Source organism: Heterodontus francisci, unplaced genomic scaffold (assembly GCF_036365525.1).
Source record: "Heterodontus francisci isolate sHetFra1 unplaced genomic scaffold, sHetFra1.hap1 HAP1_SCAFFOLD_241, whole genome shotgun sequence".
NCBI lineage: Eukaryota > Metazoa > Chordata > Chondrichthyes > Heterodontiformes > Heterodontidae > Heterodontus > Heterodontus francisci.
The window spans coordinates 1,601,180-1,670,262 of record NW_027142246.1 but is presented as its reverse complement, the minus strand read 5'-3'; positions in this window follow the sequence as shown (position 1 = coordinate 1,670,262).

Here is a 69,083-nt window from a genome sequence, read left to right as displayed (position 1 = left end):
TCTTTGTAACTTGGTGTCAGTGTATGTCTTTGTTACTTGATGCAAGTATATGTCTTTGTTACTTGGTGTCATTGTGTGTCTGTGTTACTGGGTGTCAGTGTTTGTCTTTGTTACTTGGTGTCAGTGTTTGTCTTTGTTACTTGGTGTCAGTGTGTGTCTTTGTTACTTGGTGTAAGTGTATGCATTTGTTACTTGGTGTCAGTGTGTGTCTTTGTTACTTGGTGTCAGTGTGTCTCTTTGTTACTTGGTGTCAGTGTAAGTCTTTGTTACTTGGTGTCAGTCTGTGTCTTTGTTACTGGGTGTAAGTGTAAGTCTTTGTAACTTGCTGTCAGTGTGTTTTTGTTTTTTGGTGCAAGTGGATGTCTTTGTTACTTGGTGTCAGTGCGTGTCTGTGTTCCTGGGTGTCAGTGTATGCTTTGTTACTTGGTGTCAGTGTATGTCTTTGTTACTGGGTGTAAGTGTATGTCTTTGTTACTTGGTGTCAGTGTATGTCTTTGTGACTTGGTGTAAGTGTGTGTCTTTGTTACTTGGCGTTAGTGTATGTCTTTGTTACTTGGTGTAAGGGTGTGTCTTTGTTACTTGGTCTAAGTGTATGTCTTCGTTACTTGGTGTAAGTGTTTGTCTTTGTTACCTGGTGTCAGTGTGTGTCTTTGTTACTTGGTGTAAGTGTATGTCTTTGTTACTTGGTGGAAGTGTGTGTCTTTGTTACTTGGTATCTGTGTTTGTCATTGTTACTGGGTGTAAGTGTATGTCCTTGTTACTTTGTGTAAGTGTATGTCTTTGTGACTTGGTGCAAGTGGGTGTCTTTGTTACTTGGTGTAAGTGTGTGTCTTTGTTACTTGGTGTCAGTGTATGTCTGTGTTACTGGGTGTCATTGTGTGTCTTTGTTACTTGGTGTAAGTGTGTGTCTGTGTTACTGGGTGTAAGTGTGTGTCTGTGTTACTTGGCGTCAGTGTTTGTATTTGTTAGTTGGTGTCAGTGTATGTCTTTGTTACTTGGTGTCAGTGTTTGTCTGTGTTACTGGGTGTCAGTGTATGTATTTGTTACTTGGTGTCAGTGTTTGTCTTTGTTACTTCGTGTCAGTGTATGTCTGTGATAGTGGGTGTCAGTGTATGTCTTTGTTCCTTCGTGTCAGTGTATGTCTTTGTTACTTGATTTCAGAGTTTGTCTTTATTACTTGGTGTCAGTGTGTGTCTTTGTTAACTGGTGTCAGTGTATGTCTTTGTTACTTGGTGTCAGTGTGTGCCTGTGTTACTGGGTGTCAGTGTATGTCTCTGTTACTTGGTAGAAGTGTTTGTCTTTGTGACTTGGTGTCAGTGTGTGTCTGTGTTACTGGGTGTCAGTGTTTGTCTTTGACACTTGGTGTCAGTGTGTGTCTTTGTTACTTGGTGTCAGTGTATGTCTTTGTTACTTGGTGGAAGTATATGTCTTTGTTACTTGGTGTCAGTGCGTGTCTGTGTTACTGGGTGTCATTGTTTGTCTTTGTTACTTGGTGTCACTGTTTGTCTTTGTTACTTGGTGTCAGTGTGTGTCTTTGTTACTTGGTGTAAGAGTATGCCTTTGTTACTTGGTGTCATAGTGTCTCTTTGTTTCTTGGTGTCAGTGTTTTTCTTTGTTACTTGGTGTCAGTGTGTGTCTTTGTTACTTGGTGCAAGTGTATGTCTTTGTTACTTGGTGTCAGTGTGTGTCTTTGTTACTTGGTGTAAGTTTATGTCTTTGTTACTTGGTGTCAGTGCGTGTCTGTGTTACTGGGTGTCAGTGTTTGTCTTTGTTACTTGGTGTCAGTGTTTGTCTTTGTTACTTCGTGTCAGTGTTTGTCTGTGTTACTGGGTGTCAGTGTATGTCTTTGTTACTTGGTGTCAGTGTTTGTCTTTGTTACTTCGTGTCAGTGTATGTCTGTGATAGTGGGTGTCAGTGTATGTCTTTGTTCCTTCGTGTCAGTGTATGTCTTTGTTACTTGATTTCAGAGTTTGTCTTTATTACTTGGTGTCAGTGTTTGTCTTTGTTACTTCGTGTAAGTTTATGTCAGTGATACTTGGTGTCATTGTATGTCTTTGTTACTTGGTTTCAGTGTTTGTCTTTGTTCCTTGGTGTCAGTGTTTGTCTTTGTTCCTTCGTGTCAGTGTATGCCTTTGTAACTGGGTGTCAGTGTATGTCTTTGTAACTTGGTGTCAGTGTTTGTCTTTGTTACTTCGTGTCAGTGTATGTCTGTGATACTGGGTGTCAGTGTATGTCATTGTTACTTGGTGTCAGTGTATGTCTTTGTTACTGGGTGTAAGTGTATGTCGTTGTTACTTGTTGTACGTGTATGTCTTTGTGACTTGGTGTAAGTGTGTCTCTTTGTTACTTGGTGTCAGTGTATGTCTTTGTTACTTGGTGTAAGTGTATGTCTTTGTGACTTGGTGCAAGTGTGTGTCTTTGTTACTAGGTGTCAGTGTATGTCTGTGTTACTGGGTGTCATTGTGTGATTTTGTTACTTGATGTAAGTGTGTGTCTGTGTTACTGGGTGTAATTGTGTGTCTGTGTTACTTGGTGTCAGTGAGTGTCAGTGTTACTGGGTGTCATTGTTTGTCTTTGTTACTTGGTGTCAGTGTTTGTCTTTGTTACTTCGTGTCAGTGTATGTCTGTGATACTGGGTGTCAGTCTATGTCTTTGTTACTACGTGTCAGTGTATGTCTGTGATACTGGGTGTCAGTGTATGTCATTGTAACTTGGTGTCAGTGTTTGTCTTTTTTACTTGGTGTCAGTGTTTGTCTTTGTTTCTTCGTGTCAGTGTATGTCTGTGTTACTGGGTGTCAGTGTATGTCTTTGTTACTTGGTGTCAGTGTTTGTCTTTGTTACTTAGTGTCAGTGTTTGACTTTGTTCTGGGTGTCAGTGTTTGACTTTGTTACTTGGTGTCAGTGATTGTCTTTGTTACTTGGTGTCAGTGTGAGTCTTTGTTACTGGGTGTCAGTGTATGTCTGTGTTACTTGGTGTCTGTGTATGTCTTTGTTACTTGGTGTCAGTGTATGTCTGTGTGACTTGGTATCAGTGTATGTCTTTGTTACTTCGTGTCAGTGTATGTCTTTGCGACTTGGTGTCTGTGTTTGTCTGTGTCACTTGGTGTCAGTTTATGTCTTTATTACTTGGTGTCAGTGTGTGTCTTTGTTAACTGGTGTCAGTGTATGTCTTTATTACTTGGTGTCAGTGTGTGCCTGTGTTACTGGGTGTCAGTGTATGTCTTTGTTACTTGGTAGCAGTGTTTGTCTTTGTGACTTGGTCTCAGTGTGTGTCTGTGTTACTGGGTGTCAGTGTTTGTCTTTGATACTTGGTGTCAGTGTGTGTCTTTGTTACTTGGTGTCAGTGTATGTCTGTGTTACTTGGTGGAAGTATATGTCTTTGTTACTTGGTGTCAGTGCGTGTCTGTGTTACTGGGTGTCAGTGTTTGTCTTTGTTACTTGGTGTCACTGTTTGTCTTTGTTACTTGGTGTCAGTGTGTGTCTTTGTTACTTGGTGTAAGTGTATGCCTTTGTTACTTGGTGTCATTGTGTCTCTTTGTTTCTTGGTGTCAGTGTTTTTCTTTGTTACTTGGTGTCAGTGTGTGTCTTTGTTACTTGGTGCAAGTGTATGTCTTTGTTACTTGGTGTCAGTGTGTGTCTTTGTTACTTGGTGTAAGTTTATGTCTTTGTTACTTGGTGTCAGTGCGTGTCTGTGTTACAGGGTGAAAGTGTTTGTCTTTGTCACTTGGTGTCAGTGTATGTCTTTATTACTTGGTGTCAATGTTTGTCTGTGTTACTTGGTGTCAGTGTATGTCTTTGCTACTTGGTGTCAGTGTATGTCTGTGTTACTGGGTGTCAGTGTTTGTTTTTGTTACTTGGTGTCAGTGTTTGTCTGTGTTACTTGGTGTCAGTGTGTGTCTTTGTTACTTGGTGTAAGTTTATGTCTTTGTTACTTGGTGTCAGTGCGTGTCTGTGTTACTGGGTGTCAGTGTTTGTCTTTGTTACTTGGTGTCACTGTTTGTCTGTGTTACTTGGTGTCGGTGTGTGTCTTTGTTACTGTTGTAAGTTTATGTCTTTGCTACTTGGTGTCAGTGTTTGTCTGTGTTACTTGGTGTCAGTGTTTGTCTTTGTTACTTGTTGTAAGTTTATGTCTTTGTTACTTGGTGTCACTGCGTGTCTGTGTTACTGGGTGTCAGTGTTTGTCTTTGTTACTTGGTGTAAGTGTATGTCTTTGTTACTTGGTGTAAGTGTGCGTCTTTGTTACTTGGTGACAGTGCGTGTCTGTGTTACTGGGTGTCAGTGTTTGTCTTTGTTACTTGGTGTCAGTGTGTGTCTCTGTTACTTGGTGGAAGTGTATGTCTTTGTTACTTGGTGTCAGTGCGTGTCTGTGTTACTTGGTGTAAGAGTATGTCTTTGTTACTTGTTGTAAGTTTATGTCTTTGCGACTTGATGTAAGTTTGTTTCTTTGTTCCTTGTTGTCAATGTATGTCTTTGTTACTTGGTGTCAGTGTATGACTTTGTTACTGGTTGTCAGTGTATGACTTTGTTACTTGGTGTCAGTGTGTGTCTTTGTTACTGTGTGTCAGTGTATGTCTGTGTTACTTGGTGTAAGTGTATGTCTTTGTTACTTGGTGGAAGTGGGTGTCTTTGTTACTTGGTGTAAGTGTATGTCTTTGTTACTTTGTGTAAGTGTATGTCTTTGTGACTTGGTGCAAGTGGGTGTCTTTGTTACTTGGTGTCAGTGTTTGTCTGTGTTACTGGGTGTCAGTGTATGTCTTTGTTACTTGGTGTCAGTGTTTGTCTTTTTTACAAAGTGTCAGTGTATGTCTGTGATAGTGGGTGTCAGTGTATGTCTTTGTTCCTTCGTGTCAGTGTATGTCTTTGTTACTTGATTTCAGTGTTTGTCTTTGTTACTTGGTGTCAGTGTTTGTCTTTGTTTCTTCGCCTCAGTTTATGTCTGTGATACTGGGTGTCAGTGTATGTCTTTGTTACTTGGTTTCAGTGTTTCTCTTTGTTACTTGGTGTCAGTGTTTGTCTTTGTTCCTTCGTGTCAGTGTATGTCTTTCTAACTGGGTGTCAGTGAATGTCTTTGTTACTTGGTGTCAGTGTTTGTCTTTGTTACTTCGTGTCAGTGTATGTCTGTGATACTGGGTGTCAGTGTGTGTCATTGTTACTTGGTGTCAGTGTATGTCTTTGTTACTGGGTGTAAGTGTATGTCTTTGTTACTTGTTGTACGTGTATGTCTTTGTGACTTGGTGTAAGTGTGTGTCTTTGTTACTTGGTGTCAGTGTATGTCTTTGTTACTTGGTGTAAGTGTATGTCTTTGTGACTTGGTGTAAGTGTGTGTCTTTGTTACTAGGTGTCAGTGTATGTCTGTGTTACTGGGTGTCATTGTGTGTCTTTGTTACTTGATGTAAGTGTGTGTCTGTGTTACTGGGTGTAATTCTTTGTCTGTGTTACTTGGTGTCAGTGTTTGTATTTGTTTTTTGGTGTCAGAGTATGTCTTTGTTACTTGGTGTCAGTGAGTGTCTATGTTACTGGGTGTCAGTGTTTGTCTTTGTTTCTTGTTGTCAGTGTTTGTCTTTGCTACTTCGTGTCAGTGTATGTCTGTGTTACTGGGTGTCAGTGTATGTCTTTGTTACTTGGTGTCAGTGTTTGTCTTTGCTACTTCGTGTCAGTGTATGTCTGTGTTACTGGGTGTCAGTGTATGTCTTTGTTACTTGGTGTCAGTGTTTGTCTTTGTTACTTCGTGTCAGTGTTTGTCTGTGATACAGGGTGTCAGTGTGTGTCTTGGTTACTTGGTGTAAGTGTATGACTTTGTTACTTGGTGTCAGTGTGTCTCTTTGTTACTTGGTGTCAGTGTAAGTCTTTGTTACTTGGTGTCAGTGTGTGTCTTTGTTACTGGGTGTATGTGTAAGTCTTTGTAACTTGCTGTCAGTGTGTTTTTGTTTTTTGGTGCAAGTGTATGTCTTTGTTACTTGGTGTCAGTGCGTGTCTGTGTTACTGGGTGTCAGTGTTTGTCTTTGTTACTTGGTGTCAGTGTATGTCTTGTTACTTGGTGTCAGTGTATGTCTTTATTACTTGGTGTCAATGATGGTCTGTGTTACTTGGTGTCAGTGTGTGTCTTTGTTACTAGGTGTAAGTGTATGTCTTTGCTACATGGTGTCAGTGTATGTCTGTGTTACTGGGTGTCAGTGTTCGTCTTTGTTACTTGGTGTAAGTGTATGTCTTTGTTACTTGGTGTAAGTGTGCGTCTTTGTTACTTGGTGTCAGTGCGTGTCTGTGTTACTGGGTGTCAGTGTTTGTCTTTGTTACTTGGTGTCAGTGTGTGTCTTTGTTACTTGGTGTAAGTGTATGTCTTTGATACTTGGTGTAAGAGTATGTCTTTGTGATTTGTGTAAGTGTTTGTCTTTGTTACTTGGTGTCAGTGTATGTCTTTGCTACTGGTTGTCAGTGCATGTCTTTGTTACTTGGTGTCAGTGTGTGTCTTTGTTACTGGGTGTCAGTGTATGTCTGTGTTACTTGGTGTCAGTGTATGTCTTTGTTACTTGGTGTCAGTGTGTGTCTTTGTTACTGGGTGTCAGTGTATGTCTGTGTTACTTGGTGTCAGATTATGTCTTTGTTACTGGGTGTCAGTGTATTTCTTTGTTACTTGGTGTCAGTGTATGTCTTTGCTACTTGGTGTCAGTGTGTGTCTTTATTACTGGGTGTCAGTGTATGTCTGTGTTACTTGGCGTCAGTGTCTGTCTGTGTTACTTGGTTTCAGTGTGTCTCTTTGTTACTGGGTGTCAGTGTATGTCTTTGTTACTTGGTGTCAGTGCATGTCTGTGTAACTTGGTGTCAGTGTCTGTCTTTGTTAATTGGTGTCAGTGAGTGTCTTTGTTACTTGGTGTCAGTGTATGTCTTTGTTATTTCGTGTCAGTGTATGTCTTTGTTACTTGGTGTAAGTGTATGTCTTTGTTACTTGGTGCCAGTGTGTCTCTGTGTTACTGGGTGGCAGTGCATGTCGTTGTTATTTGGTGTCAGTGTATGTCTTTGTGACTTGGTGTCAGTGAATGTCTGTGTTACTTGGTGTCAGTGTATGTCTTTGTTAACTGGTGTCAGTGTATCTCTTTGTTACTTGGTGCCAGTGAGTGATGTGTTACTTGGTGTCAGTGTATGTCTTTGTTACTTGATGCAAGTATATGTCTTTGATGCTTGGTGTCAGTGTGTGTCTGTGTTACTGGGTGTCAGTGTTTGTCTTTGTTACTTGGTGTGAGTGCATGTCTGTGTTACTGGGTGTCAGTGTTTGTCTTTGTTACTTGATGCAAGTATATGTCTTTGATACTTGGTGTCAGTGTGTGTCTGTGTTACTGGGTGTCAGTGTTTGTCTTTGTTACTTGGTGTCAGTGTTTGTCTTTGTTACTTGGTGTCAGTGCGTGTCTTTGTTACTTGGTGTAAGTGTATGCATTTGTTACTTGGTGTCAGTGTGTGTCTTTGTTACTTGGTGTCAGTGTGTCTCTTTGTTACTTGGTGTCAGTCTAAGTCTTTGTTACTTGGTGTCAGTGTGTGTCTTTGTTACTTGGTGCAAGTGTATGTCTTTGTTACTTGGTGTCAGTGTGTGTCTTTGTTGCTGGGTGTAAGTTTATGTCTTTGTTACTTGGTGTCAGTGCGTGTCTGTGTTACTTGGTGTCAGTGTGTCTCTTTGTTACTTGGTGTCAGTCTAAGTCTTTGTTACTTGGTGTCAGTGTGTGTCTTTGTTACTTGGTGTAAGTGTATATCTTGTTACTTGGTGTCAGTGTATGTCTTTATTACTTGGTGTCAATGATGGTCTGTGTTACTTGGTGTCAGTGTGTGTCTTTGTTACTACGTGTCAGTGTATGTCTTTGCTACTTGGTGTCAGTGTATGTCTGTGTTACTGGGAGTCAGTGTTCGTCTTTGTTACTTGGTGTCAGTGTATGTCTTTGTTACTTGGTGTAAGTGTGCGTCTTTGTTACTTGGTGTCAGTGCGTGTCTGTGTTACTGGGTGTCATTGTTTGTCTTTGTTACTTGGTGTCAGTGTGTGTCTTTGTCACTTGGTGTAAGTGTATGTCTTTATTACTTGGTGTAAGTGTATGTCTTTGTTACTTGGTGCCAGTGTGTGTCTGTGTTACTGGGTGGCAGTGCATGTCGTTGTTATTTGGTGTCAGTGTATGTCTTTGTGACTTGGTGTCAGTGAATGTCTGTGTTACTTGGTGTCAGTGTATGTCTTTGTTAACTGGTGTCAGTGTATCTCTTTGTTACTTGGTGCCAGTGAGTGATGTGTTACTTGGTGTCAGTGTATGTCTTTGTTACTTGATGCAAGTATATGTCTTTGATACTTGGTGTCAGTGTGTGTCTGTGTTACTGGGTGTCAGTGTTTGTCTTTGTTACTTGGTGTGAGTGCATGTCTGTGTTACTGGGTGTCAGTGTTTGTCTTTGTTACTTGATGCAAGTATATGTCTTTGATACTTGGTGTCAGTGTGTGTCTGTGTTACTGGGTGTCAGTGTTTGTCTTTGTTACTTGGTGTCAGAGTTTGTCTTTGTTACTTGGTGTCAGTGCGTGTCTTTGTTACTTGGTGTAAGTGTATGCATTTGTTACTTGGTGTCAGTGTGTGTCTTTGTTACTTGGTGTCAGTGTGTCTCTTTGTTACTTGGTGTCAGTCTAAGTCTTTGTTACTTGGTGTCAGTGTGTGTCTTTGTTACTTGGTGCAAGTGCATGTCTTTGTTACTTGGTGTCAGTGTGTGTCTTTGTTACTGGGTGTAAGTTTATGTCTTTGTTACTTGGTGTCAGTGCGTGTCTGTGTTACTTGGTGTCAGTGTGTCTCTTTGTTACTTGGTGTCAGTCTAAGTCTTTGTTACTTGGTGTCAGTGTGTGTCTTTGTTACTTGGTGTAAGTGCATGTCTTGTTACTTGGTGTCAGTGTATGTCTTTATTACTTGGTGTCAATGATGGTCTGTGTTACTTGGTGTCAGTGTGTGTCTTTGTTACTAGGTGTAAGTGTATGTCTTTGCTACTTGGTGTCAGTGTATGTCTGTGTTACTGGGTGTCAGTGTTCGTCTTTGTTACTTGGTGTCAGTGTATGTCTTTGTTACTTGGTGTAAGTGTGCGTCTTTGTTACTTGGTGTCAGTGCGTGTCTGTGTTACTGGGTGTCATTGTTTGTCTTTGTTACTTGGTGTCAGTGTGTGTCTTTGTCACTTGGTGTAAGTGTATGTCTTTATTACTTGGTATCAGTGTATGGCTTTGTTACTTGGTGTAAGTGTATGTCTTTGTTACTTGGTGTAAGTGTATGTCTTTGCGACTTGGTGTAAGTGTGTTTCTTTGTTACTTGGTGTCAGTGTATGTCTTTGTTACTTGGTGTCAGTCTAAGTCTTTGTTACTTGGTGTCAGTGTGTGTCTTTGTTACTTGGTGCAAGTGTATGTCTGTGTTACATGTTGTCAGTGTATGTCTTTGTTACTTGGTGTCAGTGTTTGTCTTTGTTACTGGGTGTCAGTGTATGTCTGTGTTACTTCGTGTCAGAGTATGTCTTTGTTACTGGGTGTCAGTGTATTTTTTTGTTACTTGGTGTCAGTGTATGTTTTGTTACTTGGTGTCAGTGTGTGTCTTTGATACTTGGTGTCAGTGTATGTCTGTGTTACTGGGTGTCAGTGTTTGTCTTTGTTACTTGGTGTCACTGTGTGTCTTTGTTACTTGGTGTCAGTGTATGTCTTTGTTACTTTCTGCAAGTATATGTCATTGTTACTTGGTGTCAATGCGTGTCTGTGTTACTGGGTGTCAGTGTTTGTCTTTGTTACTTGGTGTCAGTGTTTGTCTTTGTTACTTGGTGTCAGTGAGTGTCTTTGTTACTTGGTGTCAGTGTGTCACTTTGTTACTTGGTGTCAGTGTACGTCTTTGTTACTTGGTGTCTGTGTGTGTCTTTGTTACTTGGTGCAAGTGTATGTCTTTGTTACTTTGTGTCAGTGTGTGTCTTTGTTACTGGGTGTAAGTTTATGTCTTTGTTACTTGGTGTCAGTGCGTGTCTCTGCTACTTGGTGTCAGTGGATGTCTGTGTTCCTGGGTGTCAGTGTTCGTCTTTGTTACCTGATGTCAGTGTTTGTCTGTGTTACTTGGTGTCAGTGTGTGTATTTGTTACTTGGTGTAAGTGTATGTCTTTGTTACTTGGTGTCAGTGCGTGTCTGTGTTACTGGGTGTCAGTGTTTGACTTTGTTACTTGGTGTCAGTGTTTGTCTGTGTTACGTGGTGCCAGTGTGTGTCTTTGTTACTTGTTGTAAGTGTATGTCTTTGCTACTTGGGGTCAGTGTTTGTCTGTGTTACTTGGTGCCAGTGTGTATCTTTGTTACTTGGTGTAAGTTTATGTCTTTGTTACTTGGTGTCAGTGCGTGTCTGTGTTACTGGGTGTCAGTGTTTGTCTTTGTTACTTGGTGCAAGTGTATGTCTTCGTTTCTTGGTGTAAGTGTGTTTCTTTGTTACTTGGTGTCAGTGCGTGTCTGTGTTACTGGGTGTCAGTGTTTGTCTTTGTTACTTGGTGTCAGTGTGTGTATTTGTTACTTGGTGTAAGTGTATGTCTTTGTTACTTGGTGTCAGTGCGTGTCTGTGTTTCTGGGTGTCAGTGTTTGTCTTTTTTACTTGGTGCCAGTGTGTGTCTTTGTTACTTTGTGTAAGTGTATGTCTTTGTTACTTGGTGTCAGTGTATGGCTTTGTTACTTGGTGTAAGTGTATGTCTTTGTTACTTGGTGTAAGTGTATGTCTTTGTCAGTTGGTGTAAGTGTGTTTCTTTGTTACTTGCTGTCAGTGTATGTCTTTGTTACTTGGTGGAAGAGTATGTCTTTGTGATTGGTGGAAGTGTGTGTCTTTGTTACTTGGTGTAAGTGTATGTCTTTGTTACTTGGTGTCAGTGTGTGTCTTTGTGACTTGGTGTCAGTGTGTGTCTTTGTTACTTGGTGTCTGTGCATGTCTTTGTTACTTGTTGGAAGTGTATGTCTTTGTAACTTGGTGTCAGTGTGTGTCTTTGTTACTTGGTGTCAGTGTATGTCTTTGCTACTTAGTGTAAATGTATGTCTTTGTTACTTCGTGTCAGTGTGTGTCTTTGTTACTTGGTGTAAGTTTCTGTCTTTGTTCCTTGGTGTCAGTGCGTGTCTGTGTTACTGGGTGTCAGTGTTTGTCTTTGTTTTTTGGTGTAAGTGTATGTCTTTGTTACTTGGTGGAAGAGTTTGTCTTTGTTACTTGGTGTCAGTGCGTGTCTGTTTTACTGGGTGTCAGTGTTTGTCTTTGTTACTTGGTGTCAATGTGTGTCTTTGTTACTTGGTGTAAGTGGATGTCTTTGTTGCTTGGTGTCAGTGCGTGACTGTGTTACTGGGTGTCAGTGTTTGTCTTTGTTACTTGGTGTCAGTGCGTAGCTTTGTTACTTGGTGTAAGTGTATGTCTTTGTTACTTAGTGTCAGTGTATGTCTTTGTCACTTGGTGTAAGTGTACGTCTTTGTTACTTGGTGTCAGTGTATGTCTTTGTTACTTGGTGTAAGTGTATGTCTTTGTGACTTGTTGCAAGTGTGTGTCTTTGTTACTTGGTGTCAGTGTGTGTCTTTGATACTTGGTGTCAGAGTATGTCTTTGTGACTTGGTGTCAGTGTGTGTCTTTGTTACTTGGTGTCAGTGTGTGTCTTTGAGACATGGTGTCAGTGTGTGTCTTTGTTACTTGGTGTCAGTGTGTGTCTTTGTTACTTGGTGTATGTGTATGTGTTTGTTACTTGGTGTCAGTGTATGTCTTTGTGACTTGGTGTCAGTGTACGTATTTGCTACTTGGTGTCAGTGTGTGTCTTTGTTGCTTGGTGTAAGTGTATGTCTTTGTTCCTTGGTTTCAGTGTGTGTCTTTGTTACTTGGTGTCAGTGTGTGTCTTTGTTACTTGCTGTCAGTGTATGTCTTTGTTACTTGGTGTCAGTGTATGTATTTGTTACTTGGTGTCAGTGTGTGTCTTTGTTACTTGGTGTCAGTGTTTGTCTTTGCTAATTGGTGTCAGTGTATGTCTTGTTACTTGGTGTCAGTGTATGTCTTTATTACTTGGTGTCAGTGTATGTCTGTGTTACTGGGTGTCAGTGTTTGTCTTTGTTACTTGGTGTCAGTGTTTGTCTGTGATACTTGGTGTCAGTGTGTGTCTCTTTGTTACTTGGTGTAAGTTTATGTCTTTGTTACTTGGTGTCAGTGCGTGACTGTGTTACTGGGTGTCAGTGTTTGTCTTTGTTACTTGGTGTCAGTGTTTGTCTGCATTACGTGGTGTCAGTGTGTGTCTTTGTTACTTGTTGTAAGTGTATGTCTTTGATACTTGGTGTCAGTGTTTGTCTTTGTTACTTGGTGTCAGTGTTCGTATTTGCTACTTGGTGTCAGTGTGTGTCTTTGTTGCTTGGTGTAAGTGTATGTCTTTGTTACTTGGTTTCAGTGTGTGTCTTTTTTACTTGGTGTCAATGTGTGTCTTTGTTACTTGCTGTCAGTGTATGTCTTTGTTACTTGGTGTCAGTGTGTGTCTTTGTTACTTGGTGCCAGTGTTTGTCTTTGCTACTTGGTGTCAGTGTATGTCTTGTTACTTGGTGTCAGTGTATGTCTTTATTACTTGGTGTCAATGTTTGTCTGTGTTACTTGGTGTCAGTGTGTGTCTTTGTTACTAGGTGTAAGTGTATGTATTTTCTCCTTGGTGTCAGTGTATGTCTGTGTTACTGGGTGTCAGTGTTTGTCTTTGTTACTTGGTGTCAGTGTTTGTCTGTATTACGTGGTGTCAGTGTGTGTCTTTGTTCCTTGTTGTAAGTGTATGTCTTTGATACTTGGTGTCAGTGTTTGTCTGTGTTACTTGGTGTCAGTGTTTGTCTTTGTTACTTGGTGTAAGTGTATGTCTTTGATACTTGGTGTAAGAGTATGTCTTTGTGATTTGTGTAAGTGTTTGTCTTTGTTACTTGGTGTCAGTGTATGTCTTTGCTACTGGTTGTCAGTGCATGTCTTTGTTACTTGGTGTCAGTGTGTGTCTTTGTTACTGGGTGTCAGTGTATGTCTGTGTTACTTGGTGTCAGTGTATGTCTTTGTTACTTGGTGTCAGTGTGTGTCTTTGTTACTGGGTGTCAGTGTATGTCTGTGTTACTTGGTGTCAGATTATGTCTTTGTTACTGGGTGTCAGTGTATTTCTTTGTTACTTGGTGTCAGTGTATGTCTTTGCTACTTGGTGTCAGTGTGTGTCTTTATTACTGGGTGTCAGTGTATGTCTGTGTTACTTGGCGTCAGTGTCTGTCTGTGTTACTTGGTTTCAGTGTGTCTCTTTGTTACTGGGTGTCAGTGTATGTCTTTGTTACTTGGTGTCAGTGCATGTCTGTGTAACTTGGTGTCAGTGTCTGTCTTTGTTAATTGGTGTCAGTGAGTGTCTTTGTTACTTGGTGTCAGTGTATGTCTTTGTTATTTCGTGTCAGTGTATGTCTTTGTTACTTGGTGTAAGTGTATGTCTTTGTTACTTGGTGCCAGTGTGTCTCTGTGTTACTGGGTGGCAGTGCATGTCGTTGTTATTTGGTGTCAGTGTATGTCTTTGTGACTTGGTGTCAGTGAATGTCTGTGTTACTTGGTGTCAGTGTATGTCTTTGTTAACTGGTGTCAGTGTATCTCTTTGTTACTTGGTGCCAGTGAGTGATGTGTTACTTGGTGTCAGTGTATGTCTTTGTTACTTGATGCAAGTATATGTCTTTGATGCTTGGTGTCAGTGTGTGTCTGTGTTACTGGGTGTCAGTGTTTGTCTTTGTTACTTGGTGTGAGTGCATGTCTGTGTTACTGGGTGTCAGTGTTTGTCTTTGTTACTTGATGCAAGTATATGTCTTTGATACTTGGTGTCAGTGTGTGTCTGTGTTACTGGGTGTCAGTGTTTGTCTTTGTTACTTGGTGTCAGTGTTTGTCTTTGTTACTTGGTGTCAGTGCGTGTCTTTGTTACTTGGTGTAAGTGTATGCATTTGTTACTTGGTGTCAGTGTGTGTCTTTGTTACTTGGTGTCAGTGTGTCTCTTTGTTACTTGGTGTCAGTCTAAGTCTTTGTTACTTGGTGTCAGTGTGTGTCTTTGTTACTTGGTGCAAGTGTATGTCTTTGTTACTTGGTGTCAGTGTGTGTCTTTGTTGCTGGGTGTAAGTTTATGTCTTTGTTACTTGGTGTCAGTGCGTGTCTGTGTTACTTGGTGTCAGTGTGTCTCTTTGTTACTTGGTGTCAGTCTAAGTCTTTGTTACTTGGTGTCAGTGTGTGTCTTTGTTACTTGGTGTAAGTGTATATCTTGTTACTTGGTGTCAGTGTATGTCTTTATTACTTGGTGTCAATGATGGTCTGTGTTACTTGGTGTCAGTGTGTGTCTTTGTTACTACGTGTCAGTGTATGTCTTTGCTACTTGGTGTCAGTGTATGTCTGTGTTACTGGGAGTCAGTGTTCGTCTTTGTTACTTGGTGTCAGTGTATGTCTTTGTTACTTGGTGTAAGTGTGCGTCTTTGTTACTTGGTGTCAGTGCGTGTCTGTGTTACTGGGTGTCATTGTTTGTCTTTGTTACTTGGTGTCAGTGTGTGTCTTTGTCACTTGGTGTAAGTGTATGTCTTTATTACTTGGTGTAAGTGTATGTCTTTGTTACTTGGTGCCAGTGTGTGTCTGTGTTACTGGGTGGCAGTGCATGTCGTTGTTATTTGGTGTCAGTGTATGTCTTTGTGACTTGGTGTCAGTGAATGTCTGTGTTACTTGGTGTCAGTGTATGTCTTTGTTAACTGGTGTCAGTGTATCTCTTTGTTACTTGGTGCCAGTGAGTGATGTGTTACTTGGTGTCAGTGTATGTCTTTGTTACTTGATGCAAGTATATGTCTTTGATACTTGGTGTCAGTGTGTGTCTGTGTTACTGGGTGTCAGTATTTGTCTTTGTTACTTGGTGTGAGTGCATGTCTGTGTTACTGGGTGTCAGTGTTTGTCTTTGTTACTTGATGCAAGTATATGTCTTTGATACTTGGTGTCAGTGTGTGTCTGTGTTACTGGGTGTCAGTGTTTGTCTTTGTTACTTGGTGTCAGTGTTTGTCTTTGTTACTTGGTGTCAGTGCGTGTCTTTGTTACTTGGTGTAAGTGTATGCATTTGTTACTTGGTGTCAGTGTGTGTCTTTGTTACTTGGTGTCAGTGTGTCTCTTTGTTACTTGGTGTCAGTCTAAGTCTTTGTTACTTGGTGTCAGTGTGTGTCTTTGTTACTTGGTGCAAGTGTATGTCTTTGTTACTTGGTGTCAGTGTGTGTCTTTGTTACTGGGTGTAAGTTTATGTCTTTGTTACTTGGTGTCAGTGCGTGTCTGTGTTACTTGGTGTCAGTGTGTCTCTTTGTTACTTGGTGTCAGTCTAAGTCTTTGTTACTTGGTGTCAGTGTGTGTCTTTGTTACTTGGTGTAAGTGTATGTCTTGTTACTTGGTGTCAGTGTATGTCTTTATTACTTGGTGTCAATGATGGTCTGTGTTACTTGGTGTCAGTGTGTGTCTTTGTTACTAGGTGTAAGTGTATGTCTTTGCTACTTGGTGTCAGTGTATGTCTGTGTTACTGGGTGTCAGTGTTCGTCTTTGTTACTTGGTGTCAGTGTATGTCTTTGTTACTTGGTGTAAGTGTGCGTCTTTGTTACTTGGTGTCAGTGCGTGTCTGTGTTACTGGGTGTCATTGTTTGTCTTTGTTACTTGGTGTCAGTGTGTGTCTTTGTCACTTGGTGTAAGTGTATGTCTTTATTACTTGGTATCAGTGTATGGCTTTGTTACTTGGTGTAAGTGTATGTCTTTGTTACTTGGTGTAAGTGTATGTCTTTGCGACTTGGTGTAAGTGTGTTTCTTTGTTACTTGGTGTCAGTGTATGTCTTTGTTACTTGGTGTCAGTCTAAGTCTTTGTTACTTGGTGTCAGTGTGTGTCTTTGTTACTTGGTGCAAGTGTATGTCTGTGTTACATGTTGTCAGTGTATGTCTTTGTTACTTGGTGTCAGTGTTTGTCTTTGTTACTGGGTGTCAGTGTATGTCTGTGTTACTTCGTGTCAGAGTATGTCTTTGTTACTGGGTGTCAGTGTATTTTTTTGTTACTTGGTGTCAGTGTATGTTTTGTTACTTGGTGTCAGTGTGTGTCTTTGATACTTGGTGTCAGTGTATGTCTGTGTTACTGGGTGTCAGTGTTTGTCTTTGTTACTTGGTGTCACTGTGTGTCTTTGTTACTTGGTGTCAGTGTATGTCTTTGTTACTTTCTGCAAGTATATGTCATTGTTACTTGGTGTCAATGCGTGTCTGTGTTACTGGGTGTCAGTGTTTGTCTTTGTTACTTGGTGTCAGTGTTTGTCTTTGTTACTTGGTGTCAGTGAGTGTCTTTGTTACTTGGTGTCAGTGTGTCACTTTGTTACTTGGTGTCAGTGTACGTCTTTGTTACTTGGTGTCTGTGTGTGTCTTTGTTACTTGGTGCAAGTGTATGTCTTTGTTACTTTGTGTCAGTGTGTGTCTTTGTTACTGGGTGTAAGTTTATGTCTTTGTTACTTGGTGTCAGTGCGTGTCTCTGCTACTTGGTGTCAGTGGATGTCTGTGTTCCTGGGTGTCAGTGTTCGTCTTTGTTACCTGATGTCAGTGTTTGTCTGTGTTACTTGGTGTCAGTGTGTGTATTTGTTACTTGGTGTAAGTGTATGTCTTTGTTACTTGGTGTCAGTGCGTGTCTGTGTTACTGGGTGTCAGTGTTTGACTTTGTTACTTGGTGTCAGTGTTTGTCTGTGTTACGTGGTGCCAGTGTGTGTCTTTGTTACTTGTTGTAAGTGTATGTCTTTGCTACTTGGGGTCAGTGTTTGTCTGTGTTACTTGGTGCCAGTGTGTATCTTTGTTACTTGGTGTAAGTTTATGTCTTTGTTACTTGGTGTCAGTGCGTGTCTGTGTTACTGGGTGTCAGTGTTTGTCTTTGTTACTTGGTGCAAGTGTATGTCTTCGTTTCTTGGTGTAAGTGTGTTTCTTTGTTACTTGGTGTCAGTGCGTGTCTGTGTTACTGGGTGTCAGTGTTTGTCTTTGTTACTTGGTGTCAGTGTGTGTATTTGTTACTTGGTGTAAGTGTATGTCTTTGTTACTTGGTGTCAGTGCGTGTCTGTGTTTCTGGGTGTCAGTGTTTGTCTTTTTTACTTGGTGCCAGTGTGTGTCTTTGTTACTTTGTGTAAGTGTATGTCTTTGTTACTTGGTGTCAGTGTATGGCTTTGTTACTTGGTGTAAGTGTATGTCTTTGTTACTTGGTGTAAGTGTATGTCTTTGTCAGTTGGTGTAAGTGTGTTTCTTTGTTACTTGCTGTCAGTGTATGTCTTTGTTACTTGGTGGAAGAGTATGTCTTTGTGATTGGTGGAAGTGTGTGTCTTTGTTACTTGGTGTAAGTGTATGTCTTTGTTACTTGGTGTCAGTGTGTGTCTTTGTGACTTGGTGTCAGTGTGTGTCTTTGTTACTTGGTGTCTGTGCATGTCTTTGTTACTTGTTGGAAGTGTATGTCTTTGTAACTTGGTGTCAGTGTGTGTCTTTGTTACTTGGTGTCAGTGTATGTCTTTGCTACTTAGTGTAAATGTATGTCTTTGTTACTTCGTGTCAGTGTGTGTCTTTGTTACTTGGTGTAAGTTTCTGTCTTTGTTCCTTGGTGTCAGTGCGTGTCTGTGTTACTGGGTGTCAGTGTTTGTCTTTGTTTTTTGGTGTCAGTGTGTGTCTTTGAGACATGGTGTCAGTGTGTGTCTTTGTTACTTGGTGTCAGTGCGTGTCTGTTTTACTGGGTGTCAGTGTTTGTCTTTGTTACTTGGTGTCAATGTGTGTCTTTGTTACTTGGTGTAAGTGGATGTCTTTGTTGCTTGGTGTCAGTGCGTGACTGTGTTACTGGGTGTCAGTGTTTGTCTTTGTTACTTGGTGTCAGTGCGTAGCTTTGTTACTTGGTGTAAGTGTATGTCTTTGTTACTTAGTGTCAGTGTATGTCTTTGTCACTTGGTGTAAGTGTACGTCTTTGTTACTTGGTGTCAGTGTATGTCTTTGTGACTTGTTGCAAGTGTGTGTCTTTGTTACTTGGTGTCAGTGTGTGTCTTTGATACTTGGTGTCAGAGTATGTCTTTGTGACTTGGTGTCAGTGTGTGTCTTTGTTACTTGGTGTCAGTGTGTGTCTTTGAGACATGGTGTCAGTGTGTGTCTTTGTTACTTGGTGTCAGTGTGTGTCTTTGTTACTTGGTGTATGTGTATGTGTTTGTTACTTGGTGTCAGTGTATGTCTTTGTGACTTGGTGTCAGTGTACGTATTTGCTACTTGGTGTCAGTGTGTGTCTTTGTTGCTTGGTGTAAGTGTATGTCTTTGTTCCTTGGTTTCAGTGTGTGTCTTTGTTACTTGGTGTCAGTGTGTGTCTTTGTTACTTGCTGTCAGTGTATGTCTTTGTTACTTGGTGTCAGTGTATGTATTTGTTACTTGGTGTCAGTGTGTGTCTTTGTTACTTGGTGTCAGTGTTTGTCTTTGCTAATTGGTGTCAGTGTATGTCTTGTTACTTGGTGTCAGTGTATGTCTTTATTACTTGGTGTCAGTGTATGTCTGTGTTACTGGGTGTCAGTGTTTGTCTTTGTTACTTGGTGTCAGTGTTTGTCTGTGATACTTGGTGTCAGTGTGTGTCTCTTTGTTACTTGGTGTAAGTTTATGTCTTTGTTACTTGGTGTCAGTGCGTGACTGTGTTACTGGGTGTCAGTGTTTGTCTTTGTTACTTGGTGTCAGTGTTTGTCTGCATTACGTGGTGTCAGTGTGTGTCTTTGTTACTTGTTGTAAGTGTATGTCTTTGATACTTGGTGTCAGTGTTTGTCTTTGTTACTTGGTGTCAGTGTTCGTATTTGCTACTTGGTGTCAGTGTGTGTCTTTGTTGCTTGGTGTAAGTGTATGTCTTTGTTACTTGGTTTCAGTGTGTGTCTTTTTTACTTGGTGTCAATGTGTGTCTTTGTTACTTGCTGTCAGTGTATGTCTTTGTTACTTGGTGTCAGTGTGTGTCTTTGTTACTTGGTGCCAGTGTTTGTCTTTGCTACTTGGTGTCAGTGTATGTCTTGTTACTTGGTGTCAGTGTATGTCTTTATTACTTGGTGTCAATGTTTGTCTGTGTTACTTGGTGTCAGTGTGTGTCTTTGTTACTAGGTGTAAGTGTATGTATTTTCTCCTTGGTGTCAGTGTATGTCTGTGTTACTGGGTGTCAGTGTTTGTCTTTGTTACTTGGTGTCAGTGTTTGTCTGTATTACGTGGTGTCAGTGTGTGTCTTTGTTCCTTGTTGTAAGTGTATGTCTTTGATACTTGGTGTCAGTGTTTGTCTGTGTTACTTGGTGTCAGTGTTTGTCTTTGTTACTTGGTGTAAGTTTATGTCTTTTTTGCCTGGTGCCAGTGCGTGTCTGTGTTACTGGGTGTCAGTGTTTTTCTTTGTTACTTGGTGTAAGTGTATGAATTTGTTACTTGGTGTAAGTGTGTGTCTTTGTTACTTGGGGTCAGTGCGTGTCTGTGTTACTGGGAGTCAGTGTTTGTCTTTGTTACTTGGTGTCAGTGTGTGTCTTTGTTACTTGGTGTACGTGTATGTCTTTGTTACTTGGTGACAGTGCTTGTCTGTCTCACTGGGTTTCAGTGTTTGTCTTTGTTACTTGCTGTCAGTGTATGTCTTTGTTACTTGGTGTCAGTGTTTGTCTGTGTTACTGGGTGTCAGTGTTTTTCTTTGTTACTTGGTGTAAGTGTATGTCTTTGTTACTTGGTGTAAGTGTGTGTCTTTGTTACTTGGGGTCAGTGCGTGTCTGTGTTACTGGGAGTCAGTGTTTGTCTTTGTTACTTGGTGTCAGAGTGTGTCTTTGTTGCTTGGTGTAAGTGTATGTCTTTGTTACTTGGTTTCAGTGTGTGTCTTTGTTACTTGGTGTCAGTGTGTGTCTTTGTTACTTGCTGTCAGTGTATGTCTTTGTTACTTGGTGTCAGTGTATGTCTTGTTACTTGGTGTCAATGTATGTCTTTATTACTTCGTGTCAATGTTTGTCTGTGTTACTTGGAGTCAGTGTGTGTCTTTGTTACTAGGTGTAAGTGTATGTCTTTTCTCCTTGGTGTCAGTGTATGTCTGTGTTACTGGGTGTCAGTGTTTGTCTTTGTTACTTGGTGTCAGTGTTTGTCTGTGATACTTGGTGTCAGTGTGTGTCTCTTTGTTACTTGGTGTAAGATTATGTCTTTGATACTTGGTGTCAGTGCTGACTGTGTTACTGGATGTCAGTGTTTGTCTTTGTTACTTGGTGTCAGTGTTTGTCTGTATTACGTGGTGTCAGTGTGTGTCTTTGTTCCTTGTTGTAAGTGTATGTATTTGATACTTGGTGTCAGTTTTTGTCTGTGTTACTTGGTGTCAGTGTTTGTCCTTGTTACTTGGTGTAAGTTTATGTCTTTGTTGCTTGTGCCAGTGCGTGTCTGTGTTACTGGGTGTCAGTGTTTTTCTTTGTTACTTGGTGTAAGTGTATGTCTTTGTTACTTGGTGTAAGTGTGTGTCTTTGTTACTTGGGGTCAGTGCGTGTCTGTGTTACTGGGAGTCAGTGTTTGTCTTTGTTACTTGGTGTCAGTGTGTGTCTTTGTTACTTGGTGTACGTGTATGTCTTTGTTACTTGGTGACAGTGCTTGTCTGTCTCACTGGGTGTCAGTGTGTGTCTTTGTTACTTGGTGTAAGTGTATGTCTTTGTTACTTGGTGTCAGTGTATGGCTTTGTTACTTGGTGTAAGTGTATGTCTTTGTTACTTGGTGTAAGTGTTTGTCTTTGTGAGTTGGTGTAAGTGTGTTTCTTTGTTACCTGGTGTCAGTGCATGTCTTTGTTACTTGGTGTAAGAGTATGACTTTGTGATTGGTGCAAGTGTGTGTCTTTGTTACTTGGTGTCAATGTATGTCTTTGTTACTTGGTGGAAGTGTATGTCTTTGTTACTTGGTGTCAGTGTGTGTATTTGTTACTTGGTTATCAGTGTATGTCTTTGTTACTTGGTGTAAATGTATGTCTTTCTAACTTGGTGGCAGTGTGTGTCTTTGTTGCTTGGTGTAAGTGTATGTCTTTGTTACTTGGTTTCAGTGTGTGTCTTTGTTACTTGGTGTCAGTGTGTGTCTTTGATACTTGCTGTCTGTGTATGTCTTTGTTACCTGGTGTCAGTATATGTGTTTGTTACTTGGTGTAGGTGTGTGTCTTTGTTACTTGGTGTCAGTGTTTGTCTTTGCTACTTGGTGTCAGTGTATGTCTTGTTACTTGGTGTCAGTGTATGCCTTTATTACTTGGTGTCAATGTTTGTCTGTGTTACTTGGTGTCAGTGTATGTCTTTGTTACTAGGTGTAAGTGTATCTCTTTTCTCCTTGGTGTCAGTGTATGTCTGTGTTACAGGGTGTCAGTGATTGTCTTTGTTACTTGGTGTCAGTGTTTGTCTGTGATACTTGGTGTCAGTGTGTGTCTCTTTGTTACTTGGTGTAACATTATGTCTTTGTTACTTGGTGTCAGTGCGTGACTGTGTTACTGGGTGTCAGTGTTTGTCTTTGTTACTTGGTGTCAGTGTTTGTCTGTATTACGTGGTGTCAGTGTGTGTCTTTGTTACTTGTTGTAAGTGTATGTCTTTGATACTTGGTGTCAGTGTTTGTATGTGTTACTTGGTGTCAGTGTTTGTCTTTGTGAATTGGTGAAAGTGTATGTCTTTGTTACTTGGTGTCAGCGTGTGTCTTTGTTACTTGGTGTATGTGTATGTGTTTGTTACTTGGTGTCAGTGTATGTCTTTGTGACTTGGTGTCAGTGTACGTATTTGCTACTTGGTGTCAGTGTGTGTCTTTGTTGCTTGGTGTAAGCGTATGTCTTTGTTACTTGGTTTCAGTGTGTGTCATTGTTACTTGGTGTCAGTGTTTGTCTTTGCTACTTGGTGGCAGTGTATGTCTTGTTACTTGGTCTCAGTGTCTGTCTTTATTACTTGGTGTCAATGCTTGTCTGTGTTACTTGGTGTCAGTGTGTGTCTTTGTTACTTGGTGTAAGTGTATGTCTTTTCTCCTTGGTGTCAGTGTATGTCTGTGTTACTGGGTGTCAGTGGTTGTCTTTGTTACTTGGTGTCAGTGTTTGTCTGTGATACTTGGTGTCAGTGTGTGTCTCTTTGTTACTTGGTGTAAGTTTATGTCTTTGTTACTTATTGTCAGTGCGTGACTGTGTTACTGGGTGTCAGTGTTTGTCTTTGTTACTTGGTGTCAGTGTTTGTCTGTATTACGTGGTGTCAGTGTGTGTCTTTGGTACTTGTTGCAAGTGTATGTCTTTGATACTTGGTGTCAGTGTTTGTCTGTGTTACTTGGTGTCAGTGTTTGTCTTTGTTACTTGGTGTAAGTTTATGTCTTTGTTGCTTGGTGCCAGTGCGTGTCTGTGTTACTGGGTGTCAGTGTTTTTCTTTGTTACTTGGTGTAAGTGTGTGTCTTTCTTACTTGGTGTACGTGTATGTCTTTGTTACTTGGTGACAGTGCGTGTCTGTCTCACTGGGTGTCAGTGTTTGTCTTTGTTACTTGGTGTCAGTGTGTGTCTTTGTTACTTGATGTAAGTGTATGTCTTTGTTACTTGGTGTCAGTGTATGGCTTTGTTACTTGGTGTAAGTGTATGTCTTTGTTACTTGGTGTAAGCGTTTGTCTTTGTGAGTTGGTGTAAGTGTGTTTCTTTGTTACTTGGTGTCAGTGCATGTCTTTGTTACTTGGTGCAAGAGTATGACTTTGTGATTGGTGTAAGTGTATGTAAGTGTGTCTTTGTTACTTGGTGTCAATGTATGTCTTTGTTACTTGGTGGAAGTGTATGTCTTTGTTACTTGGTGTCAGTGTGTGTATTTGTTACTTGGTGTCAGTGTTTGTCTTTGTTAGTGGGTGTAAGTGTATGTCTTTCTTACTTGGTGTCAGTGTGTGTCTTTGTTACTGGGTATCAGTGTATGTCTTTGTTACTTGGTGTCAGTGTGTGTCTTCCTTCCTTGTGTCAGTGTCTGTCTTTGTTACCTGGTGTAATTGTATGTCTTTGTTACTTGGTGTCAGTGTGTGTCTTTGTTACTTGGTGTCAGTGCATGTCTTTGTTACTTGTTGGAAGTGTATGTCTTTGTTACTTGATGTCAGTGTGTGTCTTTGTTACTTGGTGTCAGTGCATGTCTTTGTTACTTGTTGGAAGTGTATGTCTTTGTTACTTGATGTCAGTGTGTGTCTTTGTTACTTGGTGTCTGTGTATGTCTTTGTTACTGATTGTCAGTGTATGTCTTTGTTACTTGGTGTAAGTGTATGTCTTTGTTACTTGGAGGAAGAGTGTGTCTTTGTTACTTGGTGTCAGTGAGTGTCTGTGTTACTGGGTGTCAGTGTTTGTCTTTGCTACTTGGTGTCAGTGTGTGTCTTTGTTACTTGGTGTAAGTGGATGTCTTTGTTACTTGGTGTCAGTGCGTGTCTGTGTTACTGGGTGTCAGTGTTTGTCTTTGTTACTTGGTGTCACTGTGTGTCTTTGTTACTTGGTGTAAGTGTATGTCATTGTTACTTGGTGTCAGTGTCCGTCTTTGTTACTTGGTGTAAGTGTATGTATTTGTAACATGGTGTAATTCAGTGTCTTTGTTACTTGGTGTCAGTGCATGTCTTTGTTACTTGGTGTAAGTGTATGTCTTTGTGACTTGGTGTAAGTGTGTGTCTTTGTTACTTGGTGTCAGTGTATGTCTTTGTTACTTGGTGCAAGTGTATGTCTCTGTTACTTGGTGTCAGTGTGTGTCTTTGTAACTTGGTGTCAGTGTGTGTCTTTGTTACTGGGTATCAGTGTATGTCTTTCTTACTTGGTGTCAGTGTGTGTCTTTGTTACTTGGTGTAAGTGTATGTCTTTGTTACTTGGTGTCAGTGTGTGTCTTTGTTACTTGGTGTCAGTGTATGTCTTTGTTACTTGTTGGAAGTGTATGTCTTTGTTACTTGGTGTCAGTGTGTGTCTTCCTTCCTTGTGTCAGTGTCTGTCTTTGTTACCTGGTGTAAGTGTATGTCTTTGTTACTTGGTGTCAGTGTGTCTCTTTGTTACTTGGTGTCAGTGCATGTCTTTGTTACTTGTTGGAAGTGTATGTCTTTGTTACTTGATGTCAGTGTGTGTCTTTGTTACTTGGTGTCAGTGCATGTCTTTGTTACTTTTTGGAAGTGTATGTATTTGTTACTTGATGTCAGTGTGTGTCTTTGTTACTTGGTGTCTGTGTATGTCTTTGTTACTGATTGTCAGTGTATGTCTTTGTTACTTGGTGTAAGTGTATGTCTTTGTTACTTGGTGGAAGAGTGTGTCTTTGTTACTTGGTGTCAGTGCGTGTCTGTGTTACTGGGTGTCAGTGTGTGTCTTTGTTACTTGGTGTAAGTGGATGTCTTTGTTACTTGGTGTCAGTGCGTGTCTGTGTTACTGGGTGTCAGTGTTTGTCTTTGTTACTTGGTGTCACTGTGTGTCTTTGTTACTTGGTGTAAGTGTATGTCATTGTTACTTGGTGTCAGTGTCCGTCTTTGTTACTTGGTGTCAGTGTATGTATTTGTGACATGGTGTAATTCAGTGTCTTTGTTATTGGTGTCAGTGCATGTCTTTGTTACTTGGTGTAAGTGTATGTCTTTGTGACTTGGTGTAAGTGTGTGTCTTTGTTACTTGGTGTCAGTGTATGTCTTTGTTACTTGGTGCAAGTGTATGTCTCTGTTACTTGGTGTCAGTGTGTGTCTTTGTAACTTGGTGTCAGTGTATGTCTTTGTTACTTGGTGTAAGTGTATGTCTTTCTTACTTGGTGTCAGTGTGTGTCTTTGTTACTTGGTGTAAGTGTATGTCTTTGTTACTTGGTGTCAGTGTGTGTCTTTGTTACTTGGTGTCAGTGTATGTCTTTCTAACTCGGTGGAAGTGTATGTCTTTGATATTTGGTGTCAGTGTATGTCTTTGTTACTGTGTGTCAGTGTATGTCTTTGTGACTTGGTGTAAGTATATGTCTTTGTTACTTGGTGCCAGTGTGTGTCTTTGATACTTGGTGTAAGTGTATGTCTTTGTTACTCGGTGTCAGTGTATGTCTTTTTGAATTGATGTAAGTGTATGTCTTTGTTACTTGGTGTCAGTGTGTGTCTTTGTTACTTGGTGTCAGTGTATGTCTTTGTTACTTGGTGTAAGTGTATATGTTTGTTACTTGGTGTCAGTTTATGTCTTTGTGACTTGGTGTCAGTGTATGTATTTGCTACTTGGTGTCAGTGTGTGTCTTTGTTACTTGGTGTAAGTGTATGTCTTTGTTACTTGGTTTCAGTGTGTGTCTTTGTTACTTGATGTCAGTGTAAGTCTTTGTTACTTGGTGTAAGTGTATGTGTTTGTTACTCGGTGTCAGTGTATGTCTTTGTGACTTTGGGTCAGTGTATGTATTTTTTACTTGGTGTCAGTGTGTGTCTTTGTTACGTGGTGTCAGTGTATATCTTTGTTACTTGGTTTCAATGTGTGTCTTTGTTACTTGGTGTCATTGTATGTCTTTGTTTCTTGGTGTATGTGTATGTCTTTGTTACTTGGTGTCAGTGTATGTCTTTGTTACTGGGTGTCAATGTATGCCTGTGTTTCTGGGTGTCGGTGTCCGTCTTCGTTACTTGTTGTCAGTGTGTGTTTTTGTTACATGGTGTAAGTGTCTGTCTTTGTTACTGGGTGTCAGTGTATGTCTTTGTTACTTGGTGTCAGTGTGTGTCTTTGTTACTTGGTGTCAGTGTTTGTCTTTGTTACTTGGTGTCAGTGTATGTCTTTGTCACTTGGTGTTGGTGCGTGTCTGCGTTACTGGGTGTCAGTGTTTGTCTTTGTTACTTGGTGTCAGTGTGTGTCTGTGTTACTTGGTGTCAGTGTGTGTCCGTGTTACTGGGTGTCAGTGTTTATCTTTGTTACATGGTGTCACTGTTTGTCTTTGTTACTTGGTGTAAGTGTGTGTCTGTGTTACTGGGTGTCAGTGTTTGTCTTTGTTACTTGGTGTCAGTGTGTGTCTGTGTTCCTGGGTGTCAGTGTGTTTCTGTGTTACTTGGTGTCATTATTTGTCTTTGTTACTTGGTGTCAGTGTGTGTCTGTGTTACTGGGTGCCAGTGTATGTCTGTGTTACTGGGTGTCAGTGTTTATCTTTGTTACTTGGTGTAAGTGTGTTTCTGTGTTCCTGGGTGTCAGTGTGTGACTGTGTTACTTGGTGTCATTGTTTGTCTTTGTTACTTGGTGTAAGTGTGTGTCTGTGTTACTGGGTGTCAGTGTATGTCTTTGTTACTTGTTGTCAGTGTATGTCTTTGTTACCTGGTGTCAGTGTGTGTCTGTGTTACTGGGTGTCAGTGTATGTCTGTGTTACTGGGTGTCAGTGTTTGACTTTGTTACTTGGTTTCAGTGTGTGTCTGTGTTACTGGGTGTCAGTGTGTGTCTGTGTTACTTGGTGTCAGTGTTTATCTTTGATACATGGTGTAAGTGTATGTCTTTGTTACTTGGGGTCAGTGCGTGTCTGTGTTACTGGGAGTCAGTGTTTGTCTTTGTTACTTGGTGTCAGTGTGTGTCTTTGTTACTTGGTGTACGTGTATGTCTTTGTTACTTGGTGACAGTGCGTGTCTGTCTCACTGGGTGTCAGTGTTTGTCTTTGTTACTTGGTGTAAGTGTATGTCTTTGTTACTTGGTGTCAGTGTATGGCTTTGTTACTTGGTGTAAGTGTATGTCTTTGTTACTTGGTGTAAGTGTATGCCTTTGTTACTTGGTGTAAGTGTTTGTCTTTGTGAGTTGGTGTAAGTGTGTTTCTTTGTTACTTGGTGTCAGTGTGTGTCTTCCTTCCTTGTGTCAGTGTCTGTCTTTGTTACTTGTTGTAAGTGTATGTCTTTGTTACTTGGTGTCAGTGTGTGTATTTGTTACTTGGTGTCAGTGTATGTCTTTGTTACTTGGTGTAAGTGTATGTCTTTCTTCCTTGGTGTCAGTGTGTGTCTTTGTTACTGGGTATCAGTGTATGTCTTTGTTACTTGGTGTCAGTGTGTGTCTTCCTTCCTTGTGTCAGTGTCTGTCTTTGTTACTTGGTGTAAGTGTATGTCTTTGTTACTTGGTGTCAGTGTGTGTCTTTGTGACTTGGTGTCAGTGTGTGTCTTTGTTACTTGGTGTCAGTGCATGTCTTTGTTACTTGTTGGAAGTGTATGTCTTTGTTCCTTGATGTCAGTGTGTGTCTTTGTTACTTGGTGCCAGTGCATGTCTTTGTTACTTGTTGGAAGTGTATGTCTTTGTTACTTGATGTCAGTGTGTGTCTTTGTTACTTGGTGTCTTTGTATGTCTTTGTTACTGGTTGTCAGTGTTTGTCCTTGTTACTTGGTGGAAGAGTGTGTCTTTGTTACTTGGTGTCAGTGCGTGTCTGTGTTACTGGGTGTCAGTGTTTGTCTTTGCTACTTGGTGTCAGTGTGTGTCTTTGTTACTTGGTGTAAGTGGATGTCTTTGTTACTTGGTGTCAGTGCGTGTCTGTGTTACTGGGTGTCAGTGTTTGTCTTTGTTACTTGGTGTCAGTGTGTGTCTTTGTTACTTGGTGTAAGTGTATGGCATTGTTACTTGGTGTCAGTGTACGTCTTTGTTACTTGGTGTAAGTGTATGTATTTGTGACATGGTGTAATTGAGTGTCTTTGTTACTTGGTGTCAGTGCATGTCTTTGTTACTTGGTGTAAGTGTATGTCTTTGTGACTTGGTGTAATTGTGTGTCTTTGTTACTTGGGGTCAGTGTATGTCTTTGTTACTTGGTGCAAGTGTATGTCTCTGTTACTTGGTGTCAGTGTGTGTCTTTGTAACTTGGTGTCAGTGTATGTCTTTGTTACTTGGTGTAAGTGTATGTCTTTCTTACTTGGTGTCAGTGTGTGTCTTTGTTACATGGTGTAAGTGTATGTCTTTGTTACTTGGTGTCAGTGTGTGTCTTTGTTACTTGGTGTCAGTGTATGTCTTTCTAACTCGGTGGAAGTGTATGTCTTTGATACTTGGTGTCAATGTAAGTCTTTGTTACTGTGTGTCAGTGTATGTCTTTGTGACTTGGTGTAAGTATATGTCTTTGTTACTTGGTGCCACTGTGTGTCTTTGATACTTGGTGTAAGTGTATGTCTTTGTTACTCGGTGTCAGTGTATGTCTTTGTGAATTGGTTTAAGTGCATGTCTTTGTTACTTGGTGTCAGTGTGTGTCTTTGTTACTTGGTGTCAGTGTATGTCTTTGTTACTTGGTGTAAGTGTATATGTTTGTTACTTGGTGTAAGTTTATTTCTTTGTGACTTGGTGTCAGTGTATGTATTTGCTACTTGGTGTCAGTGTGTGTCTTTGTTACTTGGTGTAAGTGTATGTCTTTGTTACTTGGTTTCAGTGTGTGTCTTTGTTACTTGATGTCAGTGTGTGTCTTTGTTACTTGTTGTCAGTGTAAGTCTTTGTTACTTGGTGTAAGTGTATATGTTTGTTACTCGGTGTCAGTGTATGTCTTTGTGACTTGGTGTCAGTGTATGTATTTGTAACTTGGTGTCAGTGTGTGTCTTTGTTACTTGGTGTCAGTGTATGTCTTTGTTACTTGGTTTCGATGTGTGTCTTTGTTACTTGGTGTCATTGTATGTCTTTGTTTCTTGGTGTATGTGTATGTCTTTGTTACTTGGTGTCAGTGTATGTCTTTGTTACTGAGTGTCAATGTATGCCTGTGTTTCTGGGTGTCAGTGTACGTCTTCGTTACTTGTTGTCAGTGTGTGTTTATGTTACTTGGTGTAAGTGTCTGTCTTTGTTACTGGGTGTCAGTGTATGTCTTTGCTACTTGGTGTCAGTGTGTGTCTTTGTTCCTTGGTGTCAGTGTTTGTCTTTGTTACTTGGTGCCAGTGTATATCTTTGTTACTTGGTGTCAGTGCGTGTCTGTGTTACTGGGTGTCAGTGTTTGTCTTTGTTACTTGGTGTCAGTGTGTGTCTGTGTTACTTGGTGTCAGTGTGTGTCTGTGTTACTGGGTGTCAGTGTTTGTCTTTGTTACATGGTGTCAGTGCTTGGCTTTGTTACTTGGTTTAAGTGTGTGTCTGTGTTACTGGGAGTCAGTGTTTGTCTTTGTTACTTGGTGTCAGTGTGTGTCTGTGTTACTGGGTGTCAGTGTATGTCTGTGTTACTGAGTGTCAGTGTTTGACTTTGTTACTTGGTTTCAGTGTGTGTCTGTGTTACTTGGTGTCAGTGTTGATCTTTGTTACATGGTGTAAGTGTATGTCTTTGTTAATTGGTGTCAGTGCGTGTCTGTGTTAATGGGTGTCAGTGTTTGTCTTTGTTACTTCGTGTCAGAGTGTGTCTGTGTTACTTGGTGTCAGTGTGTGTCTGTGTTACTTTTTGTCAGTGTTTGTCTTTGTTAATTGGTGTCAGTGTATGACTTTGTTACTTGATGTCATTCAGTGTCTGTGTTACTGGGTGTCAGTGTATGTCTGTGTTACTGGGTGTCAGTGTTTGTCTTTGTTACTGGGTGTCAGTGTATGTCTTTGTTACTTGGTGTCATTGTGTGTCTGCGTTACTGGGTGTCAGTGTTTGTCTTTGTTATATGGTGTCAGTGTTTGTGTTTGTAACTTGGTGTAAGTGTGTGTCTGTGTTACTTGGTGTCAGTGTTTGTCTTTCTTACTTGGTGTCAGTGTGTGTCTGTGTTCCTGGGTGTCAGTGTCTGTCGGTGTTACCTGGTGTCAGTGTTTGTCTTTGTTACTTGGTGTCAGTGTTTGTCTGTGTTACTGGGTGTCAGTGTGTGTCTTTGTTAATTGGTGTCAATGTTTGTCTTTGTTACTTGGTGTAAGTGTGGGTCTGTGTTACTGGGTGTCAGTGTATGTCTGTGTTACTGGGTGTCAGTGTTTGTCTTTGTTACTGGGTGTCAGTGCATGTCTTTGTTACTTGGTGTCATTGTGTGTCTGTGTTACTGGGTGTCAGTGTTTGTCTTTGTTATATGGTGTCAGTGTTTGTGTTTGTAACTTGGTGTAAGTGTGTGTCTGTGTTACTTGGTGTCAGTGTTTGTCTTTCTTACTTGGTGTCAGTGTGTGTCTGTGTTCCTGGGTGTCAATGTCTGTCGGTGTTACCTGGTGTCAGTGTTTGTCTTTGTTACTTGGTGTCAGTGTTTGTCTGTGTTACTGGGTGTCAGTGTGTGTCTTTGTTAATTGGTGTCAATGTTTGTCTTTGTTACTTGGTGTAAGTGTGGGTCTGTGTTACTGGGTGTCAGTGTATGTCTGTGCTACTGTGTGTCAGTGTTTTTCTTTGTTACTTGGTGTCAGTGTGTGTCTGTGTTACTGGGTGTCAGTGTTTGTCTTTGTTACATGGTGTCAGTGTTTGTCTTTGTTACATGGTGTCAGTGTTTGTCTTTGTTACTTGGAGTAAGTGCATGTCTGTGTTACTTGGTGTCAGTGTTTGTCTTTCTTACTTGGTGTCAGTGTGTGTCTGTGTTACTGGGTGTCAGTGTGTATCTGTGTTACTGGGTGTCAGTGTGTGTCTTTGTTACTTGGTGTCAGTGTTTGTCTGTGTTATTGGGTGTCAGTGTTTTTCTTTGTTACCTGGTGTCAGTGTGTGTCTGTGTGACTGGGTGTCAGTGTGTGTCTGTCTTACTTGGTGTCAGTTTTTGTCTTTGTTACTTGGTGTAAGTTTGTGTCTGTGTCACTGGGTGTCAGCGTATGTCTGTGTTAATGGTTGTCAGTGTATGTCTTTGTTTCTTGGTGTCAGTGTATGTCTGCGTTACTAGGTGTCAGTGTATGTCTGTGTTACCGGGTGTCAGTGATTTACTTTGTTACTTGGTTTCTGTGTGTGTCTGTGTTACTGTGTGTCAGTGTGTGTCTGTGTTACTTGGTGTCACTGTTTGTCTTTGTTACTAGGTGTAAGTGTGTGTCTGTGTTACTGGGTGTCAGTGTATGCCTGTGTTACCGGGTGTTAGTCTTTGTCTTTGTTACTTTGTTTCAGTGTGTGTCTGTGTTACTTGGTGTCAGTGTGTGTCTTTGTTACCTGGTGTAAGTGTGTCTCTGTGTTACTGGGTGTCAGTGTTTGTCTTTGTTACTTGGTGTCAGTGTGTGTCTGTGTTCCTGGGTGTCAGTGTGTTTCTGTGCTACTTGGTGTCAGTGTTTGTCTTTGTTACTTGGTGTAAGTGTGTGTCTGTGTTACTGGGTGTCAGTGTATGTCTTTGTTACTGGTTGTCAGTGTATGTCTTTGTTACTTGGTGTCAGTGTGTGTCTGTGTTACTGGGTGTCAGTGTATGTCTGTGTTACTGGGTGTCAGTGTTTGTATTTTTTACTTGGTGTCAGTGTTTGTCTTTGTTAATTGGTATCAGTGTATGACTTTGTTACTTGATGTCATTCAGTGTCTGTGTTACTGGGTGTCAGTGTATGTCTGTGTTACTGGGTGTCAGTGTTTGTCTTTGTTACTGGGTGTCAGTGTATGTCTTTGTTACTTGGTGTCATTGTGTGTCTGTGTTACTGGGTGTCAGTGTTTGTCTTTGTTATATGGTGTCAGTGTTTGTGTTTGTAACTTGGTGTAAGTGTGTGTCTGTGTTACTTGGTGTCAGTGTTTGTCTTTCTTACTTGGTGTCAGTGTGTGTCTGTGTTGCTGGGTGTCAGTGTGTGTCGGTGTTACTTGGTGTCAGTGTTTGTCTTTGTTACTTGGTGTCAGTGTTTGTCTGTGTTACTGGGTGCCAATGTGTGTCTTTGTTACTTGGTGTCAATGTTTGTCTTTGTTACTTGGTGTAAGTGTGGGTCTGTGTTACTGGGTGTCGGTGTATGTCTGTGCTACTGTGTGTCAGTGTTTTTCTTTGTTACTTGGTGTCAGTGTGTGTCTGTGTTACTGGGTGTCAGTGTTTGTCTTTGTTACATGGTGTCAGTGTTTGTCTTTGTTACTTGGAGTAAGTGCGTGTCTGTGTTACTTGGTGTCAGTGTTTGTCTTTCTTACTTGGTGTCAGTGTGTGTCTGTGTTACTGGGTGTCAGTGTGTATCTGTGTTACTGGGTGTCAGTGTGTGTCTTTGTTACTTGGTGTCAGTGTTTGTCTGTGTTATTGGGTGTCAGTGTGTTTCTTTGTTACCTGGTGTCAGTGTGTGTCTGTGTGACTGGGTGTCAGTGTGTGTCTGTCTTACTTGGTGTCAGTTTTTGTCTTTGTTACTTGGTGTAAGTGTGTGTCTGTGTCACTGGGTGTCTGCGTATGTCTGTGGTAATTGTTGTCAGTGTATGTCTGCGTAACCTGGTGTCAGTGTATGTCTGTGTTACCGGGTGTCAGTGATTTACTTTGTTACTTGGTTTCTGTGTGTGTCTGTGTTACTGTGTGTCAGTGTGTGTCTGTGTTACTTGGTGTCAGTGTTTGTCTTTGTTACTAGGTGTAAGTGTGTGTCTGTGTTACTGGGTGTCAGTGTATGCCTGTGTTACCGGGTGTTAGTCTTTGTCTTTGTTACTTTGTTTCAGTGTGTGTCTGTGTTACTTGGTGTCAGTGTGTGTCTTTGTGACTTGGTGTCAGTGTGTGCCTGTGTTACTTGGTGTCAGTGTATGTCTTTGTTACTTGGTGTCAGTGTGTATCTGTGTTACTTGGTGTCAGTGTGTGTCTCTGTTACTTGGTGTCAGTTTATGTCTTTGTTACTGGGTGTCAGTGTGTGTCTTTGTTATTGGGTGTCAGTGTGTGTCTGTGTTACTTGGTGTCTGTGTTTGTCTTTGTTACTTGGTGTCAGTGTGTGTCTGTGTTACTTGGTGTCAGTGTGTGTCTGTGTTACTTGGTGTAAGTGTTTGTCTCTGTTACTTGGTGTCAGTGTGTGTCTTTGTTACTTGGTGTCAGTGTGTGGATGTGTTACTTGGTGTCAGTGTATGTCTTTGTTACTGGGTGTCAGTGTATGTCTGTGTCACTTGGTGTCAGTATTTGTCTTTTTTACTTGGTGTCAGTGTGTGTCTGCGTTACTTGGTGTCAATGTATGTCTTTGTTACAGGATGTCAGTGTATGTCTGTGTTACTGGGTGTCAGTGTATGTCTTTGTTACTGGGCGTCAGTGCGGGTCTGTGTTACTGGGTGTCAGTGTATGTCTGTGTTACTGGGTATCAGTGTATGTCTTTGTTACTGGGTGTCAGTGTATGACTTTGTTACATGCTGTTAGTGCGTGTCTGTGTTCCTGGGTGTCAGTGTATGTCTGTGTTACCGGGTGTCAGTGTATGTCCGTGTTACTTGGTGTCAGTGCATGTCTGTGTTACTGGGTGTCAGTGTTTGTCTTTGTTCCTTGGTGTCAGTGTGTGCCTGTGTTACTGGGTGTCAGTGTGTGTCTGTGTTACTTGGTGTCAGTGTTTGTCTTTGTTACTTGGTGTCATTGTGTGTCTGTGTTACTTGCTGTCAGTGTTTGTCTGTGTTACTTGGTGTCAGTGTGTGTCTGTGTTACTGGGTGTCAGTGTCTGTCTTTGTTACTTGGTGTCAGTGTCTGTCTGTGTTACTGGGTGTCAGTGTATGTCTTTGTTACTTGGTGTCAGTGTATGTCTTTGTTACTTGGTGTCAGTGCGTGTCTTTGTTACTTGGTGTCAGTGTTTGTCTTTGTTACTTGGTGTCAGTGTATGTCTGTGTTGCTGGGTGTCAGTGTATGTCTTTGTTACTTGGTGTCAGTGTATGTCATTGTTACTTGGTGTCAGTGCGTGTCTGTGTTACTGGGTGTCAGTGCATGTCGTTGTTGCTGGGTGTCAGTGTTTGTCTTTGTTACTTGGTGTCAGTTTGTGTCTGTGTTACTGGGTGTCAGTGTGTGTCTGTCTTAATTGGTGTCAGTGTTTGTCTTTGTTACTTGGTGTCAGTGTTTGTCTGTGTTACTTGGTGTCAGTGAATGTCTGTGTTGCTGGGTGTCAGTGTTTGTCTTTGTTACTTGGTGTCAGTGTATGTCTGTGTTACTGGGTGTCAGTGTATGTCTATGTTACTTGGTGTCAGTGTATGTCTGTGTCACTTGGTGTCAGTGTTTGTCTTTTTTACTTGGTGTCAGTGTATGTCTGTGTTACTGGGTGTCAGTGTATGTCTTTGTTACTGGGCGTCAGTGCGGGTCTGAGTTACTGGGTGTCAGTGTATGTCTGTGTTACTGGGTATCAGTGTATGTCTTTGTTACTGGGTGTCAGTGTATGACTTTGTTACATGCTGTTAGTGCGTGTCTGTGTTACTGGGTGTCAGTGTATGTCTGTGTTACCGGGTGTCAGTGTATGTCTGTGTTACTTGGTGTCAGTGCATGTCTGTGTTACTGGGTGTCAGTGTTTGTCTTTATTACTTGGTGTCAGTGTGTGCCTGTGTTACTGGGTGTCAGTGTGTGTCTGTGTTACTTGGTGTCAGTGTTTGTCTTTGTTACTTGGTGTCATTGTGTGTCTGTGTTACTTGCTGTCAGTGTTTGTCTGTGTTGCTTGGTGTCAGTGTGTGTCTGTGTTACTGGGTGTCAGTGTCTGTCTTTGTTACTTGGTGTCAGTGTCTGTCTGTGTTACTGGGTGTCAGTGTATGTCTTTGTTACTTGGTGTCAGTGTATGTCTTTGTTACTTGGTGTCAGTGCGTGTCTTTGTTACTTGGTGTCAGTGTTTGTCTTTGTTACTTGGTGTCAGTGTATGTCTGTGTTGCTGGGTGTCAGTGTATGTCTTTGTTACTTGGTGTCAGTGTATGTCATTGTTACTTGGTGTCAGTGCGTGTCTGTGTTACTGGGTGTCAGTGTTTGTCTTTGATACTTGGTGTCAGTGTTTGTCTTTGTTACTTGGTGTCAGTGTATGTCTGTGTTACTGGGTGTCAGTGCATGTCGGTGTTACTGGGTGTCAGTGTATGACTGTGTTACTGGTTGTCAGTGTATGTCGTTGTTGCTGGGTGACAGTGTTTGTCTTTGTTACTTGGTGTCAGTTTGTGTCTGTGTTACTGGGTGTCAGTGTGTGTCTGTCTTACTTGGTGTCAGTGTTTGTCTTTGTTACTTGGTGTCAGTGTGTGTCTGTGTTACTTGGTGTCAGTGAATGTCTGTGTTCCTGGGTGTCAGTGTTTGTCTTTGTTACTTGGTGTCAGTGTATGTCTGTGTTACTGGGTGTCAGTGTATGTCTATGTTACCTGGTGTCCGTGTATGTCTGTGTTACTGGGTGTCAGTGTGTGTATGTATTACTGCGTGTCAGTGTGTGTCTGTATTGCTGGTTGTCTGTGTGTTTCTGTTTGACTGGTTCTCAATGGGTTTCTGTGGTACTGGGTGTCCGTGTGTGTTTCATACTGGGTGTCAGTGTGTGTGTGTTACTGGGTGTCAGTGTGTGTCTGCTAATGTTACTTCGTGTCCGTTTGCATCTGTGTCACTGGGTGACAGTGTGTGTTTGTGACACTGGGTCTCAGTGTGTGTTTGTGTTACTGGGTGTCAGTGTGTGTTTGTGTTGCTCGGTTTCAATGTGTGTTTGTATTACTGGGTATCGGTGTGTGTTTATGACACTGTGTGTCAGTGTGTGTTTGTTTGTATCACTGGGTGTCAGTGTGTTTCTGTGTTACTGGGGGGTCAATGTGTGTGTGTGTGTTGCTGGGTCTCAGTGTGTGTCTGTGACACTAGGTGTCAGTTTGTGTCTGTGTTACTGGGTGTCAGTGAGTCTGTGCTACTAGGGGGTCAATGTCTGTGTGTGCATGTGCTACTGGGTGTCAGTTTGTCTCTGCTAATGTTACTTAGTGTCATTTTGCATCTGTGTTATTGGGTGACAGTGTGTGTTCGTTTGCTTTAGGGGTGTCAGTGTGAGTCTGTGACACTGGGTCTCAGTGTGTGTTTGTGTTCCTGGGTGTCAGTGTGTTTGTGTTACTGGGTGTCAATGTGTGTATTTATTACTGGGTGTCAGTGTGTGTTTGTGACACTGGGTGTCAGGGTGTGTCTGTGTGACTGGGTGTCAGTGTGTTTCTGTGCTACTGGGGGTTCAATGTGTGCGTGTGTGAGTGTGTGTTACTGGGTGTCAGTGTGTGTCTGCTAATGTTACTTAGTGCCCGTTTGCATCTGTGTTACTGGGTGACAGTGTGTGTTTGTTTGTTTTAGGGGTGTCAGTGTGAGTCTGTGACATTGGGTCTCAGTGTGTGTTTGTGTTAATGGCTGTCAGTGTGTGTTTGTGTTACTGGGTGTCAGGGTATGTCTGTGTTACAGGGTGTCAGTTTGTGTTTGTGACACTGGGTGTCAGGGTGTGTGTGTGTTACTGGGTGTCAGTGTGTGTTTGTGACACTGGGTGTCAGGGTGTGTCTGTGTTACTGGGTGTCAGTGTGTGTTTGTGTTCCAGGTGTCGGTGCATCTCTGTGTTACTGGGTGTCAGTGTGTGTCTCTGATGCGCGTGTCAGTGTTTCTCTGTGTTCCTGGGTCTCAGTGCGTGTCTATTTGTGTTACTGCCTGTCGCTCTTTGTCTGTGATACTGGGTGTCAGTGTGTTTCTGTATTACTGGCTGTCAGTGTGTATCTGTGTCACTGGGTGTCAGTGTCTGTCTGTGATACTGTGTGTCAGTGTGTGTTTGTTTGTGTGACTGTGTTAGTGTGCCTCTGTGACACTGGGTGTCAGTGTGAGCCTGTGACACTGGGTGTCACTGTGTGTCTGTGTTACTGGATGTCAGTGTGTGTTTGTTTGTGTTACTGTGTGTCAGTGTGTGTCTGTGTTACTGGGTGTCAGTGTGTGTGTGTGTGACTGTGTGTCTGAGTGTGTCTGTGTTACTGGGTGTCAGTGTGTGTTTGTGTTCCAGGTGTCGGTGCATCTCTGTGTTACTGGGTGTCAGTGTGTGTCTCTGATGTTACTTAGTGCCCGTTTGCATCTGTGTTACTGGGTAACAGTGTGTGTTTGTTTGTTTTAGGGGTGTCAGTGTGAGTCTGTGACATTGGGTCTCAGTGTGTGTTTGTGTTAATGGGTGTCAGTGTGTGTTTGTGTTACTGGGTGTCAGGGTATGTCTGTGTTACAGGGTGTCAGTTTGTGTTTGTGACACTGGGTGTCAGGGTGTGTGTGTGTTACTGGGTGTCAGTGTGTGTTTGTGACACTGGGTGTCAGGGTGTGTCTGTGTTACTGGGTGCCAGTGTGTGTTTGTGTTCCAGGTGTCGGTGCATCTCTGTGTAACATCTCTATTTCATTGCAGCAGCTTTTTCGGGAGCAGTGAGTGAGCGAGTGAGCAGCTGGGAAGGTCAGTTTGAAAGTAAATTTAATTTCCTTTTGTTTTTCGGCGGAGGCCAGGGGGCTGCTGGGTAAGTAAAACACTATATATTTGGGCGGTTTAAAATAACTTTCCTTTAATTGCAGAAGCTTTTTCAGGAGCAGTGAGTGAGCGAGTGAGCAGCTGGGAAGGTCAGTTTGAAAGTACATTTAATTTCCTTTTGTTTTTCTGCGGAGGCCAGGGGGCTGCTGGGTAAGTAAAACACTATATATTTGGGCGGTTTAAAATAACTTTCCTTTCATTGCAGCAGCTTTTTCGGGAGCAGTGAGTGAGCGAGTGAGCAGCTGGGAAGGTCAGTTTGAAATTAAATTTAATTTCCTTTTGTTTTTCGGTGGAGGCCAGGGGGCTGCTGGGTAAGTAAAACACTATATATTTGGGCGGTTTAAAATAATTTTCCTTTCATTGCAGCAGCTTTTTCGGGAGCAGTGAGTGAGCGAGTGAGCAGCTGGGAAGGTCAGTTTGAAAGTAAATTTAATTTCCTTTTGTTTATCGGTGGAGGCCAGGGGGCTGCTGGGTAAGTAAAACACTATATATTTGGGCGGTTTAAAATAACTTTCCTTTCATTGCAGCAGCTTTTTCGGGAGCAGTGAGTGAGCGAGTGAGCAGCTGGGAAGGTCAGTTTGAAAGTAAATTGAATTTCCTTTTGTTTTTCGGTGGAGGCCAGGGGGCTGCTGGGTAAGTAAAACACTATATATTTGGGCGGTTTAAAATAATTTTCCTTTCATTGCAGCAGCTTTTTCTGGAGCAGTGAGTGAGCGAGTGAGCAGCTGGGAAGGTCAGTTTGAAAGTAAATTTAATTTCCTTTTGTTTATCGGTGGAGGCCAGGGGGCTGCTGGGTAAGTAAAACACTATATATTTGGGCGGTTTAAAATAACTTTCCTTTCATTGCAGCAGCTTTTTCGGGAGCAGTGAGTGAGCGAGTGAGCAGCTGGGAAGGTCAGTTTGAAAGTAAATTTAATTTCCTTTTGTTTTTCGGCGGAGGCCAGGGGGCTGCTGGGTAAGTAAAACACTATATATTTGGGCGGTTTAAAATAACTTTCCTTTCATTGCAGCAGCTTTTTCGGGAGCAGTGAGTGAGCGAGTGAGCAGCTGGGAAGGTCAGTTTGAAAGTAAATTTAATTTCCTTTTGTTTTTCGGCGGAGGCCAGAGGGCTGCTGGGTAAGTAAAACACTATATATTTGGGCGGTTTAAAATAACTTTCCTTTCATTGCAGCAGCTTTTTCGGGAGCAGTGAGTGAGCGAGTGAGCAGCTGGGAAGGTCAGTTTGAAAGTAAATTTAATTTCCTTTTGTTTTTCGGTGGAGGCCAGGGGGCTGCTGGGTAAGTAAAACACTATATATTTGGGCTTTTTAAAATAACTTTCCTTTCATTGCAGCAGCTTTTTCGGGAGCAGTGAGTGAGCGAGTGAGCAGCTGGGAAGGTCAGTTTGAAAGTAAACTTAATTTCCTTTTGTTTTTTGGCGGAGGCCAGGGGGCTGCTGGGTAAGTAAAACACTATATATTTGGGCGGTTTAAAATAACTTTCCTTTCATTGCAGCAGCTTTTTCGGGAGCAGTGAGTGAGCGAGTGAGCAGCTGGGAAGGTCAGTTTGAAAGTAAATTGAATTTCCTTTTGTTTTTCGGTGGAGGCCAGGGGGCTGCTGGGTAAGTAAAACACTATATATTTGGGCGGTTTAAAATAACTTTCCTTTCATTGCAGCAGCTTTTTCGGGAGCAGTGACTGAGCGAGTGAGCAGCTGGGAAGGTCAGTTTGAAAGTACATTTAATTTCCTTTTGTTTTTCGGCGGAGGCCAGGGGGCTGCTGGGTAAGTAAAACACTATATATTTGGGCGGTTTAAAATAACTTTCCTTTCATTGCAGCAGCTTTTTCGGGAGCAGTGAGTGAGCGAGTGAGCAGCTGGGAAGGTCAGTTTGAAAGTAAATTTAATTTCCTTTTGTTTTTCGGCGGAGGCCAGGGGGCTGCTGGGTAAGTAAAACACTATATATTTGGGCGGTTTAAAATAACTTTCCTTTCATTGCAGCAGCTTTTTCGGGAGCAGTGAGTGAGCGAGTGAGCAGCTGGGAAGGTCAGTTTGAAAGTAAATTTAATTTCCTTTTGTTTTTCGGCGGAGGCCAGGGGGCTGCTGGGTAAGTAAAACACTATATATTTGGGCGGTTTAAAATAACTTTCCTTTCATTGCAGCAGCTTTTTCGGGAGCAGTGAGTGAGCGAGTGAGCAGCTGGGAAGGTCAGTTTGAAAGTAAATTTAATTTCCTTTTGTTTTTCGGTGGAGGCCAGGGGGCTGCTGGGTAAGTAAAACACTATATATTTGGGCGGTTTAAAATAACTTTCCTTTCATTGCAGCAGCTTTTTCGGGAGCAGTGAGTGAGCGAGTGAGCAGCTAGGAAGGTCAGTTTGAAAGTAAATTTAATTTCCTTTTGTTTTTCGGCGGAGGCCAGGGGGCTGCTGGGTAAGTAAAACACTATATATTTGGGCGGTTTAAAATAACTTTCCTTTCATTGCAGCAGCTTTTTCGGGAGCAGTGAGTGAGCGAGTGAGCAGCTGGGAAGGTCAGTTTGAAAGTAAATTTAATTTCCTTTTGTTTTTCGGCGGAGGCCAGGGGGCTGCTGGGTAAGTAAAACACTATATATTTGGGCGGTTTCTGAACCCGAGACACCACACTTGTCGTGTCTCCCACCCGCCCTCCTCCTCTAACCAAAAAAAAAGGACTCGGTGGGGAACTTTTCGTTCCTTTTTCATTTAACTAAGTTAAGCTTAAGATTAAAAATGGCAGGAGATCTCAGACCCGTGTCATGCTCCTCTTGCTCAATGTGGGAGCTCAGGGACACGGCTGATGTCCCTGACTCCTTCACGTGCAGGAAGTGTGTCCAACTGCAGCTCTTGTTAGACCGCATTACGGCTCTCGAGATGGATGGACTCACTTTGGAGCATGCGCGATGCTGAGGAGGTCGTGGATAGCACGTTTAGTGAATTGGTCACACCGCAGATTAGGATTGCTGAGGGAGAAAGGGAATGGGTGACCAAAAGGCAGAGAAAGAGCAGGAAGGCAGCGCAGGAGTCCCCTGCGGTCATCTCCCTCCAAAACAAGTATACCGTTTTGGATACTGTTGGGGAAGATGGCTCACCAGGGGAAGGCAGCAGTAGCCAGGTCCATGGCACCGTGGCTGGCTCTGCTGTTCAGAAGGGCGGGAAAAAGATTGGAAGGGCTATAGTCGTAGGGGATTCGATTGTAAGGGGAGTAGATTGGCGGTTCTGTGGTCGAAAACGAGGCTCCCGAATGGTATGTTGCCTCCCAGGTGCACGGGTCAGGGATGACTCAGATCGGCTGCAGAACATTCTAAAGGGGGAGGGTGAACAGCCAGTTGTCATTGTGCACATAGGCACTAATGATATAGGTAAAAACGGGATGAGGTCCTACAAGCAGAGTTTAGGGAGTTAGGAGCCAAGTTAAAATGTAGGACCTGAGAGGTAGTAATCTCAGGATTACTACCAGTGCCACGTGATAGTCAGAGTAAAAATGAAAGAATAGTCAGGATGAATGCGTGGCTTGAGAGATGGTGCAGGAAGGAGGGGTTCAGATTTTTGGGACATTGGGACCGGTTCTGGGGCAGGTGGGACTATTACAAATTGGACGGTCTACACCTGGGCCGGACTGGAACCAATGTCCTTGGAGGTTCTTTTGCTAACGCTGTTGGGGAGGGTTTAAACTAATATGGCAGGGGGATGGGAACCAATTGAGGTCAGTTGACAGTAAGGAGGTAGTAACAAAAGCCTGTAAGGAACTAGATAATGAAGTCAGTGTGACTAAGGGGAAGAACAGGCAGGGAGCAGATGATGAATATAAAGGGACTGGTGGTCTGAGGTGCATTTGTTTTAATGCAAGAAGTGTAGTAGGTAAGGCAGATGAACTTAGGGCTTGGATTAGTACCTGGGAGTATGATGTTATTGCTATTACTGAGACTTGGTTGAGGGAAGGGCAACTACATATCCCAGGATATCGATGCTTCAGGCGGGATAGAGAGGGAGGTAAAAGGGGTGGAGGAGTTGCATTACTGGTCAAAGAGGATATCACAGCTGTGCTGAAGGAGGGCACTATGGAGGACTCGAGCAGTGAGGCAATATGGACAGAACTCAGAAATAGGAAGGGTGCGGTAACAATGTTGGGGCTGTACGACAGGCCCCCCAACAGCGAGAGTGAGATAGAGGTACAAATATGTAAACAGATTATGGAAAGATGTAGGAGCAACAGGGTGGTGGTGATAGGAGATTTTAATTTTCCCAACATTGACTGGGATTCGCTTAGTGTTAGAGGTCCAGATGGAGCAGAATTTGTAAGGAGCATCCAGGAAGGTTTTCTAGAGCAGTATGTAAATAGTCCAACTCGGGAAGGGGCCATACTGGACCTGGTGTTGGGGAATGACCCCGGCCAGGTTGTTGAAGTTTCAGTAGGGGACTACTTTGGGAATAGTGATCACAATTCCGTAAGCTTTAAAATACTCATGGACAAAGACGAGAGTGGTCCTAAAGGAAGAGTGCTAAATTGGGGGAAGGCCAACTATACCAAAATTCGGCAGGAGCTGGGAAATGTAGATTGGGAGCAGCTGTTTGAAGGTAAATCCACATGTGATATGTGGGAGGCTTTTAAAGAGAGGTTGATTAGCGTTCAGGTGAGACATGTTCCTGTGAAAATGAGGGATAGAAATGGCAAGATGTGGGAACCATGGATGACAGGTGAAATTGTGAGACTAGCTAAGAGGAAAAGAAGCATACATAAGGTGTAGGCGGCTGATGAAAGACGAAGCTTTGAAAGAATATCGGGAATGTAGGACCAATCTGAAACGAGGAATTAAGAGGGCTAAAAGGGGTCATGAAATATCTTTAGCAAACAGGGTTAAGGAAAATCCCAAAGCCTTTTATTCATATATAAGGAGAAAGAGGGTAACTAGAGAAAGGATTGGCCCACTAAAGGACAAAGGAGGAATGTTATGCTTGGACTCAGAGAAAATGGGTGAGATTCTAAACGAGTACTTTGCATCGGTATTCACCGAGGAGAGGGACATGACGGATGTTGAGGTTAGGAACAGATGTTTGATTACTCTAGGTCAAGTCGGCATAAGGAGGGAGGAAGTGTTGGGTATTCTAAAGGGCATTAAGGTGGACAAGTCCCCAGGTCCGGATGGGATCTATCCCAGGTTACTGAGGGAAGCGAGAGAGGAAATAGCTGGGGCCTTAACAGATATCTTTGCAGCATCCTTAAACACGGGTGAGGTCCCGGAGGAATGGAGAATTGCTAATGTTGTCCCCTTGTTTAAGAAGGGTAGCAGGGATAATCCAGGTAATTATAGACCGGTGAGCCTGACGTCAGTGGTAGGGAAGCTGCTGGAGAAGATACTGAGGGATAAGATCTATTCCCATTTGGAAGAAAATGGGCTCATCAGTGATAGGCAACATGGTTTTGTGCAGGGAAGGTCATGTCTTACCAACTTAATAGAATTCTTCGAGGAAGTGACAAAGTTGATTGATGAGGGAAGGGCTGTCGATGTCATATACATGGACTTCAGTAAGGCGTTTGATAAGGTTCCCCATGGCAGGCTGATGGAGAAAGTGAAGGCGCTTGGGGTCCAAGGTGTACTAGCTAGATGGATAAAGAACTGGCTGGGCAACAGGAGACCGAGAGTAGCAGTAGAGGAGAGTTTCTCAAAATGGAGACGTGTGACCAGTGGTGTTCCACAGGGATCCGTGCTGGGACCGCTGTTGTTTGTGATATACATTAATGATTTGGAGGAAAGTATAGGTGGACTGATTAGCAAGTTTGCAGACGACACTCAGATTGGTGGAGTAGCAGATAGTGAAGGGGACTGTCAGAGAATACAGCAGAATATAGATAGATTAGAGAGTTGGGCAGAGAAATGGCAGATGGAGTTCAATCAGGGCAAATGCGAGGTGATGCATTTTGGAAGATCCAATTCAAGAGTGAACTATACAGTAAATGGAAAAGTCCTGGGGAAAATTGATGTCCAGAGAGATTTGGGTGTTCAGGTCCACTGTTCCCTGAAGGTGGCAACGCAGGTAAATAGAGTGGTCAAGAAGGCATACGGCATGTTTTCCTTCATCGGACGGGGCATTGAGTACAAGAGTTGGCAGGTCATGTTACAGTTGTATAGGACTTTGGTTCGGCCACATTTGGAATACTGCGTACAGTTCTGGTCGCCACATTATCAAAAGGATGTGGATGCTTTGGAGAGGGTGCAGAGGAGGTTCACCTGGATGTTGCCTGGTATGGAGGGCGCTAGCTATGAAGAGAGGTTGAGTAGATGAGGATTATTTTCATCAGAAAGACGGAGGTTGAGGGGGGACCTGATTGATGTGTACAAAATCATGAGAGGTATAGACAGGGTGGACAGCAAGAGGCTTTTTCCCAGAGTGGGGGTTTCAATTACTAGAGGACACGAGTTCAAAGTGAAAGGGGAAATGTTTATGGGGGATAGTCGTGGAAAGTTCTTTACGCAGAGGGTGGTGGGCACCTGGAACGCGTTGCCAGCGGAGGTGGTAGATGCGGGCACGATGGAGTCTTTTAAGATGTATCTAGACAGATACATGAATGGGCAGGAAGAAAAGAGATACAGAACCTTAGAAAATAGGCGACATGTTTAGAGAGAGGATCTGGATCGGCGCAGGCTTGGAGGGCCGAAGGGCCTGTTCCTGTGCTGTAATTATCTTTGTGTCTGCTAATGTTACTTAGTGTCCGTTTGCATCTGGGTTACTGGGTGACAGTGAGAGTATTACTGGGTGTCAGTGTCTGTTTGTGACACTGTGTGTCAGTGTGTGTTTGTTTGTTTCACTGTGTCAGTGTGTGTCTGTGTTACTGGGTGTCAGTGTGTGTCTGTTTGTGTTACTGGGTTTCACTGTGTCTGTGTTCCTGGTGTTGGTGCATCTCTGTTTTACAGTGTGCCAGTGCGTGATGTTTATTTTACTGACTTTCAGTGTGTGTCTGTGATACAGGTGTCAGTGTGTATCTGTGTTACTGTGTGTCACTGTGTTTGTTAGTGTTGCTGGGTGTCAGTGTGTATCTGTGTTACTGGGTGTCAGTGTGTGTCTGTGTTTCCTGGGGGTCAGTGTGTGTTTCCAACTGGGTGTCAGTGTGTGTTTGCTAATGTTACTTAGTGTCCGTTTGCATCTGGGTTACTGGGTGACAGTGAGTGTTTGTGGCACTGGGTCTTAGTGTGTGTTTGTGTTACTGGGTGACAGTGTGTGTTTCTGTTGCTGCGTGTCAATGTGTTTTTGCATTGCTGGGTGTCAGTGTCTGTTTGTGACACTGTGTCAGTGTGTGCTTGTTTGTTTCACTGGGTGTCAGTGTGTGTCTGTGTTACTGGGTGTCAGTGTGTGTCTGTTTGTGTTACTGGGTTTCACTGTGTGTCTGTGTTCCTGGTGTTGGTGTTTCTCTGTGTTACCGTGTGTTTGTGCGTGATGTTTGTTTTACTGACTTTCAGTGTGTGTCTGTGATACAGGTGTCGGTGTGTATCTGTGTAACTGTGTGTCACTGTGTTTTTGTTAGTGTTACTGTGTATCAGTGTTTGTCTGTGTTACTGGGTGTCAGTGTGTATTTGTGTTACTGGGTGTCAGTGTGTATTTGTGTTACTGGGTGTCAGTGTGAGTTTGTTTGTGTTACTGGGTGTCATTGTGTGTCTGTGACACTAGGTGTCAGTGTGTGTCTGTGTTACTGGGAGTCAGTGTGAGTCTGTGTTCATGGGGATCAGTGTGTGTTTCTAACTGGGTGTCAGTGTGTGCATGTTACTGGGTGTCAGTCTGTGTCTGTTTGTGTTATTGGGTTTCACTGTCTGTGTTCCTGGTGTTAGTGCATCTCTGTTACAGTGTGTTAGTGCGTGATGTTTGTTTTGCTGACTTTTAGTGTGTGTCTGTGTTACTGGGTGTCAGTGTGTTTCTGTGTTACTGGGGGTCAATGTGTGTGTGCGTGTGTGTTTCTGGGTCTCAGTGTGTGTCTGTGACACTAGGTGTCAGTGTGTGTCTGTGTTACCGGGTGTCAGTGTATGTCTTTGTTACTTGGTGTCAGTGGATGCCTTTGTTACTTGGTGTAAGTGTATGTCTGTGTTACTGGGTATCAGTGTATGTCTTTGTTATTTGGTGTAAGTGTGTGTCTTTGTTACTTGGTATCAGTGTATGTCTGTGTTAAATGGTGTAAGTGTGTGTCATTGTTACTTGGTATCAGTGTATGTCTTTGTTAGTTGGTGTCAGTGTGTGTCTGTGTTACTGGGGGTCAGTGTGTGTTTCTAACTGGGTGTCAGTGTGTGTGCTAATGGGTGTCAGTGTATGTCTTTGTTACTTGGTGAAAGAGTATGTCTTTGTTACTTGGTGTAATTGTGTGTCTTTGTTACTTGGTGTCAGTGTATGTCTTTGTTACTTGGTTTAACTGTGTCTGTGTCACTGGGTGTCAGTGTATGTCTTTGTTACTTGGTGTAAGTGTGTGTCTGTGTTACTGGGTATCAGTGTCTGTCTTTGTTACTTGGTGTCAGTGTGTGTCTGTGTTACTGGGTATCAGTGTATGTCTTTGTTACTTGGTGCTAGTGTGTGTCTGTGTTACTGGGTGTCAGTGTATGTCTTGTTACTTGGTGTCAGTGTGTGTCTGTGTTACTGGGTGTCAGTGTGTTTGTTTGTGTTACTGGGTGTCAGTGTGTGTCTGTGTTACTGGGTGTCAGTGTATGTCTGTTACTGGGTGTCAGTGTATGTCTTTGTTACTGGGTGTCAGTGTATGTCTTCGTTACTGGGTGTCAGTGTATGTCTTTGTTACTGGGTGTCAGTGAGTGTCTTTGTGACTTGGTGTAAGTGTGTGTCTGTGTTACTGGGTATCAGTGAATGTCTTTGTTACTTGGTGTAATTGTCTGTCTTTGGTGTAATTGTCTGTCTTTGTTACTTGGTGTCAGTGTATGTTTGTGTTACTTGGTGTAAGTGTGTGTCTTTGTTACTTGGTGTCAGTGTGTGTTACTGGGTATCAGTGTCAGTCCTTGTTACTTGGTTTCAGTGCTTGTCAAAATACTTGGTGTTTGTTTATGTCTTTGTTACTTGGTGTAAGTGTGCGTCTTTGTTACTTGGTGTCAGTGTGTCTCTTTGTTACTTGGTGTCAGTGTACGTCTTTGTTACCTGGTGTAAGTGTATGTCTGTGTTACTGGGTATCATTGTATATCTTTGTTACTTGGTGTAAGTGTGTGTCAGTGTTCCTGGGTGTAAGTGTGTGTCAGTGTTACTTGGTGTAAGTGTGTTTCTGTGTTACTTGGTGTAAGTGTGTGTCTGTGTTACTTGGTGCAAGTGTGTGTCTGTGTTACTTTGTATCAGTGTATGTCTTTGTTACTGCTGTCAGTGTATGTCTTTGTTACTGGGTGTCAGTGTATGTCTTTGTTACTGGGTGTCAGTGAGTGTCTTTGTGACTTGGTGTCAGTGAGTGTCTTTGTTACTTGGTGTAAGTGTGTGTCTGTGTTACTGGGTATCAGTGTATGTCTTTGTTACTTGTTGTCAGTGTATGTCAAAATACTTGTTGTAAGTGTATGTCTTTGTTACTTGGTGTAATTGTCTGTCATTGTTACTTGGGGTCAGTGTATGTTTGTGTTACTTGGTGTCAGTGTGTGTCTTTGTTACTTGGTGTCAGTGTGTGTCTTTGTTACTTGGTGTCAGTGTATGTCTTTGTTACTTGGTGTCAGTGTATGTCTTTGTTACTTGGTGTAAGTGTGTGTCTTTGTTACTTGGTGTCAGTGTGTGTCTGTGTTCTTGGGTGTCAGTGTATGTATTGTTACTGTGTATCAGTGTGTGTTACTGGGTATCAGTGTCTGTTCTTGTTACTTGGTTTCAGTGCTTGTCAAAATACTTGGTGTAAGTTTATGTCTTTGTTACTTGGTGTCAGTGTATGTCTTTGTAACTTGGTGTAAGTGTGTGTCTTTGTTACTTGGTGTAAGTGTGTGTCTGTGCTACTGGGTATCATTGTATATCTTTGTTACTTGGTGTAAGTGTGTGTCAGTGTTCCTGGGTGTCAGTGTATGTCTTTGTTACTTGGTGTAAGTGTGTGTCTGTGTTACTTGGTGTAAGTGTGTGTCTGTGTTACTTTGTATCAGTGAATGTCTTTGTTACTTGTTGTCAGTGTCTGTCTGTGTTACTTGCTGTCAGTGTATGTCTTTGTTACTTGGTGAAATTGTCTGTCTTTGTTACTTGGTGTCAGTGTATGTTTGTGTCACTTGGTGTCAGTGTGTGTCTTTGTCACTTGGTGTCAGTGTGTGTCTTTGTTACTTGGTGTCAGTGTGTGTCTTTGTTACTTGGTGTCAGTGTATGCCTTTGTTACTTGGTGTCTGTGTGTGTCTGTGTTCTTGGGTGTCAGTGTATGTATTGTTACTGTGTATCAGTGTGTGTTACTGGGTGTCAGTGTCTGTCCGTGTTACTTGGTGTAAGTTTATGTCTTTGTTACTTGGTGTAATTGTGTGTCTTTGTTACTTGGTGTCAGTGTATGTCTTTGTTACTTGGTGTCAGTGTCTGTCTTTGTTACCTGGTGTAAGTGTGTGTCTTTGTTACTTGGTGTCAGTGTGTGTCTGTGTTTCTGGGTGTCAGTGTCTGTCTTTGAGACTTGGTGTCAGTGTATATCTTTATTACTTGGTGTAAGTGTGTGTCAGTGTTCCTGGGTGTCAGTGTATGTCTTTGTTACTTGGTGTCAGTGTATGTCTTTGTTACTTGGTGTCAGTGTATGTCTTTGTTACTTGGTGTAAGTGTGTGTCTGTGTTACTTGGTGTCAGTGTGTGTCTTTGTGACTTGGTGTCAGTGTATGTCTTGTTACTTGGAGTCAGTGTATGTCTTGTTACTTGGAGTCAGTGTATGTCTTTATTACTTGGTGTCAATGTTGGTCTGTGTTACTTGGTGTCAGTGTATGTCTTTGTTACTTGGTGTCAGTGTATGTCTTTGTTACTTGGTGTCAGTGTATGTCTTTGTTACTTGGTGTAAGTGTGTGTCTTTGTTACTTGGTGTAAGTGTGTGTCTTTGTTACTTGGTGTAAGTGTGAGTCTTTGTTACTTGGTGTAAGTGTGTGTCTTTGTTACTTGGTGTAAGTGTGTGTCATTGTTACTTGGTGTCAGTGTGTTTCTTTGTTACTTGGTGTCAGAGTGTTTCTTTGTTCCTTGGTGTCAGTGTATGTCTTTGTTACTGTGTATCAGTGTGTGTTACTGGGTATCTGTGTATGTCTTTGTTACTTGGCTTCAGTGTATGTCTTTGTTACTTGGTGAAAGTGTATGTCTTTGTTACTGTGTGTCAGTGTGTGTCCTTGTTACTTGGTGTAATTGTGTGTCTTTGTGACTTGGTGTAAGTGTGTGTCTGTGTTACTGGGTGTCAGTGTGTTTGTTTGTGTTACTGGGTGTCAGTGTGTGTCTGTGTTACTGGGTGTCAGTGTGTGTCTGTGTTACTTGGTGTCCGTGTGTGTCTGTGTTGCTTGGTGTGTGTGTGTGTCTTAGTTACTTGGTGTCAGTGTGTGTCTGTGTTCCTGGGTGTCAGTGTATGTCTTTTTACTTGGTTTCAGTGCATGTCAAAATACTTGGTGTAAGTCTATGTCTTTGTTACTTGGTGTAAGTGTGTGTCCGTGTTACTGGGTATCAGTGCATATCTTTGTTACTTGGTGTAAGTGTGTGTCTGTGTTCCTGGGTAACAGTGCATTTCTTTGTTACTTGGTGTCAGTGTATGTCTGTGTTACTTGGTGTAATTGCATGTCTTTGTTACTTGGTGTCAGTGTATGTCTGTGTTACTTGGTGTCAGTGTATGTCTGTGTTACTTGGTGTCAGTGAATGTCTGTGTTACTTGGTGTCAGTGTATGTCTTTGTTACTTGGTGTCAGTGTATGTCTTTGTTACTTGGTGTCAGTGTATGTCTTTGTTACTTGGTTTAAGTGTGTGTCTGTGTTAATTTGTATCAGTGTAGGTCTTTGTTACTTGGTGTAAGTGTGTGTCTGTGTTACTGGGTAGCAGTGTATGTCTGTGTTACTGAGTGTCAGTGTATGTCTGTGTTACTGAGTGTCAGTGTATGTCTGTGTAACTGGGTGTCAGTGTATGTCTTTGTTACTTGGTGTACGTGTGTGTCTGTGTTACTTGGTGTCAGTCTGTGTCTTTGTTACTTGGTGTCAGTGTATGTCTTGTTACTTGGTGTCAGTGTATGTCTTTATTACTTGGTGTCAATGTTTGTCTGTGTTAATGGGTATCAGTGTATGTCTTTGTTACTTGGTGTCAGTGTGTGTCTGTGTTACTGGGGGTCAGTGTATGTTTCTAACTGGCAGTCCGTGTGTCTGTGTTAATGGGTGTCAGTGTGTGTCTGTTACTTGGTGTCCGTGTGTGTCTTTGTTACTTGGTGTCCGTGTGTGCCTGTGTTGCTTGGTGTAAGTGTGTGTCTGTGTTGCTTGGTGTCAGTGTGTGTCTGTGTTCCTGGGTGTCAGTGTATGTCTTTGTTAGTGTGTATCGGTGTGTGTTACTGGGTATCAGTCTATGTCTTTGTTACTGTGTGTCAGTGTGTCAGTGTTACTGGGTGTCAGTGTGTTTGTTTGTGTTACTGGGTGTCAGTGTGTTTGTTTGTGTTACTGGGTGTCAGTGTGTGTCTGTGTTCCTGGGTATCAGTGCATGTCTTTGTTACTTGGTGTCAGTGTATGTCTGTGTTACTTGGTGTAAATGTGTGTCTTTGTTACTTGGTGTAATTGCATGTCTTTGTTACTTGATGTCAGTGTATGTCTGTGTTACTGGGTGTCAGTGTATGTCTGTGTTACATGGTGTAAGAGTGTGTCTGTGTTACTTGGTGTAAGTGTGTGTCTGTGTTACTTTGTATCAGTGTAGGTCTTTGTTACTTGGTGTAAGTGTGTGTCTGTGTTACTGGGTAACAGTGTATGTCTTTGTTACTTGGTGTCAGTGTGAGTCTGTGTTACCTGCTGTAAGTGTGTGTCTTTGTTACTTGTTGTAATTGTATGTCTTTGTTATTGGTATCAGTGTATGTCTTTGTTACTTGGTGTCAGTGTATGTCTTTGTTACTTGGTGTAAGTGTGTGTCTGTGTTACTTGGTGTCAGTGTGTGTCTTTGTGACTTGGTGTCAGTGTATGTCTTGTTACTTGGAGTCAGTGTATGTCTTGTTACTTGGAGTCAGTGTATTTCTTTGTTACTTGGTGTAAGTGTGTGTCTTTGTTACTTGGTGTCAGTGTGTGTCTTTGTTACTTGGTGTCAGTGTGTTTCTTTGTTACTTGGAGTCAGAGTGTTTCTTTGTTCCTTGGTGTCAGTGTATGTCTTTGTTAATGTGTATCAGTGTGTGTTACTGGGTATCTGTGTATGTCTTTGTCACTTGGCTTCAGTGTATGTCTTTGTTACTTGGTGAAAGTGTATGTCTTTGTTACTGTGTGTCAGTGTGTGTCTTTGTTACTGTGTGTCAGTGTGTGTCTTTGTTACTGTGTGTCAGTGTATGTCTTTGTTACTTGGTGTAATTGTGTGTCTTTGTTACTTGGTGTCAGTGTATGTCTTTGTGACTTGGTGTCAGTGTATGTCTTTGTGACTTGGTGTCAGTGTACGTCTTTGTTACTGGGTGTCACTGTGTGTCTGTGTTACTTGGTGTCCGTGTGTGTCTGTGTTGCTTGGTGTAAGTGTGTGTCTTAGTTACTTGGTGTCAGTGTGTGTCTGTGTTCCTGGGTATCAGTGTATGTCTTTGTTACTTGGTTTCAGTGCATGTCAAAATACTTGGTGCAAGTGTGTGTCTTTGTTACTTGGTGCAAGTGTGTGTCTTTGTTACTTGGTGTAAGTGTGTGTCTTTGTTACTTGGTGTAAGTGTGTGTCTTAGTTACTTGGTGTCAGTGTATGTCTGTGTTACTGGGTGTCCGTGTATGTCTTTGTTACTGGGTGTCAGTGTATGTCTTTGTGACTTGGTGTCAGTGTATGTCTTTATTACTTGGTGTCAATGTTTGTCTGTGTTACTTGGTGTCAGTGTGTGTCTTTGTTACTAGGTGTAAGTGTATGTCTGTGTTAATGGGTATCAGTGTATGTCTTTGTTACTTGGTGTCAGTGTGTGTCTGTTACTGGGGGTCAGTGTATGTTTCTAAGTGGGTGTCCGTGTGTGTCTTTGTTACTGTGTATCAGTGTATGTCTTTGTTACTTGGTGAAAGTGTATGTCTTTGATAATTGGTGTAAGTGTGTGTCTTTGTTACTGTGTGTCAGTGTATGTCTTTGTTACTTGGTGAAAGTGTGTGTTTTTGTCACTTGGCATAAGTGTTTGTTTTTGTCACTTGGCGTAAGTGTGTGTCTTTGTGACTTGGTGTCAGTGTACGTCTTTGTTACTTGGTGTCAGTGCATGTCTTAGTTACTTGGTTTACGTGTGTGTCTTTGTTACTCGGTGTCAGTGTATGTCTTTGTTACTTGGTGTCAGTGTATGTCTTTGTTACTTGGTGTCAGTGTATGTCTGTGTTACTTGGTGTAAGTGTGTGTCTTTGTTACTTGGTGTAATTGCATGTCTTTGTTACTTGGTGTATGTGTGTGTCTGTGTTGCTTGGTGTCAGTGTGTGTCTGTGTTCCTGGGTATCAGTGCATGTCTTTGTTACTTGGTGTCAGTGTATGTCTGTGTTACTTGGTGTAATTGCATGTCTTTGTTACTTGGTGTAATTGCATGTCTTTGTTACTTGGTGTCAGTGTATGTCTGTGTTACTGGGTGTCAGTGTATGTCTTTGTTACTTGGTGTCAGTGTATGTCTGTGTTACTTGGTGTAAGAGTGTGTCTGTGCTACTTGGTGAAACAGTGTAGGTCTTTGTTACTTGGTGTAAGTGTGTGTCTGTTACTGGGTAACAGTGTATGTCTTTGTTACTTGTCAGTGTATGTCTGTGTTACTTGTTGTAATTGTATGTCTTTGTTATTGGTGTCAGTGTATGTCTTTGTTACTTGGTATCACTGTATGTCTTTGTTACTTGGTGTAAGTGTGTGTCTGTGTTACTGGGTAACAGTGTATGTCTTTGTTACTTGGTGTAAGTGTGTGTCTTTGTTACTTGGTGTACGTGTGTGCCTTTGTTACTTGGTGTAATTGTAAGTCTTTGTTACTGGGTGTCAGTGTATGTCTTTGTGACTTGCTGTCAGTGTATGTCTTTGTGACTTGGTGTCAGTGTATGTCTTTGTTACTGTGTGTCAGTGTATGTCTTTGTTACTGAGTGTCAGTGTATGACTTTATTACTTGGTGTCAATGTTTGTCTGTGTTACTTGGTGTCAGTGTGTGTCTTTGTTACTAGGTGTAAGTGTATGTCTGTGTTAATGGGTATCCGTGTATGTCTTTGTTACTTGGTGTCAGTGTGTGTCTCCAACTGGGTGTCCGTGTGTGTCTGTGTTAATGGGTGTCAGTGTATGTCTTTGTTACTGTGTGTCAGTGTTTGTCTTTGTTACTTGGTGTCAGTGTATGTCTTTGTTACTTGGTGTCAGTGTGTGTCTTTGTTACTTGGTGTAAGTGTGTGTCTTTGTTACATGGTGTAAGTGTGTGTCTTTGTTACTTGGTGTAAGTGTGTGTCTTTGTTACTTGGTGTCAGTGTGTTTCTTTGTTACTTGGTGTCAGAGTGTTTCTTTGTTCCTTGGTGTCAGTGTATGTCTTTGTTACTGTGTATCAGTGTGTGTTACTGGGTATCTGTGTATGTCTTTGTTACTTGGCTTCAGTGTATGTCTTTGTTACTTGGTGAAAGTGTATGTCTTTGTTACTGTGTGTCAGTGTGTGTCCTTGTTACTTGGTGTAATTGTGTGTCTTTGTGACTTGGTGTAAGTGTGTGTCTGTGTTACTGGGTGTCAGTGTGTTTGTTTGTGTTACTGGGTGTCAGTGTGTGTCTGTGTTACTGGGTGTCAGTGTGTGTCTGTGTTACTTGGTGTCCGTGTGTGTCTGTGTTGCTTGGTGTGTGTGTGTGTCTTAGTTACTTGGTGTCAGTGTGTGTCTGTGTTCCTGGGTGTCAGTGTATGTCTTTGTTACTGTGTATCGGTGTGTGTTACTGGGTATCAGTGTATGTCTTTTTTACTTGGTTTCAGTGCATGTCAAAATACTTGGTGTAAGTTTATGTCTTTGTTACTTGGTGTAAGTGTGTGTCCGTGTTACTGGGTATCAGTGCATATCTTTGTTACTTGGTGTAAGTGTGTGTCTGTGTTCCTGGGTATCAGTGCATTTCTTTGTTACTTGGTGTCAGTGTATGTCTGTGTTACTTGGTGTAATTGCATGTCTTTGTTACTTGGTGTCAGTGTATGTCTTTGTTACTTGGTGTCAGTGTATGTCTTTGTTACTTGGTGTCAGTATATGTCTTTGTTACACGGTTTAAGTGTGTGTCTGTGTTAATTTGTATCAGTGTAGGTCTTTGTTACTTGGTGTAAGTGTGTGTCTTGTTACTTGGTGTCAGTGTATGTCTTTGTTACTTGGTGTCAATGTTTGTCTGTGTTAATGGGTATCAGTGTATGTCTTTGTTACTTGGTGTCAGTGTGTGTCTGTGTTAGTGGGGGTCAGTGTATGTTTCTAACTGGCAGTCCGTGTGTCTGTGTTAATGGGTGTCAGTGTATGTCTGTGTTACTGGGTGTCAGTGTGTGTCTGTGTTACTTGGTGTCCGTGTGTGTCTTTGTTACTTGGTGTCCGTGTGTGCCTGTGTTGCTTGGTGTAAGTGTGTGTCTGTGTTGCTTGGTGTCAGTGTGTGTCTGTGTTCCTGGGTGTCAGTGTATGTCTTTGTTAGTGTGTATCGGTGTGTGTTACTGGGTATCAGTGTATGTCTTTGTTACTGGGTGTCAGTGTGTCAGTGTTACTGGGTGTCAGTGTGTTTGTTTGTGTTACTGGGTGTCAGTGTGTTTGTTTGTGTTACTGGGTGTCAGTGTTTGTCTGTGTTCCTGGGTATCAGTGCATGTCTTTGTTACTTGGTGTCAGTGTATGTCTGTGTTACTTGGTGTAAATGTGTGTCTTTGTTACTTGGTGTAATTGCATGTCTTTGTTACTTGATGTCAGTGTATGTCTGTGTTACTGGGTGTCAGTGTATGTCTGTGTTACATGGTGTAAGAGTGTGTCTGTGTTACTTGGTGTAAGTGTGTGTCTGTGTTACTTTGTATCAGTGTAGGTCTTTGTTACTTGGTGTAAGTGTGTGTCTGTGTTACTGGGTAACAGTGTATGTCTTTGTTACTTGGTGTCAGTGTGTGTCTGTGTTACCTGCTGTAAGTGTGTGTCTTTGTTACTTGTTGTAATTGTATGTCTTTGTTATTGGTATCAGTGTATGTCTTTGTTACTTGGTGTCAGTGTATGTCTTTGTTACTTGGTGTAAGTGTGTGTCTGTGTTACTTGGTGTCAGTGTGTGTCTTTGTGACTTGGTGTCAGTGTATGTCTTGTTACTTGGAGTCAGTGTATGTCTTGTTACTTGGAGTCAGTGTATTTCTTTGTTACTTGGTGTAAGTGTGTGTCTTTGTTACTTGGTGTCAGTGTGTGTCTTTGTTACTTGGTGTCAGTGTGTTTCTTTGTTACTTGGAGTCAGAGTGTTTCTTTGTTCCTTGGTGTCAGTGTATGTCTTTGTTACTGTGTATCAGTGTGTGTTACTGGGTATCTGTGTATGTCTTTGTCACTTGGCTTCAGTGTATGTCTTTGTTACTTGGTGAAAGTGTATGTCTTTGTTACTGTGTGTCAGTGTGTGTCTTTGTTACTGTGTGTCAGTGTATGTCTTTGTTACTTGGTGTAATTGTGTGTCTTTGTTACTTGGTGTCAGTGTATGTCTTTGTGACTTGGTGTCAGTGTACGTCTTTGTTACTGGGTGTCAGTGTGTGTCTGTGTTACTTGGTGTCCGTGTGTGTCTTTGTTACATGGTGTCCGTGTGTGTCTGTGTTGCTTGGTGTAAGTGTGTGTCTTAGTTACTTGGTGTCAGTGTGTGTCTGTGTTCCTGGGTATCAGTGTATGTCTTTGTTACTTGGTTTCAGTGCATGTCAAAATACTTGGTGTCAGTGTATGTCTTTGTTACTGTGTGTCAGTGTCTGTCTTTGTTAATTGGTGAAAGTGTATGTCTTTGTTACTTGGTGTAAGTGTGTGTCTTTGTTACTGTGTGTCAGTGTATGTCTTTGTTACTTGATGAAAGTGTATGTCTGTGTTACTAGGCGTAAGTGTGTGTCTTTGTCACTTGGCGTAAGTGTACGTCTTTGTTACTTGGTGTCAGTGTATGTCTTTGTTACTCGGTGTACGTGTGTGTCTGTGTTCCTGGGTATCAGTGCATGTCTTTGTTACTTGGTGTCAGTGTATGTCTGTGTTACTTGGTGTCAGTGTATGTCTGTGTTACTTGGTGTAAGTGTGTGTCTTTGTTACTTGGTGAAAGTGTGTGTCTTTGTTACTTGGTGAAAGTGTATGTCTTTGTTACTTGGTGTCAGTGTATGTCTGTGTTACTGGGTGTAAGTGTATGTCTGTGTTAATGGGTATCAGTGTATGTCTTTGTTACTTGGTGTCAGTGTATGTCCGTGTTACTGGGTGTAAGTGTATGTCTGTGTTAATGGGTATCAGTGTATGTCTTTGTTACTTGGTGTCAGTGTATGTCTGTGTTACTGGGTGTAAGTGTATGTCTGTGTTAATGGGTATCAGTGTATGTCTTTGTTACTTGGTGTCAGTGTGTGTCTCTAACTGGGTGTCCGTGTGTGTCTGTGTTAATGGGTGTCAGCGTATCTCTTTGTTACTGTGTGTCAGTGTATGTCTTTGTTACTGTGTGTCAGTGTATGTTTTTGTTACTTGGTGGAAGTGTATGTCTTTGTTACTTGGTGTCAGTGTATGTCTTTATTACTTGGTGAAAGTGTTTGTCTTTGTTACTTGGTGTAAGTGTGTGTCTTTGTTACTTCGTGAAAGTGTGTGTCTTTGTTACTGTGTGTCAGTGTATGTCTTTGTTACTTGGCGTAAGTGTGTGTCTTTGTCACTTGGCATAAGTGTGTGTCTTTGTCACTTGGCGTAATTGTGAGTCTTTGTGACTTGGTGTCCGTGTACGTCTTTGTTACTTGGTGTCAGTGTATGTCTTTGTTACTCGGTGTACGTGTGTGTCTGTGTTCCTGGGTATCAGTGCATGTCTTTGTTACTTGGTGTCAGTATGTGTCTGTGTTACTTGGTGTCAGTGTGTGTCTGTGTTACTTGGTGTCAGTGTATGTCTGTGTTACTTGGTGTAAGTGTGTTTCTTTGTTACTTGGTGAAAGTGTATGTCTTTGTTACTTGGTGTCATTGTATGTCTGTGTTACTTGGTGTCAGTGTATGTCTGTGTTACTTGGTGTCAGTGTGTGTCTTTGTTACTTGGTGAAAGTGTATGTCTTTGTTACTTGGTGTCAGTGTATGTCTGTGTTACTGGGTGTAAGTGTATGTCTGTGTTAATGGGTATCAGTGTATGTCTTTGTTACTTGGTGTCAGTGTGTGTCTCTAACTGGGTGTCCGTGTGTGTCTGTGTTACTGTGTGTCAGTGTATGTCATGTTACTGTGTGTCAGTGTATGTCTTTGTTACTGTGTGTCAGTGTATGTTTTTGTTACTTGGTGGAAGTGTATGTCTTTGTTACTTGGTGTCAGTGTATGTCTTTATTACTTGGTGAAAGTGTTTGTCTTTGTTACTTGGTGTAAGTGTGTGTCTTTGTTACTGTGTGTCAGTGTATGTCTTTGTTACTTGGTGAAAGTGTATGTCTTTGTTACTTGGTGTAAGTGTGTGTCTTTGTTACTGTGTGTCAGTGTATGTCTTTGTTACTTGGCGTAAGTGTGTGTCTTTGTCACTTGGCATAAGTGTGTGTCTTTGTCACTTGGCGTAAGTGTGAGTCTTTGTGACTTGGTGTCAGTGTACGTCTTTGTTACTTGGTGTCAGTGTATGTCTTTGTTACTCGGTGTACGTGTGTGTCTGTGTTCCTGGGTATCAGTGCATGTCTTTGTTACTTGGTGTCAGTGTGTGTCTGTGTTACTTGGTGTCAGTGTATGTCTGTGTTACTTGGTGTAAGTGTGTTTCTTTGTTACTTGGTGAAAGTGTATGTCTTTGTTACTTGGTGTCAGTGTATGTCTGTGTTACTGGGTGTAAGTGTATGTCTGTGTTAATGGGTATCAGTGTATATCTTTGTTACTTGGTGTAATTGTGTGTCTGTGTTACTGGGTAACAGTGTATGTCTGTGTTACTTGGTGTAAGTGTGTGTCTTTGTTACTTGTTGTAATTGTATATCTTTGTTATTGGTGTCAGTGCATGTCTTTGTTACTTGGTGTAAGTGTGTGTCTGTGTTACTTGGTATCAGTGTATGTCTTAGTTACTTGGTGTAAGTGTGTGTCTGTGTTACTGGATAACAGTGTATGTCTGTGTTACTGGGTGTCAGTGTATGTCTGTGTTACTGGGTGTCAGTGTATGTCTTTGTTACTGGGTGTCAGTGTATGTCTTTGTGACTTGGTGTCACTGTATGTCTTTGTTACTTGGTGTAAGTGTGTGTCTGTGTTACTGGGTAACAGTGTATGTCATTGTTACTTGGTGTCAGTGTATGTCTGTGTTACTTGGTGTAAGTGTGTGTCTTTGTTACTTGGTGTAAGTGTGTGTCTTTGTTACTTGGTGTAAGTGTGTGTCTTTGTTACTTGGTGTAATTGTAAGTCTTTGTTACTTGGTGTCAGTGTATGTCTTTGTTACTGGGTGTCAGTGTATGTCTTTGTTACTGGGTGTCAGTGTATGTCTTTGTTACTGGGTGTCAGTGTATGTCTTTGTGACTTGGTGTCAGTGTATGTCTTTGTGACTTGGTGTCAGTGTATGTCTTTGTTAATTGGTGAAAGTGTATGTCTTTGTTACTTGGTGTAAGTGTGTGTCTTTGTTACTGTGTGTCAGTGTATGTCTTTGTTACTTGGTGAAAGTGTATGTCTGTGTTACTTGGCTTAAGTGTGTGTCTTTGTCACTTGGCGTAAGTGTACGTCTTTGTTACTTGGTGTCAGTGTATGTCTTTGTTACTCGGTGTACGTGTGTGTCTGTGTTCCTGGGTATCAGTGCATGTCTTTGTTACTTGGTGTCAGTGTATGTCTTTGTTACTTGGTGTCAGTGTATGTCTGTGTTACTTGGTGTAAGTGTGTGTCTTTGTTACTTGCTGTAAGTGTGTGTCTTTGTTACTTGGTGAAAGTGTATGTCTTTGTTACTTGGTGTCAGTGTATGTCTGTGTTACTGGGTGTAAGTGTATGTCTGTGTTAATGGGTATCAGTGTATGTCTTTGTTACTTGGTGTCAGTGTATGTCCGTGTTACTGGGTGTAAGTGTATGTCTGTGTTAATGGGTATCAGTGTATGTCTTTGTTACTTGGTGTCAGTGTATGTCTGTGTTACTGGGTGTAAGTGTATGTCTGTGTTAATGGGTATCAGTGTATGTCTTTGTTACTTGGTGTCAGTGTGTGTCTCTAACTGGGTGTCCGTGTGTGTCTGTGTTAATGGGTGTCAGCGTATGTCTTTGTTACTGTGTGTCAGTGTATGTCTTTGTTACTGTGTGTCAGTGTATGTTTTTGTTACTTGGTGGAAGTGTATGTCTTTGTTACTTGGTGTCAGTGTATGTCTTTATTACTTGGTGAAAGTGTTTGTCTTTGTTACTTGGTGTAAGTGTGTGTCTTTGTTACTGTGTGTCAGTGTATGTCTTTGTTACTTGGTGAAAGTGTATATCTTTGTTACTTGGTGTAAGTGTGTGTCTTTGTTACTGTGTGTCAGTGTATGTCTTAGTTACTTGGCGTAAGTGTGTGTCTTTGTTACTTGGCTTAAGTGTGTGTCTTTGTCACTTGGCATAAGTGTGTGTCTTTGTCACTTGGCGTAATTGTGAGTCTTTGTGACTTGGTGTCCGTGTACGTCTTTGTTACTTGGTGTCAGTGTATGTCTTTGTTACTCGGTGTACGTGTGTGTCTGTGTTCCTGGGTATCAGTGCATGTCTTTGTTACTTGGTGTCAGTGTGTGACTGTGTTACTTGGTGTCAGTGTGTGTCTGTGTTACTTGGTGTCAGTGTATGTCTGTGTTACTTGGTGTAAGTGTGTTTCTTTGTTACTTGGTGAAAGTGTATGTCTTTGTTACTTGGTGTCAGTGTATGTCTGTGTTACTTGGTGTCAGTGTATGTCTGTGTTACTTGGTGTAAGTGTGTGTCTTTGTTACTTGGTGAAAGTGTATGTCTTTGTTACTTGGTGTCAGTGTATGTCTGTGTTACTGGGTGTAAGTGTATGTCTGTGTTAATGGGTATCAGTGTATGTCTTTGTTACTTGGTGTCAGTGTGTGTCTCTAACTGGGTGTCCGTGTGTGTCTGTGTTACTGTGTGTCAGTGTATGTCATGTTACTGTGTGTCAGTGTATGTCTTTGTTACTGTGTGTCAGTGTATGTTTTTGTTACTTGGAAGTGTATGTCTTTGTTACTTGGTGTCAGTGTATGTCTTTATTACTTGGTGAAAGTGTTTGTCTTTGTTACTTGGTGTAAGTGTGTGTCTTTGTTACTGTGTGTCAGTGTATGTCTTTGTTACTTGGTGAAAGTGTATGTCTTTGTTACTTGGTGTAAGTGTGTGTCTTTGTTACTGTGTGTCAGTGTATGTCTTTGTTACTTGGCGTAAGTGTGTGTCTTTGTCACTTGGCATAAGTGTGTGTCTTTGTCACTTGGCGTAAGTGTGTGTCTTTGTCACTTGGCGTAAGTGTGAGTCTTTGTGACTTGGTGTCAGTGTACGTCTTTGTTACTTGGTGTCAGTGTATGTCTTTGTGACTTGGTGTCAGTGTATGTCTTTGTTACTTGGTGTAAGTGTGTGTCTGTGTTACTTGGTGTAAGTTTGTGTCTTTGTTACTTGGTGTAAGTGTGTGTCTTTGTTACTTTTTGTAATTGTAAGTCTTTGTTACTGGGTGTCAGTGTATGTCTTTGTGACTTGGTGTCAGTGTATGTCTTTGTTACTGTGTGTCAGTGTATGTCTTTGTTACTTTGTGTCAGTGTATGTCTTTGTTACTGAGTGTCAGTGGATGACTTTATTACTTGGTGTCAATGTTTGTCTGTGTTACTTGGTGTCAGTGTGTGTCTTTGTTACTAGGTGTAAGTGTATGTCTGTGTTAATGGGTATCAGTGTATGTCTTTGTTACTTGGTGTCAGTGTGTGTCTCCAACTGGGTGTCCGTGTGTGTCTGTGTTAATGGGTGTCAGTGTATGTCTTTGTGACTGTGTGTCAGTGTATGTCTTTGTTACTTGGTGAAAGTGTTTGTCTTTGTTACTTGGTGTAAGTGTGTGTCTTTGTTACTGTGTGTCAGTGCATGTCTTTGTTACTTGGTGTAAGTGTGTGATTGTGTTACTTGGTGTAAGTGTGTGTCTGTGTTACTTGGTATCAGTGTATGTCTTAGTTACTTGGTGTAAGTGTGTGTCTGTGTTACTGGATAGCAGTGTATGTCTGTGAGACTGGGTGTCAGTGTATGTCTGTGTTACTGGGTGTCAGTGTATGTCTTTGTTACTGGGTGTCAGTGTATGTCTTTGTGACTTGGTGTCACTGTATGTATTTGTTACTTGGTGTAAGTGTGTGTCTGTGTTACTGGGTAACAGTGTATGTCATTGTTACTTGGTGTCAGTGTATGTCTTTGTTACTTGGTGTAAGTGTGTGTCTTTGTTACTTGGTGTAATTGTAAGTCTTTGTTACTTGGTGTCAGTGTATGTCTGTGTTACTGGGTGTCAGTGTATGTCTTTGTTACTGGGTGTCAGTGTATGTCTTTGTTACTGGGTGTCAGTGTATGTCTTTGTGACTTGGTGTCAGTGTATGTCTTTGTGACTTGGTGTCAGTGTATGACTTTGTTACTTGGTGTCAGTGTATGACTTTGTTACTTGGTGTCAATATTTGTCTGTGTTACTTGGTGTTACTGTGTGTCTTTGTTACTAGGTGTAAGTGTATGTCTGTGTTAATGGGTAACAGTGTATGTCATTGTTACTTGGTGTCAGTGTATGTCTGTGTTACTTGGTGTCAGTGTATGTCTTTGTTACTCGGTGTACGTGTGTGTCTGTGTTCCTGGGTATCAGTGTATGTCTTTGTTACTTGGTGTAAGTGTGTGTCTTTGTTACTTGGTGTAAGTGTGTGTCTTTGTTACTTGGCGTAAGTGTGTGTCTTTGTGACTTGGTGTCAGTGTACGTCTTTGTTACTTGGTGTCAGTGTATGTCTGTGTTACTTGGTGTACGTGTGTGTCTTTGTCACTTGGCGTAAGTGTGTGTCTTTGTCACTTGGCGTAAGTGTGTGTCTTTGTCACTTGGCGTAAGTGTGTGTCTTTGTGACTTGGTGTCAGTGTACGTCTTTGTTACTTGGTGTCAGTGTATGTCTGTGTTACTTGGTGTACGTGTGTGTCCGTGTTACTGGGTATCAGTGTATATCTTTGTTACTTGGTGTAAGTGTGTGTCTGTGTTCCTGGGTATCAGTGCATGTCTTTGTTACTTGGTGTCAGTGTATGTCTTTGTTACTTGGTGTCAGTGTATGTCTTTGTTACTTGGTGTAAGTCTGTGTCTGTGTTCCTGGGTATCAGTGCATGTCTTTGTTACTTGGTGTCAGTGTATGTCTGTGTTGCTTGGTGTAAGTGTATGTCTGTGTTACTTGATGTAAGTGTATGTCTTTGTTACTTGGTGTAAGTGTGTGTCTGTGTTCCTGGGTATCAGTGCATGTCTTTGTTACTTGGTGTCAGTGTATGTCTGTGTTACTTGGTGTAAGTGTGTGTCTTTGTTACTTGGTGTAATTGCATGTCTTTGTTACTTGGTGTCAGTGTATGTCTGTGTGACTGGGTGTCAGTGTATGTCTTTGTTACTTGGTGTCAGTGTATGTCTGTGTTACTTGGTGTAAGAGTGTGTCTGTGCTACTTGGTGAAAGTGTGTCTGTGTTACTTGGTGTAAGTGTGTGTCTGTTACTGGGTAACAGTGTATGTCTTTGTTACTTGTCAGTGTATGTCTTTGTTACTTGTCAGTGTATTTCTGTGTTACTTGTTGTAATTGTATGTCTTTGTTATTGGTGTCAGTGTATGTCTTTGTTACTTGGTATCACTGTATGTCTTTGTTACTTGGTGTAAGTGTGTGTCTGTGTTACTGGGTAACAGTGTATGTCATTGTTACTTGGTGTAAGTGTGTGTCTTTGTTACTTGATGTACGTGTGTGTCTTTGTTACTTTTTGTAATTGTAAGTCTTTGTTACTGGGTGTCAGTGTATGTCTTTGTGACTTGGTGTCAGTGTATGTCTTTGTTACTGTGTGTCAGTGTATGTCTTTGTTACTGAGTGTCAGTGTATGACTTTATTACTTGGTGTCAATGTTTGTCTGTGTTACTTGGTGTCAGTGTGTGTCTTTGTTACTCGGTGTAAGTGTATGTCTTTGTTACTTGGTGAAAGTGTATGTCTTTGTTACTTGGTGAAAGTGTTTGTCTTTGTTACTTGGTGTAAGTGTGTGTCTTTGTTACTGTGTGTCAGTGTATGTCTTTGTTACTTGGTGAAAGTGTATGTCTTTGTTACTGTGTGTAAGTGTGTGTCTTTGTTACTTGTTGTAATTGTATATCTTTGTTATTGGTGTCAGTGCATGTCTTTGTTACTTGGTGAAAGTGTGTGTTTGTGTTACTTGGTGTAAGTGTGTGTCTGTGTTACTTGGTATCAGTGTATGTCATTGTTACTTGGTGTCAGTGTATGTCTGTGTTACTTGGTGTAAGTGTGTGTCTTTGTTACTTGGTGTAAGTGTGTGTCTTTGTTACTTGGTGTAAGTGTGCGTCTTTGTTACTTGGTGTAATTGTAAGTCTTTGTTACTTGGTGTAATTGTAAGTCTTTGTTACTTGGTGTCAGTGTATGTCTGTGTTACTGGGTGTCAGTGTATGTCTTTGTTACAGGGTGTCAGTGTATGTCTTTGTTACTGGGTGTCAGTGTATGTCTTTGTGACTTGGTGTCAGTGTATGTCTTTGTTACTTGGTGTAAGTGTGTGTCTGTGTTACTGGGTAACAGTGTATGTCATTGTTACTTGGTGTCAGTGTATGTCTGTGTTACTTGGTGTAAGTTTGTGTCTTTGTTACTTGGTGTAAGTGTGTGTCTTTGTTACTTTTTGTAATTGTAAGTCTTTGTTACTGGGTGTCAGTGTATGTCTTTGTGACTTGGTGTCAGTGTATGTCTTTGTTACTGTGTGTCAGTGTATGTCTTTGTTACTGAGTGTCAGTGGATGACTTTATTACTTGGTGTCAATGTTTGTCTGTGTTACTTGGTGTCAGTGTGTGTCTTTGTTACTAGGTGTAAGTTTATGTCTGTGTTAATGGGTATCAGTGTATGTCTTTGTTACTTGGTGTCAGTGTGTGTCTCCAACTGGGTGTCCGTGTGTGTCTGTGTTAATGGGTGTCAGTGTATGTCTTTGTGACTGTGTGTCAGTGTATGTCTTTGTTACTTGGTGTAAGTGTGTGTTTGTGTTACTTGGTGTAAGTGTGTGTCTGTGTTACTTGGTATCAGTGTATGTCTTAGTTACTTGGTGTAAGTGTGTGTCTGTGTTACTGGATAGCAGTGTATGTCTGTGAGACTGGGTGTCAGTGTATGTCTGTGTTACTGGGTGTCAGTGTATGTCTTTGTTACTGGGTGTCAGTGTATGTCTTTGTGACTTGGTGTCACTGTATGTATTTGTTACTTGGTGTAAGTGTGTGTCTGTGTTACTGGGTAACAGTGTATGTCATTGTTACTTGGTGTCAGTGTATGTCTTTGTTACTTGGTGTAAGTGTGTGTCTTTGTTACTTGGTGTAATTGTAAGTCTTTGTTACTTGGTGTCAGTGTATGTCTGTGTTACTGGGTGTCAGTGTATGTCTTTGTTACTGGGTGTCAGTGTATGTCTTTGTTACTGGGTGTCAGTGTATGTCTTTGTGACTTGGTGTCAGTGTATGTCTTTGTGACTTGGTGTCAGTGTATGACTTTGTTACTTGGTGTCAGTGTATGACTTTGTTACTTGGTGTCAATATTTGTCTGTGTTACTTGGTGTTACTGTGTGTCTTTGTTACTAGGTGTAAGTGTATGTCTGTGTTAATGGGTAACAGTGTATGTCATTGTTACTTGGTGTCAGTGTATGTCTGTGTTACTTGGTGTCAGTGTATGTCTTTGTTACTCGGTGTACGTGTGTGTCTGTGTTCCTGGGTATCAGTGTATGTCTTTGTTACTTGGTGTAAGTGTGTGTCTTTGTTACTTGGTGTAAGTGTGTGTCTTTGTTACTTGGCGTAAGTGTGTGTCTTTGTGACTTGGTGTCAGTGTACGTCTTTGTTACTTGGTGTCAGTGTATGTCTGTGTTACTTGGTGTACGTGTGTGTCTTTGTCACTTGGCGTAAGTGTGTGTCTTAGTCACTTGGCGTAAGTGTGTGTCTTTGTCACTTGGCGTAAGTGTGTGTCTTTGTGACTTGGTGTCAGTGTACGTCTTTGTTACTTGGTGTCAGTGTATGTCTGTGTTACTTGGTGTACGTGTGTGTCCGTGTTACTGGGTATCAGTGTATATCTTTGTTACTTGGTGTAAGTGTGTGTCTGTGTTCCTGGGTATCAGTGCATGTCTTTGTTACTTGGTGTCAGTGTATGTCTTTGTTACTTGGTGTCAGTGTATGTCTTTGTTACTTGGTGTAAGTCTGTGTCTGTGTTCCTGGGTATCAGTGCATGTCTTTGTTACTTGGTGTCAGTGTATGTCTGTGTTGCTTGGTGTAAGTGTATGTCTGTGTTACTTGATGTAAGTGTATGTCTTTGTTACTTGGTGTAAGTGTGTGTCTGTGTTCCTGGGTATCAGTGCATGTCTTTGTTACTTGGTGTCAGTGTATGTCTGTGTTACTTGGTGTAAGTGTGTGTCTTTGTTACTTGGTGTAATTGCATGTCTTTGTTACTTGGTGTCAGTGTATGTCTGTGTGACTGGGTGTCAGTGTATGTCTTTGTTACTTGGTGTCAGTGTATGTCTGTGTTACTTGGTGTAAGAGTGTGTCTGTGCTACTTGGTGAAAGTGTGTCTGTGTTACTTGGTGTAAGTGTGTGTCTGTTACTGGGTAACAGTGTATGTCTTTGTTACTTGTCAGTGTATGTCTTTGTTACTTGTCAGTGTATTTCTGTGTTACTTGTTGTAATTGTATGTCTTTGTTATTGGTGTCAGTGTATGTCTTTGTTACTTGGTATCACTGTATGTCTTTGTTACTTGGTGTAAGTGTGTGTCTGTGTTACTGGGTAACAGTGTATGTCATTGTTACTTGGTGTAAGTGTGTGTCTTTGTTACTTGATGTACGTGTGTGTCTTTGTTACTTTTTGTAATTGTAAGTCTTTGTTACTGGGTGTCAGTGTATGTCTTTGTGACTTGGTGTCAGTGTATGTCTTTGTTACTGTGTGTCAGTGTATGTCTTTGTTACTGAGTGTCAGTGTATGACTTTATTACTTGGTGTCAATGTTTGTCTGTGTTACTTGGTGTCAGTGTGTGTCTTTGTTACTCGGTGTAAGTGTATGTCTTTGTTACTTGGTGAAAGTGTATGTCTTTGTTACTTGGTGAAAGTGTTTGTCTTTGTTACTTGGTGTAAGTGTGTGTCTTTGTTACTGTGTGTCAGTGTATGTCTTTGTTACTTGGTGAAAGTGTATGTCTTTGTTACTGTGTGTAAGTGTGTGTCTTTGTTACTTGTTGTAATTGTATATCTTTGTTATTGGTGTCAGTGCATGTCTTTGTTACTTGGTGAAAGTGTGTGTTTGTGTTACTTGGTGTAAGTGTGTGTCTGTGTTACTTGGTATCAGTGTATGTCATTGTTACTTGGTGTCAGTGTATGTCTGTGTTACTTGGTGTAAGTGTGTGTCTTTGTTACTTGGTGTAAGTGTGTGTCTTTGTTACTTGGTGTAAGTGTGCGTCTTTGTTACTTGGTGTAATTGTAAGTCTTTGTTACTTGGTGTAATTGTAAGTCTTTGTTACTTGGTGTCAGTGTATGTCTGTGTTACTGGGTGTCAGTGTATGTCTTTGTTACAGGGTGTCAGTGTATGTCTTTGTTACTGGGTGTCAGTGTATGTCTTTGTGACTTGGTGTCAGTGTATGTCTTTGTTACTTGGTGTAAGTGTGTGTCTGTGTTACTGGGTAACAGTGTATGTCATTGTTACTTGGTGTCAGTGTATGTCTGTGTTACTTGGTGTAAGTTTGTGTCTTTGTTACTTGGTGTAAGTGTGTGTCTTTGTTACTTTTTGTAATTGTAAGTCTTTGTTACTGGGTGTCAGTGTATGTCTTTGTGACTTGGTGTCAGTGTATGTCTTTGTTACTGTGTGTCAGTGTATGTCTTTGTTACTGAGTGTCAGTGGATGACTTTATTACTTGGTGTCAATGTTTGTCTGTGTTACTTGGTGTCAGTGTGTGTCTTTGTTACTAGGTGTAAGTTTATGTCTGTGTTAATGGGTATCAGTGTATGTCTTTGTTACTTGGTGTCAGTGTGTGTCTCCAACTGGGTGTCCGTGTGTGTCTGTGTTAATGGGTGTCAGTGTATGTCTTTGTGACTGTGTGTCAGTGTATGTCTTTGTTACTTGGTGTAAGTGTGTGTTTGTGTTACTTGGTGTAAGTGTGTGTCTGTGTTACTTGGTATCAGTGTATGTCTTTGTTACTTGGTGTAAGTGTGTGTCTGTGTTTCTGGGTAACAGTGTATGTCTTTGTTACTTGGTGTCAGTGTATGTCTGTGTTACTTGGTGTAAGTGTGTGTCTTTGTTACTTCGTGTAAGTGTGTGTCTTTGTTACTTGGTGTAATTGTAAGTCATTGTTACTTGGTGTCAGTGTATGTCTGTGTTACTGGGTGTCAGTGTATGTCTGTGTTACTGGGTGTCAGTGTATGTCTTTGTTACTGGGTGTCAGTGTATGTCTTTGTGACTTGGTGTCAGTGTATGTCTTTGTTACTTGGTGTAAGTGTGTGTCTGTGTTACTGGGTAACAGTGTATGTCATTGTTACTTGGTGTCAGTGTATGTCTGTGTTACTTGGTGTAAGTGTGTGTCTTTGTTACTTGGTGTAAGTGTGTGTCTTTGTTACTTGGTGTAAGTGTGTGTCTTTGTTACTTGGTGTAATTGTAAGTCTTTGTTACTTGGTGTCAGTGTATGTCTGTGTTACTGGGTGTCAGTGTATGTCTTTGTTACTGGGTGTCAGTGTATGTCTTTGTGACTTGGTGTCAGTGTATGTCTTTGTGACTTGGTGTCAGTGTATGACTTTGTTACTTGGTGTCAGTGTATGTCTTTATTACTTGGTGTCAATGTTTGTCTGTGTTACTTGGTGTTAGTGTGTGTCTTTGTTACTAGGTGTAAGTGTATGTCTGTGTTAATGGGTATCAGTGTATGTCTTTGTTACTTGGTGTCAGTGTGTGTCTGTGTTACTGGGGGTCAATGTATGTTTCTAACTGGGTGTCCGTGTGTGTCTGTGTTAATGGGTGTCAGTGTATGTCTTTGTTACTGTGTGTCAGTGTATGTCTTTGTTACTTGGTGAAAGTGTGTGTCTTTGTCACTTGGTGTAAGTGTGTGTCTTTGTGACTTGGTGTCAGTGTACGTCTTTGTTACTTGGTGTCAGTGTATGTCTGTGTTACTGGGTGTACGTGTGTGTCCGTGTTACTGGGTATCAGTGTATATCTTTGTTACTTGGTGTAAGTGTGTGTCTGTGTTCCTGGGTATCAGTGCATGTCTTTGTTACTTGGTGTCAGTGTATGTCTTTGTTACTTGGTGTCAGTGTATGTCTGTGTTACTTGGTGTCAGTGTGTGTCTGTGTTACTTGGTGTAATTGCATGTCTTTGTTACTTGGTGTATGTGTGTGTCTGTGTTGCTTGGTGTCAGTGTGTGTCTGTGTTGCTTGGTGTCAGTGTGTGTCTGTGTTACTTGATGTAAGTGTATGTCTTTGTTACTTGGTGTAAGTGTGTGTCTGTTTTCCTGGGTATCAGTGCATGTCGTTGTTACTTGGTGTCAGTGTATGTCTGTGTTACTTGGTGTAAGTGTATGTCTGTGTTACTTGATGTAAGTGTATGTCTTTGTTACTTGGTGTAAGTGTGTGTCTTTGTTAATTGGTGTAATTGCATGTCTTTGTTACTTGGTGTCAGTGTATGTCTGTGTTACTGGGTGTCAGTGTATGTCTTTGTTACTTGGTGTCAGTGTATGTCTGTGTTACTTGGTGTAAGAGTGTGTCTGTGCTACTTGGTGAAAGAGTGTGTCTGTGCTACTTGGTGAAAGAGTGTGTCTGTGTTACTTGGTGTAAGTGTGTGTCTGTGTTACTTTGTATCTGTGTAGGTCTTTGTTACTTGGTGTAAGTGAGTGTCTGTTACTGGGTAACAGTGTATGTCTTTGTTACTTGTCAGTGTATGTCTGTGTTACTTGTTGTAATTGTATGTCTTTGTTATTGGTGTCAGTGTATGTCTTTGTTACTTGGTATCACTGTATGTCTTTGTTACTTGGTGTAAGTGTGTCTCTGTGTTACTGGGTAACAGTGTATGTCTTTGTTACTTGGTGTAAGTGTGTGTCTTTGTTACTTGGTGTACGTGTGTGTCTTTGTTACTTGGTGTAATTGTAAGTCTTTGTTACTGGGTGTCAGTGTATGTCTTTGTGACTTGGTGTCAGTGTATGTCTTTGTTACTGTGTGTCAGTGTATGTCTTTGTTACTGTGTGTCAGTGTATGTCTTTGTTACTGAGTGTCAGTGTATGACTTTATTACTTGGTGTCAATGTTTGTCTGTGTTACTTGGTGTCAGTGTGTGTCTTTGTTACTCGGTGTAAGTGTATGTCTGTGTTAATGGGTATCAGTGTATGTCTTTGTTACTTGGTGAAAGTGTATGTCTTTGATACTTGGTGTAAGTGTGTGTCTTTGTTACTTGGTGTCAGTGTATGTCTTTGTTACTCGGTGTACTTGTGTGTATGTGTTCCTGGGTATCAGTGCATGTCTTTGTTACTTGGTGTCAGTGTATGTCTGTGTTACTTGGTGTCAGTGTATGTCTGTGTTACTTGGTGTAAGTGTGTGTCTTTGTTACTTGGTGAAAGTGTATGTCTTTGTTACTTGGTGTCAGTGTATGTCTGTGTTACTGGGTGTAAGTGCATGTCTGTGTTAATGGTTAT